The sequence below is a fragment of the Pinus tabuliformis genome, chromosome 4_1, assembly GCF_031772625.1.
Source record: "Pinus tabuliformis cultivar Carrire ecotype Pingquan chromosome 4_1, CPIR1, whole genome shotgun sequence".
NCBI lineage: Eukaryota > Viridiplantae > Streptophyta > Pinopsida > Pinales > Pinaceae > Pinus > Pinus tabuliformis.
The window spans coordinates 317,328,443-317,400,531 of record NC_142303.1 but is presented as its reverse complement, the minus strand read 5'-3'; the positions used below and the strand labels follow the sequence as shown (position 1 = coordinate 317,400,531).

At 35.6% G+C, this 72,089-nt stretch overlaps 2 protein-coding genes across 2 annotated transcripts; one reads left to right on the top strand and one right to left on the bottom strand.

Moving 5' to 3' along the window:
* Positions 1–27,228: 27,228 nt before the first annotated feature.
* Positions 27,229–28,062, bottom strand: LOC149175566 (berberine bridge enzyme-like B). Its single transcript, XM_089421170.1, has one exon. It carries the CDS (start codon positions 28,060–28,062, stop codon positions 27,283–27,285), a length of 780 nt encoding a protein of 259 aa, XP_089277296.1. The 3' UTR covers positions 27,229–27,282.
* Positions 28,063–54,876: 26,814 nt separating this feature from the next.
* Positions 54,877–55,728, top strand: LOC149175565 (bidirectional sugar transporter SWEET17-like). Its single transcript, XM_089422883.1, has 2 exons — positions 54,877–54,992; positions 55,089–55,728. Exons 1-2 carry the CDS (start codon positions 54,906–54,908, stop codon positions 55,209–55,211), a joined length of 210 nt encoding a protein of 69 aa, XP_089279009.1. The 5' UTR covers positions 54,877–54,905; the 3' UTR covers positions 55,212–55,728.
* Positions 55,729–72,089: the final 16,361 nt, after the last annotated feature.

The following is a 72,089-nucleotide window of genomic DNA, read 5'->3' as shown; positions in this document are numbered from 1 at the left end:
TCTAAGCTGGGATTTGGGGCTTTCTTCCAAGGCTTCATTTTCTTGGTAAATTTGCATTTTGGAAAATTCATCAATAACTTGCAGAAACCTATTTATTTCATCATCATCTTCAAACACTTTCCAATGGTGGAAATTATCAGGCAAGGATGGCCTATATTTCATTTGGACTTCATAAACTAGTCTGGGAGGCATGGGAGGGATAAACATGCTAGCAGACACATCAAGGGAATCAACAAGTTGATTTTTGGCTCTAGTGATATATGAAATACAGAATTTATCAAAAGAATCTTTGAGTCTCCATACCTCATCTCTATATGCTTTTAGCTTTGGGTGCTTTGCTTGAAATGTCCTGTTTACTTGCTGAATGATCAAATCAGCATCTCCAAACACCTTTATGTTCCTGATTCCTCTGTCTTTTGCTGCGTTAAGGCCTAATATCAGAGCCTCACAATCTGCTATATTGTTGGTGACTTGAAAAGCCAGCTTAAAAGACAGATGTGTGCTTTCTTGTTCTGGAGATACCAGCACTACCCCTGCTCCTGCAGTCTCCCTAGAACATGCTCCATCAAAGAACATCTCCCAAACTTGACTTCCTTGCTCTCCCTCGGCCTGATTTGTTGGTTTCTTGAGCTGCATTGAGGCCTTCCGGGATTCTTCTATTTGGAGGACAGATGCTCCAAAATCAGTGTCCACAGCATATATGGGATGATTAATAGGATTCTTCTCATCACTGATGATGTATGCCAACTGTGCTTCCCTGTACAATCTCCTACTTTCTCCCCCAAATACTGGGACAGTGGCATAAGATAGATCATTCTGTAATGTACCACCTAATCTCTTAATCCACCCTCTAGACAGTAGCATGCCAAACTTGGGAGGGACATCTGCTACCACAATATCCATCATCATACTTTTCATGGGCAACTGAGTTAGGGTAATGGCCAGGTCTTTAATCAACCCCTCCATTTCACCTTTCTTGAATCAAATGAGAATAAATCATGATATGGTATGGTGATGTCGAGGCCTAACTCTTCCATGATAGCTTTAGGCATCAAATTGTGGCTAGCCCCCATGTCTAGCAGGCAATTGTGGAGGATTTTGTCATGAATGGTCAAGGAGACATAAAATGATGGAGAATTATTATTAGCAGGTTCGATCATGGGGCTAAGCACAACTGCAAGCTTGTCATCTTGCAAATTGACAGAGACAGTGGAGGTTTGTGTGGTTTCCAACTCAAGAGCTTCAAGGATAGGCTTTCTAAACACTTCACTCTTTATCAATTCTACCATAGGCACTGATATTTTTAACTTCTAGACTTCTGACTCAAAGCTGAAAGAGGAAGGTAACTTGTCAAAACCTCTTACCTCTTGAACTGCTACTTTGAGGATGATTGGGTCAGCTGTTGGTCTTCTCTGTTTGATATTCTATGACTCTGTTTGGAAAGAAGCTCTTTGGGCAGGATTCTCCTTGACATTTTTTGCATTTGACCTCAAGTTATATCTCCGTTGCTCCTCAATTTGTAGAACAACTTCTCTTTCCCACCTTTGACTGTCATGTTCCTGTAGCAAAGATTCTTCGTATGCAGCTAATGTCAAAAAGGCAACAGTGCCTTTATCTTCCATACAATGAATCTCATCCTCATCTTCAATCTGCTCCTCCTCCATGACCATATTTTGAAAAGGAGCTTTAACTCTTTGATCCTCATTAGTTTCTTTACCCTTTTGAATGATTTGCATTTTCTCATTTGCTCTCTTGAATGGATTTGGGTTTCTTGGAGCAAATGTGTTTGGAAACCTGGCTTTCCCAGAGCTCTGTTCAAATTTTAGCTTGGATATCTCGGCAGCCAATGACTCTATCATTTTAGCCATCCTATCTAATTTAGGTTCTGAAGATGAAGCAGAGGAAGAAGAAGCCTCACCTCTCTGCCTCCTTCTATCAGCATGTGTTTTAAGCTTTTCTGCAGCCATAATATTTGATTCCACCTCCAGTGCTGCATCCTGCATATCAGCTAGAGTGGCACATCTTCTTTCTCTCAAAAGCAGGCAGAAATCAAAGTCAAAAGCATTGGCATAAGTGAGTTTGGCAGAGGTGGGAGTAGGCTTTACTTCAGCTGGTATCTTACTATACATGCGGTTAAATATTTTATTAAAATCAGGCAAAGACTCCCCTTTCTCCCTCTTCAGGTTACCAAACTCAGTATGGTAATAGAGTAGGTCTTTTCTATCTCCCCATTGTTTTAGGAATGCATCATCCAGTGCCTCAATGTCTATTATGGACCCATGGGGCAATTCTCGGAACCACTTTCTAGCCTCTCCATCAAGGCTCTGAACAAAAACTCTCATCCACACATCATCTTCACTGATATCTAAGTTATCAGCATAGCTGTAGAAAGATTCAAGGTGCTCTTTGTCTGTTACACCCTCTGTTCCAGTGAACTTAGGCATGTATTTCTGATATTCTCCTACAAGCATGGCATTCAAAGGAACCGACAAGACTAGGGGTCCATACCTAGCAACAATAATTCTTTCCATCTTTGTAGGTGCTTGCTGTCCTGCCATGACCGGGGTAGGTGGAAGGGCACTGGCAGATTGAGTAGTTTGAAGCAATGTAATGGATGACAGGGACAACAAAATGTTATGGATTGTATGGGAAGCTTTCTTTGGACTGAGATTCAAAGGGGAACTAAATTGACAAGGATCTTTATGAATCTCTGCAGGTATTTTTTCACTAGTAATACTAGGCTTTATATCTTCAAATTGTGTATTCTCAACTACAAACTCCTCATGCAAAGATAGATAAGATTTCTTGGGCTTACCTGATCCTGATGCTCCTTTCTGCGACATTTTCTTCGGTTTAACAATCTTCTCAGGGTCAGGCACTGGAAGAGCTGGTGATTGTTGAGGATTTCTTCGAGTGTGTCTCACAAACTGAGCCAAGACTATGACGTGGAGTCGCCAAAGGTGGTCTTCCTCCAGTGGAGTCACCAGATAGATGATTACAACCAGAAATGTGCCCAAACTTTGTCTATCATCAAAATTTGGAACTGTGTCATCTCCCAGGGAAGTTGAACTTCAATCTCCCATCCCCGGCAACGGCACCAATTAATGTTATCACCCCAAGAAACTCTCCTAGGTTGTATCTCAGAGATGCTCGGGAACATTACAAACTCAACACAATGTTGGAAATGGATGAATGGAAGGAATGATGCTTGTCCAAGCCAGATAACCACTTCTACTATGCTTAACTCTTGACATGGGTGAACACCCCCAGACTACAAGGCTTTAGACCACCAATTACTCACAATTTGAGGATTAGGTGAACATGGAGAATATTGACCACACCAGCAGATGCACAAGACCATGTGATGGCCGACTGCAATCAGTAAAGAGGTCTACAAATCTATTTCCTAATGCACAGACAGGATGACAGCTCTCTGGCATTAAGTAAACAGAAACCTGCATAACACATTCAATGATACATACTAGACTTCAACACTGAGGTGGGATGATAGCCCCTCTAATGCTAAATATCAAGAGCACATGAACAAATGCATAATAGGCATAGCCTAGAATAAAGTAGAAATGGACAATGAGCAATTAACAACAAAATAAGCTTGTATTAGCTGAAAATGAAGACGAGATACTGCAAGTATCAAAGTAGTTACAGTCTCCAGAAGTTGAACCTTACATCAAAACAACAACCATCAACCCTCATTATTTTTGTGTTCTGGGTATATATAGAGTTTGATTACAAAAATGCTCTACTATTTTATGTGTGGAGGGGTCATAATGGACCACCAACCACCTTAACTCTCTCAAAGAGTCTCTGCTACAATCTGTGTGTTTTAATGAACAAAATTGACCTTTTCTGTTGTTAGGCATTCCTTCTCTGAGTAGGTGGCATGTAATATGAATGAAACTCCATAATCATTGAATGCATTTGACTGCTCGAGGCTGGTCCTTTTCTTCTCGGCCACTATGTTCCTTGAATGCAATGGTTGAAAATGGAATGCTCCGGGTACTGGTAGGTGGTCGCCTTCATTCTTTGGGAGCACAGAACAATCAAAGGTGGCATACTGCATGGCAGATGGAAGATTTGGTCAGCAGGGCAGGATTTTTCGTTGGATCGCGCAGATCGATGGTGGAGAGTGTTTTGCAGGAGGAATCAGGCGGAAGCGGGAGCAGGCAGTCGTGAGCCATTGGATCTGAACAGGGTGGATCCGATGATCATCAAGCGGGAAAGATGCATGAGGGGTTAACGCGCAGGGAAGGCGGTTTCGGTGGTGGGTGGTATTCCCTGCACCGCTTTCAGAGGATGACGGTAATCATACACGGGCGTGCAATACCATTCAACGCGCGACACGTGGTGGATGGGACGGGACCAAAACCACTTTCCTCGCGAGCTAATGCGCGAACAACTTATGGGCATGGGAGGTGTGAATGTCATCTGATCGCAGCGGGGTAGATCGGACGGCACAGATGAAACAGGCAGGTTATTTGTAGCGGGGACAGTTGGATCGGGCGATGGATGATCGAACGGTGGGAACTTAATTGTACGACTTTTGACTGATGCGACGGAAAGGGCTTGTGAACAGCACATAATTATGCGATCGTGATCACATGACAGTTTAAACTCAGTGCCCGGGAGCTAAAGAAAAATGAGTTTATGCCGGGTTTTGGAAGAAAAAAGAGATGGCGAGGGGTTATGAAAGTATAAGGAGAATGAAAGAGTAGGAGAAGAATGACTAATGCGGGTCCCTTGTAAGCATAGCCAGCACTGCCAGACTTGTTTTTGATCCATCAAATGTTGAAGAATGTAGCAGAGCTAACAATTACATCTCTATTAATGACTATCTTCCGTGTAGTAGGATCCCACAACATGTATCCTTTAACTGCATAGTCATACCCAACAAAGACATAACATTTCGATTTGGATCTAATTTTGAACGTTGATTTTTAGGAATAATAGCATAGGCATGACAACCAAAAATCCTTAAATGTGAATAATCACAAGACTAACCTAACCAAACTTCTTCAAGAATTTTTTAACTAATTGCAACTAAAAGTGATGTGTTAACTAAATACCAAGAAGTGGATACTGCTTCTGCCCACAACTCCTTTTGTAGGTTATCATTTCTGATCATTTCCATAAGAGTCTGATTTATACGTTTAGTAATGCCATTTTTCTAAGGAGTATCAACTTTATTTTTATGTCTAACAATTCCTTCATCCTTACAGTATTGTTCAAATTCTAGAGAAGTAAATTCACCACCATTATCAGCTCTCAAACATTTAATTGATTTACCTGTTTTCTTTTCCACCATTTCTTTAAATTGTTTAAAAGCATTAAATACATCAACTTTTCTTTTCAACTTATAGAGCCAAACTTTTTGGGATAAATCATCAATAAATGTTAAGAAATATAAAGAACCTCCATAAGATACAATAGGAGATGGTCCCCACATATGATAATGAATATAGTCCAAAATTTCTTTACTATTATGATTTCTAGTTTTAAACCTCTGTTTACATTATTTTCCATACACACAATCTTTACAGAAATCCAAATTCAAGGATTTCAAATCATAAAGAAATTTTCGGTTCATCAGTACTTGAATATCTTTCTCGTTCATGTGACCCAATTGCTGATGTCGTAGGCTAGTACCTTATTCTTCTTTCTATGACACAATTGTTGCCTCTCTGACCTGAGTACTTCCTTTGAGTCTGTAAAGATTTCTGAACTTTCCCGCCTTCATAGCAACTAGGGTGCCTTTTGAGACTTTCAGCACTCCATTTTGTCCTTTAAACTTATAACCATCTAAGTCAAACACTCCCAAAGAAATCAAAATTTTCCTTAATTTAGGTACGTGTCTAATGTCAGATAATGTTCTAATTGTATTATCATACATTTTAATTTTGATATTTCCCATCCCAACAATCTGACAAGATACATTATTACCCATAAACACAGAACTACCATCTACAACTTCATATGAAGCAAACCAATTTATGTGCGAACTCATGTGATGAGAAGCACAAGAGTCTAACAACCAATTTTCAACATTTTGAGAGACATTACATACTGGTAAAGTTTCATCTACCATACGTAATTCTTCAGCAGATAAAATTTCATCAATCGTACCTGAATCAACTTTATTTGCTTCCTTCTTTGGGTTTTTAGACTCTTTCTGTTTCCAACAGTCTTTCTTGAGGTGTCCAATTTTATTGCAGTGCCATCATTTTTCCTTACACTTCTTTCCCTTTGATTTTGATATGGAAGAACCCCTTGCTTTATCCCCTCCTTCCTTTGATCGTCCTCTGGATATCATGGCTTCTGGTGTAGATGTTTCGATACTGGATTTCTTCCGCACTTCTTCAGATAACAGAGCTCCCACAACTGATTCAAATTTCAAAGAATCAACAGTGATCCAACTGATTTAAGTTACGAAGTGGTCCCATGACTCAGGAAGACAACACACCAAGGTTATAACTTTCTATTATTCCTGAATTTTAACTTTCATATCTGATAATTGGCAAATAAGTTTATTAAAAACATTTAAATGTTCTGCAACTTTTGTACGAATGGTACTGAGAGATAGGGTATCCAAGTCCTCTTAGTTTGAATCTGTCATGCTAATAGGTTTCTTATTCACCTCACCTAATTCTTTGTGCAACCCTTGTTTCAGAAGAAAATCCCTAAATTTTGAGTTTCCATAAAGAAAAGTTGTTCTTGCCGGTGAATTTATCCACCTCAAACTTTTCATTCTTCATTTTTGCCATTTTCTTCCTGTAGATGTTTTATTTTCAAATTGCTTCTATATTTTCCTCCTAGGGTTCTTCCAACTAGGGTTTCAGTTTTACTTCCAATTGCTGCTTCATAGTGATCAATTTCTATTACAAAACAAAACAAATTTTGACTTTTTTCCTACTTCTTGATTCAATTCTTAAAAAAACATTTCTAAAATTGCCCCAAAAATTTCCAGAAATTTTGTTATGAAACCAAAAAGATAGAATAGATAGATCAACACCTTAGAATTCAACCTCTTCAAGGGGGGAACCTCCTTTACATTACACAAATGAACAATTCTTGGATGATACAAATAACTAAACCTCCCTTTTATATATAGGAGTCTAAGGGGTCACAATATAATCAAGTTGACATAACAGTAATAACATAAGGGCACAACAATAACAATAGTGGGTTTCTATGGGGCACACTAATAACAATATGGGGACAACAGGGGCACAATAATAACAATAAGGGCTACATTGATAATAGTAATGGGGGAATCACTAGTATTATAGGGACCTAACATGCCCCTCTCCTTCCGAAAAACATTGTCCTAAACACTTGAGTAGTTCTGGATGCTTTTGTATAAAATTCTAATACTCCCATGTGGAATATTCAATGGATAAGTTCCTCCACTTGATGAGATACTACAAAATTGATCAATTTTGTAGCTGTCAAGTTCTTGTTTCTGTGACTACATCTGGTTCCAATATGATTTTTCCTTCCTCGTCAAGTTATGGAAATATTGTTTGAACTGGGAGCTTGTCACCTATAACCTTCTTTAAAGATGAAACGTGGAAAACTTGTTGCACTCGGGAAGCTACAGGAAGCTCCAATTTGTATGCCATATTACCAATCTTTTGCAACACCTTGTACGGACCATAATACTTTGGTGATAATTTATTATCCTTCTTTGCTTTCTTGAGGGACATTTGTTTATATGATTGTAGCCGTAGGAATAACCTATCACCTCCATCAAAACTTCTTTCGCTTCGATGTTGATCTACCTGTTGTTTCATTCTATTTTGTGCCAACATGAGGTTATCCTTTAAGAGTTGGAGAACTTATTGTTGATGCTCGATGTGATGTTCCACTGCTTGAACCTTACAATTTTCTCTTAAATATGATGTGATGGATGGTTAATGATATCCATAAAATGCCATAAATGGGGTCATTTTTGCTGCAATATGGAAGGAAGTGTTATACCACCATTCAGCCAGAGGAAACCATTTGACCCATTGTGTCTATTTATCAGATACAAAGCAATGAAGATATCCTTCCAAACATTTTTTTACTATCTCAGTTTGCCCATCAGATTGAGGATAATAAGATGAGATATAAGTTGACTGATTACCGAGAGAAGAAAATAATTATGTCCAAAAATTTCCAGTGAAAATGGGATCTCTGTCGCTTAAGATAATCTTTGGGTTTCCATGTAGCTTTTGAATTGTTTCCATAAATGCAATAGAAACTATACTGGCTTTAAATGGATGCGATAATGCACAAAAGTGTACATACTTGGTAAGTCTGTCAACTACCACCATAATGACACTCTTTCCTTTGGACTTGGTTAAACCTGTGATAAAATCCATTGAAACCTCCTCCCAACGTTGGCTTGGAATGGATAAAGGTTGTAATAGACCTGGGGTCTTAATTGTTTCAACTTCATTTTGTTGTCAAACCAAACATTCTGCTGCAAACTTTTGAATATCTGATTTAATGCCATCCCAAAAAAATTCCTTCTTAACCCTCTGGTAAGTTTCTAAAAATCCTAAGTGCCCTCCTAAGGGAGAAGTGTGCAATGCCATAAGAATATTTTGTTTGAGTTGGGAATTCTTACATAGGTATAACTGATCTTTGTACCATAACGAATCATTTTTCCAGCTAAATGTATCAGATGTACTGGGATATTGTTGTAACTTTTGAATGAGTGCCCACACTTCTTTGTCATCCTTCTATTCATCCCTTGCTTCATTTATCCAATCTGGTTGGATAATCAAAATGATGCACAACAATGCTTCCACATCCTCATCCTTTCTTGAGAGTGCATCTGCGACAACATTTTGCTTCCTTTTTTTGTACATGATTTCAAAGTCATAACCCACCATCTTTGTGACCCATTTTTGTTGCTCTTTAGAGGATAATCTTTTTTCTAAAAGTTATTTAAGACTGTCATGATCCGTTTTACCTTGAAGTGTCTTCCCATTAGGTAGGGTCACCATTTCATAAGTGCATATAGTATTTCCAACATTTTGTTCTCATAAATAGCTTTGTGTAAATAGTTTCCTTTGATTGGACAACTTTCGAAAGCAATGGGTCTTTCATATTGCATTAAAATGGCACCAATTCCATTTCTTGAAGCATTGGATTCCACAATAAAGGTTTTTGTGAAGTCTGGTGTAGCTAAGTCTGGTGAATTAAAATAATTCTGATCCTCTTCAATAAAATAATTCTATAAACCCTCTTCAATTAAAATAATTCTGATCCTCTTCAATAAAATAATTCTGATCTGCTTCAGTAGTGGATAAAGCAACAATGTTTTGTAGCTTTGACATCCAGCAAAGGCAGTGTAATATATTAACTTTTTTTTTTAAAGTTGGAATTGGAGATTCTTTGATTTTTTAAACGAGATGGCGAAAACTCAGAGTGCCCGATTTGAAATCGAGAAATTTAATGGAAAAAATAATTTCGAGATCTGGAAGGTAAAGATGCATGATCTGCTGGTACAACAAGGCGTGGCGAAGGCATTGTTGAGCAGAGCCAAATTGCCTTAGCCCGTGACAGATGATGAATGGAATGAATTGGATGGAAGAGCCTTGAGTGGTATTCGACTATGTTTGGCTAATGATGTTTTATTTAACATCGCGTTAGAGAAGACTGTTGCTGGTTTGTGGACGAAGTTGGAGAAGCTGTATATAACAAAATCCTTGACAAATCGGATTCTCCTGAAGCGGTAGCTATACAGTTTGCGAATGAAGGAAGGTACTTCCATTACTGATCATTTGAATGTTTTTAATACTCTAATGGTGCAATTAGAAAGCATAGAAGTAAAATTTGAATCCGAGGATAAAGCCATAACTTTATTGTGCTCGTTGCCTGAGTCGTGGGATCATTTTGTTACTTCTATAAGTCTTAGTTCATCCGAAACCATTGAATTTGATGATGTCGTCGGAGCTTTGTTGTCCGAGGAGACCAGGAAGCGGTCGAATGCTGACACCTCTACATCAGAGGCAATGATGGCGAGAGGTCGTTCTAGAGGAAGACGCTCTGGTAAGCGCAGCGATTCGCGTTTAAAGTCAAAAGGAAAGGAGTAAAGTAAAGTGCTGGTTCTGCGGCAAATCGGGGCACTTGAAGAAGGATTACTGGAAGCGACAACAAACTTCTAAAGAAGCTTCATCGACAGAAAAGAAGGAAGCGAACACGACTGATACAGGTTCGGCATCTGGTTCAGGTATGAGTGACGAAGTCTTATCAGTTAATTTGTCAAATCATGATCAACATTGGTTGTTAGATTCTGGTGCATCAAACCACATGTGTATTCATAGAGACTGGTTTAAGACATATAGATCAGTGAATGATGGAGTCTTGTACATGGGTAATGATGTCACATCTAATATTGTGGGAATAGGGAGTATACAGCTGCAAATGTTTGATGGGACAACAAAAATGTTAACTGATGTAAGACATGTACCAGATTTAAGGAAAAAATTAATTTCACTAGGGGCACTTGACACAAATGGATATAAAACTGTCATTCAAGGTGGAGTAATGAAAATTTACAAAGGTATTTTACTAGTAATGAAAGCTAAGAAAGTAGGAAATATGTTTCAGTTAGAAGGAAGAACAGGGTCAGTTCATGTGTCTACGGTGTCTGAACATGACAGTAGTTCCATTCGCCTATGGCATCAGAGGTTGGGCCATATGAGCGAAAGAGGGTTAAAGATTTTGGCTGATCGCAAGTTACTTCCTAATCTAAGGTCTGGAAAGTTAGATTTCTGTAAATATTGTCTGTTTGGAAAACAAAGTAAACAAAAGTTTAAAACAGGCAAACATACTAGTAAAGGAATACTTGATTATATCCATTCAGATGTTTGGGGTCCAGCACCTACAGCCTCGTATGGTGGTTCGTCATATTTTGTATCATTTATTGATGACTTTTCTAGGAAAGTGTGGGTCTACATGTTGAAAAGGAAGTCTGATGTGTTTACAGTTTTCAAGCAGTTTAGAGCATTGGTAGAAAACATCACTGGTAGAACTATAAAATGTTTAAGAACTGACAATGGTGGTGAGTTTAATTCCAAGGAGCTTGACAACTATTGCAAGGATGCAGGGATCGAGAGACATAAGACTATTGTTTATACTCCTCAACAAAATGGAGTTGTTGAACGCATGAACATGACTCTTTTGGAGAGAGCAAGGAGTATGTTAAGTAACGCTGGTTTGCAGAAGGAGTTGTGGATAGAAGCGGTGGCTACAGCTTGTTATGTGATAAATCGGTCACCATCGACAGCGATAGGTTGCAAGATTCCTCAAGAGGTATGGAAAGGACACCCTTGTGATTATTCTAAACTCAGAGTGTTTGGTTGTGATGCATATGCTCTAGTGCCTAAACATCAACGAACTAAATTAGATCCAGAATCAAAAAGGTATATCTTTGTTGGGTATGGTGATGGAACAAAGGGATTTAGATTGTGGGATCCTACTACCCGCAAAATCATAATCAACAGAGATGTAAAGTTTGATGAATCCTCTCTTGTATAGTTAGATGTAGATAATAAATTGAAACATGATGATGTATCTGATTTTCAGCACATTCAGTTTGACAACACTTCTAATGATAGTCATGATGACCATAGTTCAGATTCTAGTCATGAACAGGTTTCAGAATCAGATTATGAACAGGGTTCAGATGTAGGTCATGAACAGGTCTCAGATGGTGATCATGAAGAAGTTCCTATAGTTGGTAGTCAGCCAATTGTGGAAGCACCAGAAACATCCTTAAGGAGGTCTACAAGAATCAAATTCCCTCCGAGAAGGTATTATGATTATGTTACTTCAGTTTCTTTGACCGCTAACGATGATGAACCCTTGTGTTATCAGGAAGTTGTAGAAGGTTCAAAGAGTGATAAATGGAAAGCAGCCATGAAGGAAGAAATGATGGCCTTAGGTAAGAATGGCACATGGGACCTGGTTGAACTTCCCAAAGGCAGGAAAACTGTGGGATGTAAATGGGTTTTTAAGGTGAAATGGGGTGTGAATGATACAGAGGACAGATACAAAGCAAGGCTGGTTGCAAAAGGGTTTTCTTAGAAAGCAGGCATTGACTTTCATGAAATATTTTCACCAGTTGTTAAAATAGTTTCAATTCGAATTGTGTTAGCATTAGTCGCTTTTTTTGATTTAGAATTACAACAACTAGATGTTAAGACTGCGTTTTTACATGGAGATTTAGATGACGAAATTTATATGGAACAACCAGAAGGGTTTGTTTAGCATCGCAATAAGAAATTTGTCTGCAGGCTCAAGAATTCATTGTATGGTCTGAAGCAGTCACCTCGACAGTGGTACAAGAAATTTGATTCTTTCATGTTGAGTCAAAAATATATAAGAAGTGAATATGATCATTGTGTTTACTTTAAGCAGTTAAGTAATGGCATGTTCATTATCTTAGTGTTGTATGTTGACGATATGCTTTTAGCAAGCAAAAGCATTGAAGAAATCAATAGGTTGAAGACTCAGATGGCAAGGACGTTTGATATGAAAGATCTAGGAGCTGCAAGACAGACTTTGGGCATGGAGATTTTCAGAGACAGAAGCAATGGTAAGCTGTGGCTATCACAAAAGAAGTATATTGAGAAAATACTTTTGAGGTTTGGTATGAATAATGTGAAGCCTGTGTCAGTCCCTTTAGCTTCCCATTTTAAGCTTTCTTCCAGTTTATGTCCTAATACAGATGAAGAAAAGGATTATATGTCTCGAATTCCATATGCCAATGTAGTAGGATGTTTGATGTATGCGATGGTTTGTACGCGACCAGATATTTCACATGCAGTTGGGGTTGTCAGCAGGTATATGGCAAATCCGGGTAAAGAACACTGGTCAACAGTGAAATGGGTGCTTCGGTATTTGAGAGGCACAAGTAGTTATTGTATTAATTACAATAAGAGTAGTGAATCTGTTTGCGGTATGTTGATTCTGATTTTGCAGGTGATTTGGATAAGAGAAGATCAACTTCAGGGTATGTCTTTGCTCTTGCAGGTGGAGCTATTAGCTGGATGTCAAAGCTACAAAACATTGTTGCTTTATCCACTACTGAAGCAGAATACATTGCTGCTTCGCATGCTTGCAAAGAGGCGGTTTGGCTGAAAGGTTTGCTTGGTGAGTTTGGTAGGTTACAGGACAACATCAAGTTACTTTGTGATAGTCAAAGTGCAATACATTTGGCTAAGAATCCGGCCTATCATAGTAAATCAAAGCATATTCCAATAAAGTACCATTTTGTAAGACAGGTTATCACTGAAAGGGGAGTCTCTCTTGAAAAGGTGCATACAAAGAAAAACTGTGCAGACATGTTCACGAAACCAGTTTTGTTAGAGAAGCTGCGTTGGTGTTTGGCTTCTCTTGGCTTGCAGAAAAAAAAAAATAATAAAGAACAGGGCAATCAAGCTAATTGTTGTCAAGGTGGAGATTGTTGAGATTTTCAGTTTTATTAAAATAGGCAAAAATCTCAGTAGGTGACAACAATAAGATTGAGTTGCTATATTAGCTCTATTTTGTTGGGAGAGAGTTAATACACCCTATATCTGTTGTAAGAGGATTCATGAGGCAGTTAGATTCTCTTGGGTATAAAGCAAGTGTCCATACGGATTGGGATGTGACCGTGAGAGTTTGTGAGGAACTGGATTATCTTGTAATCTCTTGTTTGATAATAAAAATTTGCCAATGACTATGTTTGGTGGACGTAGCCCAGAATGGTTGGGTGAACCACGTAAAACTCTCCTGTGTCTCTTTTGTGATGTGTTTTATCTGTTGTTGCTTGTTTTTTAATTTAGCTGCGCACTGATTACTCCAACAATATACAGATCCCAAATGGAATCAGCTTTGGGATGGGAGCTTCTCAGCTGATTCTTTACATAATTTACAGAAAAGGAAAGCCTGAGGGAGAATTAAGTCAAAACCTGCTGCACATGGATGCGAATTCTTGATCAGAAGACTGGTTTCTCACAAAGTGGTCTCTCGGAAAGTCTTCATTAATTTATAAAATATTGGCTCTGTCGTAAAGTATTCATTTAGTAACAAACTTATTACAGTGTAATTTCAATTGGGTTATGATTTACAGTGTAAATTCAATTGGGTTATGCAAGCCAATTACATTCCCACCGCATTGTTCTGTAATACAGACTGACACAATCAAATTCTGAACATTCTGAACGCCCATGACTTCTGAAGGCTTGTAGCCGTGGTCTGGAAATGATCAGGTTGATTGTAATTATAAAGTCCAGTACGAAGTGACTACATTTTATTGAATCGATTCTGATCGAGTGAAAGCAGGAACGGATGCTCAGTGACCAAATTTGGTTCACAGTTGGAAGGAATATGCATCGATCTATACTTTTAGGTTAATAATTTTCTCTGTTTCTTCTGCAATTATTGTTTTTCTATTTGCTGTGACTGCAAAATAGATAAGTTATTTCTGTGGAGAGCTCTGCTGCCAATCCGTGTATTGTATCAGTTAAATGGAGAAGTTATTTATGTGTAGATCTCTGCTAAATTATCAACTGGTTGTAATTTAATTGTTAAATGTTTTTGTTTTTTTATAAATTATTTTGCCCCCAATGCTGTTGGGTAGTGCTGTTGGGTAGTGTATGTTTACTGCTAGATAATGTACTTGTTTAAGTGGATATATACAGTTCTATTGAATTAATGAGCCTATAAATTGGGAAATATGTATCATCAAATTAATTAAGGAGCCTATAAATTGAGAAATATGTATCACTAAATTATTCATTTGCAGATCTGTGGGCAGTGATCACTCGTTGTACTTTAATTGTTAAATGCTTATACTATTTTTCGAAATATCATTAAGTCAATTATATTTAAAATTGGTAGAGATTTTTCCGAAGTATTAAATTCTAGTAAAAATTATAAAATTTTAAGGATTTTTTTTCCTTTCAAAAAATAAGTTTTAATGATATAATTTAAATATGAAATTTAAAAAAAATATTTACCATTTAAAAAAATATTTTAAATAATTAAAATTAAAGGGTTTCTTTTTATCTAGTTCACACAAAGTATAATCTCGACACATGCTTATTGTTAAATAAATTTAGATAACATCACTTCAAACCTTCTTTTTATGTCCAATGTCTCATTGTTTTCATTGAATTTCAGATTTGACGTTTTGTTGTCTATGTTATTAGATTGTACTTAGCTATTTTCCCACTATGCAATTCTAATAAATTTGGTACATTTTATTCGTCATTATTTTTGAACCTTTATAAGAGAAAAATAAACGAGACTAAATTTTAGTTGAAATTTTAAATATAATGATCACTCAGTTCAATTTTTTGAAATTTAAAACAAATAAAAATAAACAATATCTTAATTATTTTAAGATATATACTTTGTAATCTTTTCAGTGTTGAATTTTATCTGGACAAATTATTTTCTCATTAAATGGAATTCAAATTTGATAACTATGCTTTATACATAGAAAGATTGTAAAAATGTCAATGGCATATCCAATATCCTTAAATGATTGTATCCCAATCCACTCTGAATTGTTCTCGGGGCGCTATTTTCCATATTTTTGTTTATCAGAACAATGAATTATTGTATCCCAATCCACTCTGAATTGTTCTCGGGGCACTATTTTCCATATTTTTGTTTATCAGAACAATGAATTAGATTCAATTTGATAAATGGAATGGTAATATAAGTGTTCATATTTCCGTATTTATTTTCCTTGGACGGTGAGGAAAGGACGCATAAATGGATGCTTATATGCAATTATTGTTTTAGTATTTCAGTATATCCGCTATATTTTTGTTATAGAATAAGTTGTGTTTTCGCTTTCAATCTTGCTTGCTCCGATGATTTTAAACTATGTTTTAAACTATTTGATTAAATGGTCATCTAATCAAAATGATAAAAATAAAATAAAATGGACTATCTTTCTTTATTTATTTATTGATATGTATGGCAAGTTTGTATAGGGATCTTTTTAAATATTTTTTTTATTTATCTTTTGCACACTATTTTTTCAAGATATAAGCAATTTTGAATTAAATGTTTTTAATTTAAATAAAATTATTGTTATTTATTCATATATGATATGCATACTGCAAATTCAATTTCATTTCCTTCATCATATTAATTTTTTTATTTTCTTTATTTGTGTGATGTTCTTATCATTTTTTTTATTAGCCCAAAGTTTTCCATGGCTTCTTTAACATTAAAATATTTGTCTTAAGATCTTTTAGGATTGAAATGAACCACCAAAATTTATTTTGGGGTGTGTCACCTCTCTATTCATTTATTGTTTAACATTAAAACTTTTCTCCTAAAAGATCTTTTAGGATTGAAATGAACCACCCAAATTTATTTTTGGATGTGACTATTCATTTATATTCACTCAAGTCAAAACTGTGAAAACTAACATTGTTTTAGATTTGTAATTAATTATTTATATAATTTCTAATAGTTAAAAAATGATTTATATTTAGACTATTTTTGTTTATATATATATATATATATATATATATACTTAAAAAATTATATTTTTAAATTAAATTAAACTAATATTGTCATATAGATTACCGGATATGATTTTGAGAATAATAACAAAAAAATAAATGGATTATGTTCATTATCCTTTTCATATGTATGACAAGTTTGTGTATGGATACTCTCAAATGTTTGCTTTTATTTATCTTTTTCACATTATTTCTTTAGATATAAGCATTTTTGAATTAAATATTTTTTATTTAAATAAAGTTATTCTTATTTATTTATATATGATATGATATGCATACTCCAAATCCAATATCTTTTTCTTTATCACTCAATTTTTTTTATTCAATTTATCTGTGTCATTCTTATCATTTCTTGATTAGGGCAAGGTTGTTGATGACTTATTTATCATTAAAGCATTTGTCTTGACACCTTTTCAAGATTGAAATGAACCGGCCAAATTTATTTTTCGGTTATTCTTCATTATTAATTTATTGTTTATTCACTGCAATGAAATCTATTTGTGAAAACTAACGTGGTTTTAGATTTGCAATTGTACGCTAGTTGTTAAAATGGGTTGAGATAGAACTTGCACTGCCACTAAGTTCTTACAAGGTCTGCTAAATGTTGATAACATTGATTACATACTCAAAATTCAAAATTTAATTATTTGTTTATGTAATTAAAATTTTTAATATAATATATATATATATATATATATATATATATATATATATATATATATATATATATATATATATATATATATATATATTATTTAGATTGTAAATAATGGTAGTTCTTTTATATATAGAGAGGGATAAAGAGATAGATAGAAGGAGAAGTGAGAGCAAAGTGAGAGAGGGACAAGTTGGGGGTAGGGAAAATAGAACACACATGAGATATGTGAAGTGATAGAGAGAGCACGGAGGGAGAGGGAAAGAAGAGTGAGAGCAAGAGAGGAAAAGGTAGAGAGAGAGAGAGAGATGGGAGGAGATTGAGAGAGCAAGGGATGAAACTGTGAGGGAGGTGGTGGTAGGAAGAAACTCCACTCTCCACTCCATCTTGGGGAAACTCTCAGTCGAGGTTCAAGTCATGAAAGTCATATTTTTCTCGCCACACGGATCACTGAATTTATGAACAAATTGCGATGGGAGGTTTTATTGGCCATTAAAGACAAGGCACTGGTGTCTTCGCTGATAGAAATGAGTGTTTTGAGAGAGGAGTTTCTCTTAAGGAGAGTTGAGGTGAATTCTAGTGGATCCTCAGTGGCAAGCACTTCCACCTCGATTACGTAGTTGTTTTGGTATACATAAGCGTATAAGAGATGTGTGAAGAGGTGTGTTGATGGAGGATGGAGGCGAGTAAGTGACTGTGAAGTATGGCCAATATGCGACTTTTATCCCACCATTATTTCTACCATTTTTTGGATAGGACAAGGAGGAATAGATGAGTGAAAATGTGATAAAGAGCAAAATGATCAGGTGATTCTTTTGGGATTGAGCCATGGTTTGTGAAAACCATTATGTGTGGTATTATGAATAGGTTGAAACTATCAAAAATATCACCAGATGTTCACCTCAAATTGGGCCACAAATTGTCACACAAAGAATGTATTATAAGTTTAGATCTGTACTAGATCTTCCACTTTCTCCCGTAAGAGCAAAGGTCTATCATGATCAACCCTAGAAAGAAAACCAAAGAGTAAGCCTTGTTGATTAAACATTGGCCAACTAACCTAATAATTGAGATAGGAAAATAATGTTGTGTTAAACTAATTTTGATTGTAGATTTACAAAATATTATAGAATTTGACAAATATGAATAAGGTTAAATAAATTATTATTTATTCAAGTCCCACTAGCACAACCAGTTGAGGATGTGATCCAAACTTAAATAAGAATGAATCAAATTACAGGTATAACCATAAATACATAGATGTAATGGAAATAACACTTCAATTCATCAATATCAAAGACTTAAATATCCTTACAAACAAAATGGAAATAAACTAGCTTGGGTGATGGTATCTTATCTCTTAGAAGAGATGTGGTAGCTACATGCCTATGAAATATGTTACAAAGAGGCTCAAGGGCCTATTTATTATTAAACAACAAGGAAAAACCTTAAAAAACTAAAACCTTAACCCCAGGATATGGAACGCCAAGAGTTTGTGGGTCTCGTTTGGGTTAGTTGGGCAACCAACTTCCCATGGTCGTAACCTAGTAATATTATCTTTGTTTGGCACGTATGATACCTTGTTGGAAATAACTATTTGAATATTAGAGGATTTCTGGCAGGCCCCCGCCAATAGCTATGGGCCTATTGCAGACCTAGAAAAACATGTCGTTTAGGGGGGCAAAACTGCTTCTGAAGTTCACAACACGAAAAACTCCTAAAAATGGTAAACAGTGTAATAAACAATGAAACAAATGAAATCAACCAGAGGTCTAGGTGGAATAGGCAAGTGGCCACCAATATCCTCTTGGATCAAGATGGGCCTTGTCAGCAAGGTGACCTAGGATCAAACCTCACAGGGGGTGGTTGTGCCCCGTGCTAGGGGAGGAGACACACTAAAAAATCTAGTTAGTTAAGGGCTAGTATGGCCCAGCCCAGGTGCAATCCCTGAGTGAATTTGATGGCTTAGATGCCCTTGTGTTGCGGCTCCTCAAGCCATAGATCAAGCTTGGAGGATCACATACAACTTGACAAAAAAAAATTATTATTCATATTATTTAAACAGTGGAAAAATATACCATAAATTAGAATAAATTTTATATAATATTTAATATGTTGGCAATGGTACAATGAGTGTTCCTTTAGAACTGGCTCTTGCATGAGATAAATTTGAAGGAATTTAGTCTTGTATATAAAAGAAATTTGGTTTCCTAGAAGCTCCCACATTAAAGAGAAATTGGGTGGAAGATTGTATAGCAGCAAGGGAAGATAATAAAGTGAATCAAACTCTTTTACCACATCACACAATTTTTTGTATCCCCTTTGTTTGTGTCAGTTTCTTTTAATTTCTTGGTTAGGGAAAGGTTTTCCATCACTTATTTAACATTAAAACATTTGCCTTGAGATATTTTTAGGATTGAAATGAACCACCCAAATTTATATTTGGGTTCCTTGTGTGTCACCTTGTCTGTCTCTATTTGTTTATTGTTTGTCCACTGCAGTCAAATTTGTTTGTGAAAACTAATGTTGTTTTAGATTTCCAATTGTATTATAGCTATTAAAATGGGTTGGGACAGAACTTGCAACATCACTAAGTTCTTACAAGGTCTGCTAAATACTAAAAACATTGAAGTTTGTATTGTATATCAAAGATGGTTTCTCAATATGCAATATTAGCATAAAGGATGTTTCTTTCTTGAGTTCATTTAATTTATTATTCTCTTCTATTCTACAATTGAGTTGCATTTTCCCATTGAATGACTAGCGTCCAATATTTATTGTTTTAGTTAATCTATTTTCTCTGCAAATCATTTTTTTTAAATGTTTCTGTACTTACGAAAATTTGGTTCCTTTGTTACAAGATGATTTAGTTCAGTGATAAAGATCATCATTCCTTGACTATTTCATCTACTTGCAGTTTTGGCAAGGTATTTTGAAAATAACAAAATGCTTACATATCCAAGAGAATTTTACTTAAGAAACCAATATAAAAACTAATTAGTACATAAAATAGCATTTGATATCATTTTCACAACCTAAATTCGAAGAAATTTTACATTACACAAAACCTTAATTGTTAACTTCAGAATGGACTGTTTGAATATACAATTTCATTTTGAAGCTTGGTATAATTTTGGCACATGATGGGAACATAGTGATGTACTCGATGTCCAATGCTCAACATATGTAGGTTGGTATGAATCAAAATTGGATATTACATAAAACACATAGATGTTTCTGTCAACCTAAATAAAGCATATGGAGACATTTCTATTTGGAAAGTCAGATTTAAGAAAGGGATTGAGAATACAAGCCTATTTTAGCACATTCTAATGATGGCCACATCAAAATTTTAGTCCAAATTGGATTCTCATTTACTCAATTCATCGACAATCTATTTGGAGAAATCTTGACAACTAATAAGAATAGAATATGAGGAGAACACTGTCATTTCCTCCACTAACTCCAAACCGAAGTGATAACCCATGATCTTCCTTAAGGTTTGGGAAGAGGTATAGAGTGAGAGGTATAGTTTGCTTCAAATGATAAAAATTATGTGTAGATAACACATACCTCATGGAGTTCCAAGTACCTTATGTTCATACAATGATTTAGTTATGTTCTTTTGTGCGTGGATAACATTGAAAGAGTGCAAATAATAAATAGAGGTTGTGCATATCACAGAGTGATGGATAGAGGATTGTTGATCCCACTTGTTTCCTTTACAGGGGCAGATCCAATGTATAGAGTCAGAGGTATGGTTTGCTTCAAATGATAAAAATTATGTGTAGATAGCACATAGCTCATGAAGTTCCAAGTACCTTATGTTAATACAATGATTTAGTTATGTTCTTTTGTGTGTGGAGAGCATTGAAAGAGTGGAGATAATAATCAGATGTTGCGCATATCACAAAGTAATGGATAGAGGATTGTTGAGCTCACTTGTTTTCTTTACAGGGGCAAATCCAATGTATGTATATATATATATATATATATATCTTATATTTTTTATAAAGTGTTTGTATGTATGTTGCCACGTAGTCAGTTAATTTAAGTGTTGATTCATCTGTTGTAGAATTCTATGATACTTATTTATGCATTTCATTTTCATTTGCTGAGGGAGAGAGGCTTTTACTGCTTATGTTTGGCATAACTGACTGATCCAGGATGGATCTTGATTGAGACTAGTCATGTTGGCTATGTAATGTTTGAGACCAAGATGGTCATAAATAGAAACAGTTGTCGACATGCTCATAATTGTACAGTCTCAAATTCTCATGAGATGAGCTCCAATTCGAAGAGCTCATCGTGTTGATTCTGGTGGTATGTTCGGTTTCGAAAATGGCCTCCATATGAGGGAGAAAATGCACTCTGAAGTTTTTCCCCAACAGGTAAAAAAGGGGCCACAACAGGGCAAGTGAGGAAGAAAATACACTCTAAAGTTTTTCCCAACAGGTAAAAAAATGGCCACAACAGGGCAAGTGGAAGTCTCTAAGCAAGACATGTGGCAGTGAAACACTAGGACGTGTGGCGATCATAATCAAATTCAACTCATCAGTAGGTCAAACTCCAAGATCGAGCTCGAACCCACGACCTCCATCATCGCATTACAAAATCTTACCATCATACTATGGCTTTTTTTTATTTACATTGGAGCACAAGTCTTATTTGAAGTTTTGTTCTATTGCTAATGGGGATAAGGGTTTGCAAAGCCCCGAAAACTTGAAAGCCCCACCAAACCCGCGGACAATGTTATCAACGCTCCAAACTCATGGATAGCAGAAACTCAACACACAATCGATATAGTGGAGTATGTCTAAAATTTGGTACGTCCATCCGTTCATTGTATTTGGCATTCCGGAGTTGGTTAGAAGCGCTCCAAATATCGCGGGAGTCTCCACCCAACTCGGCGCGGAGAAATATTATGACAACGCCATATTCCAAAGTCAAATCGTATATCATGAATATTCTGCAATGAGCTATGTCAAACTTCGGTTATATTTGATATATGCCATGGGTCGGAGTAATATTCCACTGTCAATGTTTTCCAACCCGTCAAGGGGAGTTACATAACTATCGGAGTTCATACGCTCATATTACAAGGTTACATTTACTAGCAATTGTCCCAAAAGGTACAAAGAGAGGCCGATAGGATTATCAAATTGGAATTGTTGAATTTTTCTAGAAGAGATGTTGGTTCAAGCCTAACGGATGAGCAATTTGAGCTGGCTAAGGGCTTTCTGAATGTTTTTTATTATGGTAAAATTATATTGACAATTCATTGGTTTTACTTTCAAAAGCTTGAAGGAATTTGAAGAGCAGGTATAGAATTGCTTTGTGGGATTTGATCCCAAAATCATTGATTTGTAAATACATACTCAATGAAATGTTAATTGGTTCAAACCTTGCACAAATGTTTGATATAAGAAAATAAGCTGAAAAAGTTGAAAGGCTTAATTGGTTTGTGGAAAACCTTGTTTTCTTGGACTGGATCATTGTGCAATTACTTTTCTTTAGATGTTTTGTTTATATCTATATTACAAGGAACACATTGAATGTCTTATTTCATTTTAGAGTAAGTTTATTACCCAAAATCAAGAAACCTCTATAGATGGCCAAGCATATACGAAGCTTGCTAGTGACCAAGGCAATAACCACCATGACTATCCCCTACCAATGTATTTCATTGAAAACCATAATTGTATATTGCATTTAGAAAGTCAAAACATAATATCAGAAAACATGTTGATATATTTCTATTAAAAAGTTAATTCCATTAGAAACCATGATATTATTATTATATTTTCTAAAGAATAATATACATATATAGAATGATACTACTTTGAAAACCATAATTGTATATTGCGATTAGAAAGTCAAAATATAATATTCAAAACCATGCTAAATATGACATTACAAACCTTAAATGTCAAAGGGAGAACTTAGAAGTTGGAAATTAAATGACCACAGCCATTCCAAAGACCATGTCTATAGAGACGTTAAAAAACCATGGTCAATGCCAAATTAGGAGGCCGGAAGGCAAAAACAAAAATAAGAAAATACCAAATCATTGCTAACATTACATGTAGCAAGAATAATAGAAGCACTTCTTCCCCATGGATGCCTTCCTGATTGTGATCTCACTCTCGCCTGAAGACGACCATCTAAACATGAACACGCACGCTCGCCTAAAGACAACCATGCCGAAAGACAACCATCTAAACATGAACACACACGCTTGAAAGGAGGAACAACACACTGGACACTATTCAGATCAGCTAATGAAGTGAAGCAGTGATATATTGGAAAGTCTCAAAGATGCCGACTTGAACAACGTTTCATGAAGGACAACATAAAATCGATATCGCAACTCATTCATTTCATTATCCCAACTGATTCATCTCATGATAAAATGAGAAAATCTGAACATCTTTTAACAAATATAACACCTCAATTGGAGGAGAAAGGAGCCGTTGGCATTGTCACTATATCCAGGAATACTGAAACCATGATCGAAGACACAAAAGAATGATCAAATAGAACACATGCCAACTTATAAGACAAAACACATCATAGACTCTCTAGCTCATGATGATGAAGGCAGATGGAAATCAGTGCAAAAGGCCACCCCAAATGGTCATGATCGAAGCCAAGAAGTAGAAAAACCCATTCATAGATACAACAATAACATGCACGCCAAGAGCTATGACAGTCCAATGATCTTACAGGTTTAAAGCATGGGAAAATCAACCCGCAGGAAGCCACAAGTAACTTCACAATAAAATATAAAATATAAAAGCCTGCATGCCGCCTTCTTCATTTAAGAGAAAGGGTGAGCAAGATATTCAGACATCTCTCTAAATCATAAAAGGCAACCCTTACAAAACCTGCATGCCACCTTAGTAGACATTCATGATATGTGTTGATTCATATACATTCATTATATGTCTTGACTCATAGAAGGCGACCCAGACGAGTTGGAGAGGATGAAATCACCTCTATAGTTACTGTAGTGCAATAAATGGCAAGGAAGACATTTAGACATATCCGCTGATTAGAAGCAGATATGCAATCAAGAAATGATTCACGCTCCCCTGGAAAAATGACGAAATGAAGAGCTCATCTTGCTCAGAAACCTATCTTGAAGATGCAAACATAGCATGGAGCCAATTGCCAATTTAGAGAATTGAAGACCATGTCCAAAGATCCATGTAGATATCTTCGAACACGCTCGCTTGAGAAGAACTCATCTTGCTCAGAAACCCATCTTGAAGATGCAAAAGAAAAAATGACATGCTTGAATTTACCACAATTCTTCACCTCCAACCGCATCAAAGCTTTCTGTAGATCTATTAACATGTCAGCCCACTACAACAATTACAACCGAAAATCATTCCATTCAAAGGAACACAGTGGTAACTATACCCTCTATCTTCTGAATACTGGAGTAGGCTTCATTAGAAATTAATATTTACCCAAAGATGTAGAAATCAATATTTCCCCCAAATATGTGAATTGTATGAATTCAAGGTTTCTACAACAAAACCAGAAATACTCCAAAAACAATACAGTTAGCCGTGTAGCCCAACTTTATCCATGGCCACAACAGATGGGTAAATGATTTATTTTGTAGAGCAAAGAAAACTCAGCGAGAATGGAGCAAACCCTACATCAACAATACAAGGCCGTACTAATCAGGTATCACTCCAGATAATAAGGTCGTTTGATTGGGAGATGATTGGTTTGTCACGTGTGCAGAATTGCGAGAGTGTCAACAACAATCTCTAGTACAAGATTTAACCCATGTAGCTAAAGAACCAATCAAGACCATAGAAGTGTTGCAATGCAGAACAAAACTCGGAGGTGAAAAGAAGGCAACTCAACTGATATTGGGAAAAGTAGTCAAAGTTCAATGCATGCTTGCCAGATGCGATGCGCGGCGAGGGACAATGAATCAGTAACATAAATAATATAGCCAGATGTCAAAAATATATATTTTACTGCCAGATGTCAAACAGAAAAGCATATAACAAATGTCAATCAAAGAATGAAAAAATTGATGACTATGTTCATTCATAGGAAGGCCTATCAGCCTAATTAAATTAAATAATTTGAAAATTAAAAATCAATTTTAATTTTCTTTTCCAATGATTTAATAACAAATTTTATAAAGTTTTAAATATAATCATCAGAGAAAAAAATATTTATAGACACTAAAATTAAAAATATATATATAATATCAACAAATATGTATACTATTAATTAATATTGCGAACAATCAATTAATACTTACAATCGTTTATTATAGATTTCAATACTTTCAATACTGTCAAGTATTCAAGTGACCAATGTAAAGAACGAAACAGACTGACTGGTTTATTTAATAGGTTAAAAAAAAATTAACCGTTTTCTTTTGGGGGCATAAAGGCACTTAAGCAGTCGTGACTCGTAAGCACAAGGTAACTTTCATAGAATTTATGCAATTTTCAACCATGGAAAAAAGTTCAGCATCAATCAATGTGTTTTTGATTGTGGATTCAAGTGACATGAATAAAGAACAAAAGCTAATATTTTATTTTAAATTTAAATCTATGTTTTAACTTTTAATAATTATTTGAAAGTATATTTTAATTATTTATTGGTTAATATAATTTTGGTTTTTATTTTTTTTCAAATGAATTTTAAATTTTTTTAAATTTATACTCAAAGATTTATATCAAAGAAGAATATTAATATTATTTTTAAATTTTATAAGGCAATTAAGCAACTTTTTAAAGGTTTGAAAGATCAGTGAAATTCATTCTACTATCAAGGCATTCACCAAATTCCCCGCTCTTATGGTAAATTTTACTTTGTCTAAACCAATCATTCTATCTAAACCCTTCTTAAAGAACACCCATCATAATCACCTCAACAATTATGTGATTATTAAATGCTCTAAGAACACTAAACATCATATTGTCTTGATTACACTAAAACCATGACATATGCTCCTCATTATTTGACTTATATTTTTAGAGAAACCTTATACATAGAAAAACATCCTAACAACTTTAATTGTGAATATATAAATTTAGTCAATCTCAGAAGTATATTATTCACTGTCTTCACCCTTAAATTAATAATTTATCAATTTATTATATTCTTTTATTTCGTCTTTAGGATTTTCTAATTCCATTAATTTCCATCTTATTCTTATGTATTTATATCATTATTTTCATATTTAATTATGTCTCTTTATTTTTCTTATTTCTATTATCAAGTCTTTTACCTAAATATTATTAATCATCTTTCATTTCATATATTACTTTTATCTATCTAACTATACTAACCAGCCACACTATATATTACACTTTTTATTAATAAAATCTTAATATCATCCTCTTTTGAATAAAATTTAGATTTCATATATTACTTTTATCTATCTAACTATACTAACCAGCCACACTGTATATTACACTTTTTATTAATAAAATCTTAATATCAACCTCTTTTGAATAAAATTTAGATGGTCCAAATCTAATCACATTTTGGAAAATATCTAAAAATTGTTCCACCTACCACACCGAAATCCATTCCGGCCACAAGATCATCAAACGCAACAAATTACTATCTTCCTCTTTTGAATAGGATTTACATGGTCCAAATCTAACTACATTTTGGGAAATATCTAAAGGTTGTCCTACCTACCACGCCGGAATCCATTCCGGCAACAACATCATCAAACCCAACAAATGGCCACAACACAATCAAAGCCAACAAATGAGAGCCAAACACTCTCTTGAAAAGAGCGGTAGTCAATATGATATATATTAATATATAATTATCCATTATGAAAGAGAGCAGTAGTCAATATGATATATATTAATATATAACTATCCATTACCTTTCATAAATATTTTATTAGAAGCCCATAAGCGTTTAGATTAGCACGGTCGATATTCAGACCCACTACGCGCCGAGTCGTCTTGGCTCTCACTTTTTGACAGGAATGCTCTGAGAATTTCTGGAAATAATGTTAGGATCAATGGTACTCTTTACCTTCACAAGTCTATCATAGTTATTCACGAAATATTTCTCACCCTATAACCTCCCTTCTTCAACGGTGGCCGTCCCATTGGGAGCTACACCCAAATCAAGATCCAGATAGTTCACATAAGCTGCTCTGGGAGAGTTGGAAACATAAGGAGCCATATACTGGTATAACCTTCGAATCCAAGCAATTGACTCTGCATCTTCGCTCGGATCATTCCACGTGATTTGATACTGTATCGAGTGCAAATTCCCTGCTCGATGAGGGAACGGTATCGCAGAGGGCGGTATTTGATCCATTATACCCCCAAGAGGATCGAGAAGAACATAAGAATTTCCAGGCAGCTCTTCCAGGAATTTCCATGCTCCATGCCATGCTGATGGCGGAATAGGGCTTTTGACGAAATCCAATTTCCCTTTGAAGTAACCTTTGTTGGAATTGTATCTGTTGCATAACTCGGCCCTGTTTGTGTATGCAGTGTAGGATATGGAGCCTATCCAGCTCGTCTCTTTACAGTCGCTGCTGACCATGCCCATTTCCGGAAAGCTCTTATTCACTATGTCGAGGAGTTCATGGAGGGGTCCCAGATACATTCCATTGAAGGTTAGCTGAACATCCGTCTGCCCCCCTTTTAATTGGGTACCCGATACAGATCCTCCTCCAATGCGGGCGTGATCAACTCCCATTGGTGTACCAGCTTCGTCACTGTGTCTCGCTCCGTCCTGTCCACGTTGAAGACCGTGACGACAGATGGACTCTGACAAGCTTGATTCTCCATGAAACTCTCTCAAACTCCAACTAAAATTAAGTATCCGCAGAACCGCCTTCATGAATATCCATGAATACACGACGAGTATGACCGCTCGCTTTCAGAACTCTGCGGTTATGCCCGCTCTATTCCCGACGACACGTGTAAGCCTGAGAAACAAAGGGACGATGAAAGTCCCTTTCAAAGGAAAGTCTATCGGCCTAATTATAATCGTCTTATCCAATCACGGATGGCAGACCGTCGGTCTTTGGTTATAACACATATACCATAGTTATCAAATATATGCCATGCAGAACCCAAACATATCATCTACTGGTTCAACTGAGCTTATGTTTATCCGATGGTTACAACTATATCATATCTGATTACACGAGATCTTGTCATCATCGGGTCTTTGTTATACAATTGGTGGTATATGGTTGCACTAGAGCAGAGTGCTAAGTGCAAACTTTGGTTTTATAACCGAAATATTCCATGGAGATTCGTATATTCGCCAAACTCATCGGCAACGGTTATATGCGATGACACAAGGTATGCAATATAAATTGCATTATGGTTTTGTGCCATGATATGTGGAGTCGTATTTATTAACGACGATTCAAAAGTTTCAACCATATTATATGGTATGTGTTGTTAGAACCATATTTTAATATGGTGCGGATTTGTTGTTATATCTTCTTGCAAACTTTGGAAATGCTCCAAATATCACATGACACGGATGCATTTCAACGATTACTATCTTTGCAATGTTGTTGCAATGAAATCTAAAGTTAGAGTTTCAAAACATTATAAATGTATTTCCAATGCATTAGAGCGAGGTAGAAGTGGATTGTGAGCTAGCTTTGGAGCAAACATTGAGATTGGCATTTTGAGGTCTTACGAAAGCAAAATTGAGAATTTTTAAAATCAAAATAGGGGTTTTGAGGTGCTCCGGACACACGGGAAGAATCAATTTATTATTTACAGCAGTTGACACTTGCAGAATAGTAGCCATTGATGCCTTACAACACATTCTAGAATGGCGAAGTTGATGTAAGAGATTTTTTGAAGCCAATATATTGCTTGCTAATATCAAGTTGAGTACGAGGACCGTTGCTTCTTAGTCCTCCTTATAAAGGCACAATCACCTCTTTGTAGAATTGAGTCAGTTCAGGGGTGAGAGTTCTTTGTAGGACGAAAATTCCTGGAGGGAAACATTGCCACTCCGGCATCAACTTGACTCAAAAGAGACAAAGATTAATGGTGTACTCACTTTCCATGCGAGATCAATAAAGCGGCCTCACCTTTGACCAAGGCCCGGAGACCTATCCCACAAGGGGTGAACTCCGTCATCAACTAGTTGTTTCTCTTGCTTTATTGACTTTTATATGCTTTGAATATTTTCCATCTTTAAGTTCATTAAAATTCGATTATTCGTATCTTGATAAATTATGAACTAAAGACATAATTCTAAAATATTTCAAAGTGTCAGAGGACGATCACACATTTTTAGATCATCCTTTTTAATTAGAGCACATGTTCTAACCAGATTGCAAGGATGAGTACACGCATGAAGAAAAGTTGGATGCAAGAATTGGAGGAATTCAATCAATAATATTGGCACGAGAATGTTGCATTATGGCGCACGGTGAAATAATTGTAAGAAGAAAAATAAAGACTGCAAGTGAGGATTGAAGTCATGTAGAGAAATAAATAGAGGGGAAGTCTCTCAGAACAAAGTCCATCCATAATTGGAGACAATGAAGCATATCCACTTCATCAGTCGGATGAAGAAAGCTCATATACATCTATGTCTCCAAAAGCATAGTCAGTGGAAGAAGCGATTGGTACCTTTTCCTCACCTTCTGATGAACTTCCTTATGTACTAGCATCTCAGGAAATTGCTTCAAGCACAGAGAAGGAAGAGGTTTCAAGCAAACTCGAGATTAGAGCTTTCAAAAACATACAAAAGGAATTGGTATGAATTTGATGAATAGAATGGGATATCAGTAAGGTAAAGGTCTCAGCAAGCATCGCTAAGGTAGGCTCCAGCCAATATCTATTCAGGAAAGACATCAATATGAAGGATTGGGATTTGACCAATCAACATGTGACTACTGTGGGAAGAAAAGTCACATAGAAAATCGGTGTTGGTCATTAAATCCTAAGTAAATGCCAAAAAAACTATAGGATGGTAAAGGTCAACAAACGGGTCATTCTAACAATGTTCCGAAGGTGAGCCTTTCAATCAAAATTTTGTTATTAAGTTTATTAAACAGATTTATCCATGTACTTTTTGTGGAAGTAACAACAATTGTGTAGCTAAATGTTATAAGCATAAGGTTTACAACAAGAAGGTGCATGCTACAAGCAGTATTTCCCGAAAGGATGATGTGACTCTACAGGTACAGAAAATTCTGGGAAATACTTTAGTAAAGTCAGGTAAGGACTCAACACCGTCAAAATAGAGCTTAGAGAAATTGAGCAAGAAGATGATCATTGCAAACCTAGGAGAGAGATTTTGTTCACAGTGTAAGCTGAAAGGACATTCAGATAACATATGTTCAATGCTACCACATGAATCGATAGTAGCCCAATTAGGCCAAGGGGAAGCAACGAGAACTAGCAAGGAAGAATGTAAGTCTCCAGAAAATTTGCTTACTTAGAATTGGGCAGATTCCATGCCTTACATGTAAATTATGTGTCTGTGATTTTTCATCACATCAGTAAGTCTAATTGAGTCTATAATAAGGTCTAGACAGTTTATGTACTGATGAATGCTGTAATAAATTTCTTATAGTAATAAAATTTTGGCGGACCAAAAGTCTTTTAGTTGGGAGGAATGATCCATGATGGATCTTGAGTGAGTCTAGTCATGTTGGCTATGTAATGTTTGAGACCAAGATGGTCATAAATAGCAACAGTTCCTGACATGCATAGAATTTTACAGTCTCAGATGCTCATGAGACCAACACCAAGTAAAACAGCTCATCGCGCTAATTTTGGGGGTATGTTCGATTTCGAAAATGGCCTCCATATGAGGGAGCAAATTCACTCTGAAGTTTTCCCCAACAGGTAAAAAAGGGGCCAGAGCAGGCCAAGTGGAAGTCTCTCAGCAAGACACGTGGCAGTCAAACAACATGACACGTATTGGTCATAGTCAAAGTAAGCTTAGCAGTAGGTCAACCTCCAATATTGGGCTTGAACCTATGACCTCCATCATCGAATTACAAAATTTTATCATCGGGCTATGGCTTTGTTATATTTCCAATGGCGCACAAGTTTTATTTAAAGTTTTGTTATAATGCTAATGGGGGTAAGGGTTGGTGGAGCCCCGCCAACTTAGAGGCCCTGCCAAACCCATGGACAATGTTATCAATGCTCCAAACTCATAGATAGTAGAAACTCATTACGCAGTCAATATGGCAGATTATGTCTAAAATTTGGTTTATATGTTTGTCGGTTCGTTGTGTTTGGCATTCTAGAGTTGGTTAGGAGTGCTACAAACATTGCGGGAATCTCCATCAAACCTCATGGGGGAGGTGTTTGTGTTCTTTGTTAGGGGAGAAGACATGTTAAAAAATCATGTTAGCTAAGGGCTGGTGTGGCCGAGGTCGGGTGCAATCCTTGAGTAATTTTGACGGCTTAGATGTGTTGAGAATTCAATAAGGCGGTAAGTATGTTAATTCTCTTAACTTAATAAGTGTTTGTGATACCTTTTTGTTTATTATCTTTTTTCCTTATTATTATAGTGTGAGATACATCAAAAAACTACTAAAAAAATAAGAACAATGACACAGTATATAGGTTGCAAGCCAGGGAAAAAACCCCTCCTCTTGAGGGGAAAACCCTTAAATATCTTCTCTTCTTATAGATTCTTCAATTGATGAATATCAGGACCTAGTGAATCAGACAAATACCCTCCAAGATCAAGATAAATTTGGCCTCCTGTTGAAATGACTTCAACCTCCCATTGTATATCCGAAATTTTATCTCCCGACAACTCCTCCAACAGCTACTTTTCCTCTTAGAGACTTCGATCTCCCTTGAATAACCTTCTCTTCGCTTCGCTTGCCTTTCCTTGTGACTTAGGGCTAATGAGATGCAATAAGTGACCTTTGCTTTCCTTCCCTTCTCTCTTCCCTTCAATATCGAACTAGAGATAATCGTAGTGTAGAAACGCTAACTTCAACTTTTAGAAGAGAGAGAGAACTAGCCCAAGCACATTGACTTGTTCGACTTCCTCTTCCTACCCTTCTTCTTCAACCATTATTCTTCCTCATCTTCGCATAGAATGAGTTGAGTGAGTGCGTGTAATGGAGGATGAGTTCCTCTCTCTATATAGACTCTTCCAAGGGTGGACGTTGTTCTTCATGTAGGCCGACTTGACAACTCCTTAGGCCGACTCGATCTTGGAGGTATTTCGACACTTTAAAGACAAAATACATTTTTATTTACATGATATAATATGCCCATAGTGTATTCAACATATGAAAATGACTCTTTATCCTAGGAAATACCTTAGAAGCATGAAACCCATTCTCCAATTATAATTTCTTTTCATTTTATTATTTACAAGAATACATTTCATACTTATTAAGGCCGAACCTAGTTACACATTCTTCAACAAGATGCCCCTAGGTTGTGGCTCCTCAAGCCACAGATCAAGGTTGGAGGATCAGAAACAAGTTGACAAAAATAAAAATAAAAAAATTATTCTTCATATTTTTTAAACATTGGAAAAATCTATCATAACTTAGAATAAATTTTATATAATCTTTAATCTTTTGGCAATGGTACAATGAGTGCTCCTTTAGAACTAGCGCTTGCATGAGCTAAATTTGAAGGAATTTAGGCTTGTATTTAAAAGAAATTTGATTTCCCAAAAACTAACACATTAAAGAACAATTTGGTGGAAGACTGTATGGCTGCAAGAGAAGATAGTAAAGCGAATCAATCTATTTTTGCTCATCACACAAATTTTTGTATTCCCTTTGTTTGTGTTAGTTTCTTATCATTTCTTGATTAGGGAAAGGTTGTCCATCACTTCTTTAACATTAAAACATTTGTCCTAAGATATTTTTAGGATTGAAATGAACCACCCAAATTTATATTTGGGTTCCTTTTGTGTCACCTTGTCTATCTCTATTCGTTTATTGTTTATCCACTCTAGTCAAATTTGTTTGTGAAACTAATGTTGTTTTAGATTTTCAATTTTATATTAAAATGGGCTAGAATAGAACTTGCACTGTCACTAAGTTCTTACAAGGTATGCTAAATGTTAATAACATTGAAGTTTGTAATGTATACCAGAGATGGTTTTTCAATATGCAATATTGACATAAAGGATGTTTCTTGCATGAGTTAATTTAATTTATTAGTCTCTTCTATTCCACAATTGAGCTTCATTTTCCCATTGAACGACTAGCATCCAAAATTTGTTGTTTTAGTTAATCTCATCTCTGCAAATCGTTTTTTTTAAATGTAGCTGTACTTACAAAAATTTGGTGCCTCTTATACAAGTTGATTTAGTTAAGTGATAAAGATCGACGTTCCTTGACTATTTCATCTACTTGTAGTTATGGAAATATCTTTTGGAAACAACACAATGCTGACAGATCCAAGAGAATTTTACTTAAGAAATCAATATAAAAACTAATTAGTATAGAAAATAACATTTGATATCATCTTCAAAGCCAAAATTCGAAGACATTTTACATTACACAAAATCTTAATTGTCAACTTGAGAATGGATTGTTTGAATATACAATTGCATTTTGAAGCTGGGTATAATTTTGGCACATGAGGGGAATATAGTGATGCAATTGATTTCTAATGCTCAACATATGTAGGTTGGTATGAATCAAAATTTAATAGTACATAAAACACACATATGTTTCTGCCAGCCTCAACAAAGCATATGGAGACATTTCTATTTGAAAAGTCAGAGTTAAGAAAGGTATTAAGAATAGAAGCTTATTTTAGAATCTAATGTTGGCCACATCAAATTTTTAGTCCAATTTGGATTCTCATTTACTCAATTCATAGACAATCTATTTGGAGAAATCTTGACAGCTAATAAGAACATAATATGAGGAGAACATTGTCATTTCCTCCACTAATTTCAAACTGAAATGATAACGCATGATCTTTATTAGGGTTTGGGTTGAGATATAGAGCCAGAAGTATAGTTTTCTTCAAATGATAAAAATTAAGTGTAGAGAGTGTAGAGCTCTTGGAGTTCCAAGTACCTCATGTTCATACAATGATTTAGTTATGTTCTGCTGTGTGTGGAGAGCATTGAAAGAGTGCAGATAATAGTCAGAGGTTGTGCATATGACAAAGTGATGGATAGAGGATTGTTGAGCTCACTTGTTTTCTTTACAGGGGGAAATTGTGTGTGTGTGCGTGTGTATATATATATATATATATATGACAAAGCAATGGATAGAGGATTATATATATATGACCGATATTGTTTATACATTGTTTGTATGTATGTTGCCAACATTGTGAGTTAATTTATGCATTGATTCATTTGTTGTAGAATTCTATGATGCTTCTTTATGCAATTAAATTTCATTTGCTAAGGGAGAGAGGCTTTTACTACTTATGGTTGGAATAACCAACTTACCCAAATCTCAAAATATGATGCAAGTCCATCTCTCTAGAAAATAACAAGTGCTTCAAAGCCTTAACCTCCACTATGAAGACACTCAGAAGGTTGCAAATAACTACTTGAAGCAAGGCATAACACATTATATTGTGTTAATGGACAAAGAGTGTTGCTTCTTAAGGCTCACTGCATTTCATGGTGCCTTGGTTAGCTTGCTACATGACTGTGGGGGCTTCTCATCATGGTGAAGAAAAGGTAATTTCCAGGCAAAGGGTTGTTTCCTTTAACTATTAAGATGATCAACATCTATATCAATCTATATACAAGGTATTTTATATAATTAAAAAAGGTGATTTGTAATGAAAACCCCTACAAGTTGAGTATCTTGTAGTCTAAAAATCAGAATTGTTATAGATTAGTACAGAATTTCTATCATCGGTTAAACATTGGCGGTCTAGTTGGCCCATGCACTCAGAATAGTTCAAAAAGAAACAAACATATTTTTTGCTATCAATATAATCTCGGCCAATGGGGTTGGGGAAATAGAACAATTATCATTATCATGAAAACTACACTTTATACAATTAAGCATTCATATGCATAGAATTTCATGTGTTTTGTTTTGAATGGATTTTCTCAAGTGACATTATGGGTTCCTTAAAAATACAAAGAACAATTCAAACTGAAGATGAAAAGGATTTTCATCACTAACATACTGGCAGTTGCTATTAAAAATCCTCCAGAGTACATATCATTCGATATCATCATCATAGCCAAAAAATGAAGACATCTTACATTACGCAAAACCTTAACTATCAACTTAAGAATGAATTGTTTGAATATACAATTTCATTTTGAAGTCAGGTATTATTTTGGCACTTGATGGCAACAGAGTGATGCAGTCGATGTCCAATGCTCAACCTATTTAGGTTGTTATGAATCAAAATTGAATAGTACATAATACACATAGATGTTTCTATCGACCTCAAAAAATCTTATGGAGACATTTGTATTTGCAAAGCTAGAGTTAAGAAAGGGATTAAGTATACAAGCTTATTTTAGTGCATTACAATGTTGGCCACATCAACATTTTAGTCCAAATTGATTCTCATGTACTCAATTCATCAACAATATGTTTGGAGAAATCTTGACAGTTAAGAAGAACAAAATATGAGGACAACACTGTCATTTCCTCAACCTGTTTCAAAACAAATTAATAACCCATGATCCTCATTAGGGTTTGGGCAGAGATATAGAGACAAAGGTATAATTTTATTCAAATGACAGAACTTATGTGTAAAGAGCAAAAAGCTCATGATTTCCATGTACCGTACATTCATAAAATGATTAATTTTTGTTCTGCTATGTGTGGAGAGCATTGAAATAGTGAAGATAGCAACCAGAGGTTCTGCATATGATAGAGCGATGGATAGAGGATTATTAAGATCACTTGTTTCCTTTATAGAGGTAGATCTAATATATATATATATATATAGATAGATAGATAGATATATATTGTTTATACAATGTTTGTATATATGTTTCCATGCAGTGAGTTAATTTAGGTGTTGATTCATTTGTTTCAAAAGTCTATGATACTTCTATATGCATTTAAATTTCATTTGGTGAGTGAGAGTTGCTTTATATGCTTATATTTGGCATAATCGACTTACCAAAATATCGACATTTGATGCACGACCATCTCTATAGAAAATAACAAGTGATTCAAAGGCATAACCTTTACTGTGAAGACATTAAGAAGGTTGCAGTTGACTACTTCAAGTGAGGAAAAACATATGATCTTGTGTTAATGGACAAAGAGTGTTTCTTCTCAAGTCTCACTGCATTGCATGGTGCCTAGCCTAACTTGCTACAGGATTTTGGGGGCTTCTTAGAATGGTGAAGAAAAGGCTAATTTTGAAGCAAAAGTTTACTTCCTTTAACTATTAAGATGATCAACATGTATATTAGTGTATATACAGGGTATTTTATATAATTAAAAAAGGTGAGTTGCAATGACAACCCCTATAAGTTGAGTATCTTGGAGTCTAAAAATAAAAATTGTTCTAGATCTTGGTACCTAGTCAAGAGTAGCTGTTGGTCTTTTTAGACGTTGGAGGCTCTGCTCTATCTATTTAACTTGCTAAGCTGGATCTGTTTCTTCAACTTGTCCTGACGATGAACCACGCTGGTTGGTTCGAAACGCGTCGACAAATGGTTTCTCATGTGATTTTCGCCGAAAAATCTCTCTCAAACTTGTTCTAGATCTATATAAATTTTCCATCACCAGTTTAACACTAATGGTCTAAAAAAATGTGTGCGACCAACTAGCCCATGCACTCACAATAGTTCAAAAGGGAACTAACATAAGTTTTTTTGGCGAGAGGATCCAGCCCAATGTAGGCGGTGGGGAAATAGAATAATTATCATTATCATGAAAAACGAAACTGTATACAGTTAAGAATTCAAACGCGTAGAATTTGTTGTGTTGTTTTTTGAATGTATTTTCTCTAGTGACATCATCGGTGTGTTGAAAATATAAAGAAACATTAAAAATAAAGATGAAAAGGATTATCATCACAAACAGACTGGTGATTGTTATTAAAAATCCATCGAGATTCATATTTGACATAAATTCAATTCCCTGGTGATATGGTAGCCATTATGCATGATAAGCTACAATGACAAACCCTACAAGTTTTAGAAGGATGCATGCAGTAACTATTACCCAATGTTATGTTTTCTCCCTAGATGAGAAGTAATTGTGGCCGAAGACGCAATAGTGGAGAGGGCCCCATCCATCTCTGTGAGCTAGAGGGCTCCATATTGGCTGGGAAATCCATATATTAGCTTGATAAGAGGACTCGTTTCATATTGCATACCTACTTCATCACTTTTTTTTTGGTCTTTGCCTCATTTGTGCGTTGACAAGAATCCTAAGAAGAATTTGTGCAGTTGGTGTTCTAAGATCATTGTATGATATAGTTTTATGAGCATCAAGGATATTTTTTATGATATAATTTTATGAGAAACAAAGTGTATTTTTTATGTGGCATTTCTTGAAGCTCAAAGGATTCTGAGAGTTGTATTGCCCATTTTACATACCCAATAGAACAAGAGAATTAACTTCTAGAGTTGATACAAATCCTTGTGTCTAAAAATGGTTTCAAAACATAGTTGGTTACAATGATGAAGGTTTATTAGGTTGATTAGCCATATCATGAGCTTTATCAACTTCTTTCTAGCAAAGAAACTCAGGTAAAAGTTGATAATCATGTGTGTAATTTCTATGGACACCACAAATAGAGAAGTATGATTTGTGCCTAATTTCCATGGATACCACAAATGGAGCAAGGTTGATTTGTGCAAAGTTGTTCTTTCCCTGTTTTGGTTGGAGATTATTACCTTAACCCCAATTTGTAGTTTTTTAGTTGTCCCTAATTTTATTGTTAGGTTGTTGCTTTTAGTTCTCTCCAGTCCTTTGGATTTGATTTACTCATTTATTTTCCATTCCCTTACTCTTCTGTTTATTATTAATATTCTAATTGGTGGGGTTGGGTACATTCTATTGAGCATACACCAATTCTTGAACATGAGGTTTTAGATATACATTCCTTTAGACTTACTAACTATAATTCCCAATACGTCTATGATGAACATATAAGGATTTAGGACCATCTCCTCCTCTTCAAATTTAGTATGCAAAAGTGAATTTGAATTTTGGGATTTGTCTTTTTAAAGAAAGCTTCTATTTTGTTTTTCTTTGTACATACTCATACAAACTATAATTGATAAGTTGCCTATGTCATTGTGCATTACCTTCATATCTCCCGGGAATATAACATATGAAACAAAATTGCATAAAAAAATTACTTATTTAACTATAATTGATAAGCTGTCTATGTCATTGTGCATTACCTTCATATCTCTGGGGAATATAACATATGAAACAAAATTGCATAAAAAAAATTACTTATTTTTTCTATGTTATTTTTTCTATGTCATTGTTTCCTATGCTACTGCCTTATGGTGTTCCCTTTGCAACATGTGGTAAAATTTCTAGTTATTTAAATTTGTGAATTGTTATGAATTTTAAGGTGATTTAATGAAACAAAAATCATTAAGAAAAAAAAAGATAGTTAAAAAGTTAATTTTTAAAAATAAAATTAAAAATAAAGACAATTATCATGTAAAAATAATTTGAAATATAATAACAAATTATTGTTTAAAAAACATTAATGAGTGAAATTAAAGTTGACTGAAACTATCACAATCATATAAATTAAATGGTTGATGAATTCCAATAGATATTAAAACAATTATTTCATTATACTTTCACATTACCGAAATTAGATTATAATTTTATTTTAAATTTTATTATTACTAATTAAAAAATTTTAATATATGACTTAAATATGTATACATCTAAAAAACAATTTAACAAAATTATTAACCATGTAGATTTAGTAGTTTAACTAATAGATGAAATAACACTTTTGTAATCATTTTTCTCACCAATTTTGTTCAAATTTTTAAAATCGTAAGTTTAAGTTATTTAATCTACAAAGACTGACTGCCTTAAGGGTTTTCCAGGGCACTAATCACATTTATTCATTTAAAAGTGTATTTAAAATAACAAGGAATCACAATCTTATCACATGTCTAGCCTCATGTTTTTAATTAATCAATTTGGCTAAAAGAGTAGAAATGAAATAACTACTTTTGAGATAAATATCAACCTTTGATATGTGACTACTATTAAGAATATTCTAAAATATTTTGTAGAAGTTAACTCTACCATCCACTTAATAATTATTGATAATTATTGTGAGAGGCATATTCTACAACTAAATAGGAGATGTGTAATTGCATAATAAAACATTGTGATTCTCACTCTTACTATGCTTAGTTTGTAACATCCCTAGACTATGTAAATACTTTACCTTTCTACTTTTGTTTTGTAATTCAATTAAAAATTGTTAAGTAACGTTGTGAGATTTGAGAGAGTTAAGTAAAGAAAGATGTGTTTTGTAAATTGAATAAAAATAAAAAAATATTTTGTAAAAATAATTAAAAATATAATAACAAATTATTGTGTAAAAATAACTAATGAGCGAAATTAAAGTTGATTGAACCTATCACAATTATATTAATTAAATGGTTGATAAATTCCAATATATATTAAAACACTTATTTCATTATACTTTCACATTTCCGAAATTAAAATTATAAAAATTAATTAGATAATAATTTTATTTTAAATTTTAATAGTATTAATTAAAAAATTTAATATATGACTTAAATATATATACATTTAAAAAAAATTAACAAAATTCTTAAAAATAGAGATTTAGTAGTTTAAATAATAGACGAAATAACACTTTTCTAATCATTTTTCTCGCCAATTTGGTTCAAATTTTTAAAATCATAAGTTTAAGTTATTTAATCTACAAACACTAAGTGCCTTAAGGGTTTTTTAGGGCACTAAATCCATTTATTCATTTAAAAGTGTATTTAAAATAACAAGGAATCACAATCTTATCACATCTCTAGACTCATATTTTTAATTAATCAATTTAACTATAGGAGTAGAAATACACTTATGCTCATAAAACTATATCATACAATGATCTTTTACTATGTAAATATTTTACCTTCAAACTTTTACAGCACTAAGTTGAGTAATTTATTTATCAATCGATATATTATTTTTAAATTGGTAAGATTTTATAAATTTTAAAAAATTAAATAAATTAAATAATATTTATTTATTTATTTATTATTTAATTTTAAGATTATGGTCGAATTAGGTATCCAAAGAAGGGTGCCTAGGAGTGGGCATTCTACCCCTTGTGATCCCAAGGAGGGTGTCTAGGAGTGGTCATTCTGCAAGTTGTGTTGATATGATGCCACTAAATGGAGCAACTCTCATTATTAAGCCAAGAGGCTCATTCTACATCCCAGTATGATGTGTAACCGTGTTCGTCCATCATCAAAGTTGAAATTTTTCTCATGTCGGCCAAAATAAAAATTTTAAAAATATATATATAAATTAAAATTAAATAACTATAAAAAACATTTAAATAATGTCGCATAAATTTGCATCTCTCTTGGTTCATGTTAGATCATTGCATGTGCTCCAGTGACTTCATCAATCATGGCAGGAAGTAGGCAGAAGGTTAAACGTCATTTGAATATTTCAGGCAAAGGAGGACTCAACACGAGAATTCCATCAGATTCGAAGAGTTGGAGGAAAAAATTAACAGTATAGACCACAAGTTGTTCATTTTAGCCAAGAGATCAATTGAGACAAGGGTAGTGACCAACCACTCAAATATTTAGAGATTTTATCCAATAGTTGTTATGACTCAGTGATTGTGATTGTGTGCTTGCAACACTGGTAGTCTCTTTTTTTTTTCCTCATGTTGATGTATGTCAAGGTATTGCTAGCTTGCCATGATGTTATTATTATTAAAAAAGCTTTTTAAAAATATTGAAAAATGATTTTTCATGAATTTAAAAAGTATCGTATTATTTGACAATAATTATATTGTAAATTTTACAATTCTTTTAATTTCTTTTATTATAAAATTAATCATTATTTTTCATTTAATTAAAATATATAAAGACAAATATATATATATTTTTAAAATAAAATTGAAACGTCTTAATTTTTTTTGTATATCAATACATAATGAGTTGGCACTTGTATCATATAAATAAATGTTTGATAAGCTAAGCGAGATAGCCATCAAAACGCTCATTTTCTATAGTTTATCAAATTTAATTTTTATAAAGTTAAGATTTTTTTAATGTGGTGACGAAAAAAGTCACAAATGAATTGGATAAGCTTTAAAGTTGAAAAATCTATTTGAAAATCCTTAATTTCATCCATCAAATTATACATATAACAAAAAATATTTTCATATTATTAAATCTAAATTATTTAGACTCTTTAAAAGTAAAAATTCTGAAAACCTTTTCCAAGATAAACCACTTTTCAAAACAATATTTAATAATAAACTAGCAAATAATGGAAAAAAAATATTGTTAAAAAGATATTTTATATGAAAAAAAGTACACATTTTATTGTAGGGACAGAAATTACCAACTTTGTTTTAAATAATAATCTTTAGTGTACATACATAAATTACCAACTTATTTAAAATATCGTCAGTCTTCACCTATCAACGTCAAACGATCAACCAAAAATAGCATAGGATATTTATTCAGAATAAATTGTTAAGAGATTGTAGGTGGTGTGGTCAGGAGAGGTAGTACGTAGATATTATTTTTAGATAGCTAGATGTAGATACAGTAAATTATTTTTAATGCATATGCTAAATCTTTTCAGGTGTAAACTTTTCCTCAAGTTAACTCTAAAAAGAAGGTTTGCATCTCGAGGGATTTAATCCCTCTGGGCGCATGATATCTCTGGTGTTACATAGATCTAATCCCTCCAAGTGCAAACCTACACTCCAAAAATAAGTTCTGCACTGTTATCCCTCCTCCAGATCTCCAAGGCTGAGGAAGAGTCCAACTGAGGTAATCACATACCAACCTTTTGACTTAGTAGCTAGCCAGAGAGGGCTCTCTCCACAAAATCACAGCCAAGAGGGCTTGATTAATTAGGGTTTTAGGCTAGGTATAAACTGTAGAGGGTTTTTTTTGTTTGAAGTGATTGGGTTTTTCTAAATGAGGATATTAGGTCAAAAAACTAGGTTAGGGAAAATAAGATATGATAGCAGACATTCAAAGGGGAAAAGTACGTAGGTAGGCTAGCACATTAGAGTTTCTTGGGATGAGATGGTTTAGACAGGTGAGGAGCTAGGAAGAGCATGAAACATGTATTCTTCCTAAAGTGAAGAAAAATGAACAAACTATGAAAACATCCCCAAAACAGATCATGTGAGATTATTTTTGTTTATCAACTTGAAAGAGATCATAAAATAGACATGAAATGGAATATATGGACCAAAAATATATTCATACAAGTGAAACTAAAGAAAAACAATGCTAGACAACCATACCACAGGTATCCCAAAGAAATAGCTACAACTCATTCATTAAACTTTTGCCAAATATTGATTACACAAGTGTCTCTGATCAATACAACAACATCCAACTAAGTCCAACCTTTGAAAAGACTGAAAAATACAAGATATAGGCCTGAAAACAAACTTCCCCCAGCCTCAGGGGTCGGATCCATGAGCTAAGGAGTTGTTCCACCAAAATCTGAACTGATGGCTAGAGTGTAGGGTGGTCAAAGTGACTCATCCCTAATTATAATGAAACTGATTCATTACACCTCATAGAGTCTATTTACCCAATGTATTTACCCTAGGTAATATTAAAAAGACCATAATTACATTTACAACATCAATTACATCAGTAAAAATTCATAAAATTCCTTGAGTAACTGAGAAAGTGTGAAAAAGTAGAAAAATATCAGTTTCTAGTCCTATGCGCAATGCCATCTTCCAGCTAAGTTTTGAAGGGGTTCCCGTGTTCAAATTCAGCTCATGGTAGCTCATTGGAAACCCTGTCCTGTCTAGTTTCCAGAAATGTACTTGGTTCCAAAAAATGATAAAATTCAACCTTCCAAAAAGTAAATCTCCAAATACTTCTCCTGTGTGTAGCGCCTAGCTAAAAAAGATGGCATAAATGTGATTTTTGAGGTGTTTTTTTGCCATTTCTCCTTGTCAGATTGCCCAATTTTGGTGTGCCAATAGTCGAAATTGCATGTTTACTGCCTTCTAAATCCAATGGTGGTCTCGGTTTTTCATTTTGATTCTTCTATAAGGTTCACAACGCCTAGGGTGTTGCGCATAGGAGAGTCCAACTGTGCAAAAATTGTCAAAGTTTTCACAAAAACCCAAAATTTTCAAAAATGTCAAGAAAATTGTCAAAATTGATACATGAACTGCTTATGGAGTATTTAAATCATGGAAAGAGGCCTTAACAAGGATATCAAGTTTTCTCTTCTCCTCTTGCATATTTGGGGTTTCAGGCTTTGACTTCATGTTCTTGAGTTTTGACCTTGCTATTTGGTTTCTTCGGCAATAATACTTTGCCATCCTCCTCTATATGTCATTTTATTTCTTTTATTTCTTCAAGAGATTCTTAGGATGGTTCTTAAATCTCTCAAACCAATGATCCCTTTTTACATTGATCATTATGGCAAATTGCTCATTTAAAGTAAGCTCCTTGGCTAGTTCAGCTTCTTTCTGTTTCTCTAGTTCTAATGCTCTCTTTAGGCCTTTGGTTCTTGGCCTTTTTCTTGAAACTTGTTCTTCTAGCTCATCAGGATCACCATATTTATCATATGCTTCATCAAGTAAGGCCTTAGCCTTGGTCTCTTCTCTTTTCACTTTGAGAAGGTCCACCTCCATGATCAGTTGTTTTGTTTTCAATTGTTGGTTTTCCTACTCAAGAAATGAAATGAAAAATTTAGCTCTATCCAATTGATTTTGAAATTGTTTGATTTGGGCCTCTTTCTCTTTGATCATCAAGTTTGTGTTTTCATGATCATCTTGATGATCCAAGTCGACAAGGTCAAATTCTGTTTTTGTCTCATGGAAGTCTTCATCCTCTTACCTGATTTCCTCATGAACAATTGTCTCTTCAATCTTTTGCTTGCCCTTATGTACCTACTTTGTTGATGAAGAAGGCAGGGCCCCTCCCACAATATGTGGGGAAAACACCTCCCTATGCCCTTTCTGATATGTTCTAGTAAATATGCCTATTTCAACCCCTTTAGGCCTGTTGATCTTAGCTCTGTTAGGTGACCCTGTATGACCATGCAATGGTGATTATCGTGGTGAAATAGGCTGAAATGATGGAGGGATAGGTGTAGTGGGCTGAGATGGAGGGAGTATGCCTTCAGCATGATGATCAGTGGGATGAGATGAAGAAGGCATATCTTTATCATGTGAAGCTTATGGACCAGTGAAAATATCATGGGAAATGAAAGTGTCCCATGAGATGTTCAGCTAATTAAGGTGATGGAGGACAATGATCTTGATCAGAGAGTGATGAAAGAGGTTGTTCATTTGCAGATCATACTTTTCCCTGAACTGTGTATGCCATTTTTTCAATGCTCCTTATCAAATAATAAGGAATATTGAGCATTTTGACTTTTGTAAAGTGCATGAGCAATCTGATATGGTATGAGTAGAGTCTAGAAAATCTACCTTCACAAGTGAAGTACTTCATGATGATTTTCATGATGGGAGCATACTTATCAAGAAGGGGACTGAAAGGGAATAATTTCTTCCTCTCATTTCTGTATCGAGGCTTCAAGTATGGCTGATAATATTGATCATCTAGGTTTTGAGCTTTAAACCACTTCTCACCCACATTAGGTATTCCAGTAGTAGCGGTAATGATGGTTGAAGATATGGTGAAGGTTACACCAGCAAGGGTCACTTGATTGTCCTCAAGATTTGAAATGAAAACTCTAGTCAAAACAAGGTGGCTTTGAACTCTTTGTATCATTTCAAAAAAATCAAAGCATCCCATATGCTTGAAACAAGTGACTGTCATGGGTGAGGCCATTAGTTCTCTAGTGTTGGTAGGCTCAAACCTCAATATTCTTCCTCCTTTGTGTGGCCTTCTTTCTTCTGTTTCTTCCTCCTCTGTAAAATCTCTATCTTCCTCCTCGATGATGTGTTTCTATTCTTTTTGTCTTGAAACGCTAGGGATTAGGAAATGGGAGTGGGAATGGGGTAAGAAAAATTTAGGGAGTGGGGGAAGGGATTAGGGAACTTAGGGAGGTGATAGGGGATCGAAATATTTAAAGGATTTGGGAATTGGTATTTTGTTACAAGTATGGCAGTATGGCTTCCTAGGAATTCTCCTCGTAGGACTTAGGGTTTAAGGGAGAATAAATTTGGGATAGGGATTTAGCAAGACAGGGGAAGGGTTAGAGTTTACTGTGATGTGGGAAGGATAGTAGGGTCTTAGGAATAGATTTGGAGGTGTGGAAATGAAACTAGGGTTTGCAAGTTTTGAGAACTCCAAATTTCACACAAGAAACTTAATAGCATGAATTGATGACTTGTGAAATGTAAGGAGGGTATAGACAAGGCCTTACTTGCTAGGAGGTTAAGAAACCCTGTGCTGAAGGTTTGGAGCACTTGGATGATATTTGAGGGCTTACAGATGAAGTTTGACAGGTGCGTAGCACCTTTGATGCATGTGCAATGCCTTTGATGCATGCACAACGCCTTTAATACATGTGCATCGCCTTTGATGTGTGCACAATGGCTGATTGCCCTATGCACAGCGAAAACTCTATTTTGCTAATTGCGCCTGTCAAACTTGAAAATTTCTCTTTTGTTGAGGTTCCTCGACCATGACAAGAGCAAATGAGGTGTAAATGGATGTCTTGAGGGTTTTAAATACTTGGTGGAATTTGATTTTGTAGATTTAAAACTCATTTGCTAATGTTTGAAATTGCTTTTGAAACATTGCACTGATACTCTTTTACCTTGTGCTTTTGCTTTGTAGATTGATCAATTTTTGGAGTAGACACTTTTTGATTTGACATTTATTATCCATTTGGCTTGTGGAACTAAGTTGGCAGCTTTTAGAAAAGTTACTTATTACATATAATGACATAAAATTACATAAATATAAAAAATAGAATTACATCTCTGTTTTTGGAATAAAATTACAATCTGGAATGAAACTCATACTTGAAATCAAAATAACAACTTTGGCAATAATTTTTACGTGTTTGCAAATCCTCTTTAAATGAAAAAGGGATATTATTTTATTCACTCTCATACTTTTGCTGACCTTATGCAATGAAATGGTGTTTTATTGGACCTTGGAAAAATGAAACCTAGAGACCTAATGAAAACCTTGAGTGAGCAGACTTCCTGGTGACTTGACTGACATAAAAAAAATGATGAAATGAGCTTCTGATTGATGTATGTTCAGTAAGACATGAGGGTGGGCCAGCAAGTATTGATTTTGAGGGAGAGTGAGGTTCTTGACTAGGGCTACCATTAGTGAGTAAATTTTTGAATGAGGACTTAGGTGGAATGACAAAAAATTCTGATTGAGATCCTAATATGAATATGAAAAGAGGAGTTTTGATCACTGATGGAAGTATGCAAATACTAACACTAACATGCACCTCGAGGAATTTAATCACTCCAAAAAGAAGGTTTGCACCTCGTGGAATTTAATCCCTCTCGGCACATGATAGAAGCTCCCATAAATCCGATGTTAAATAGATCTAAGTTGGTTTATCTAAAGCTAAAATTTTGTAATACCCTCAAAAAAAAATCACAAACACATTGCATAAATTTTGAAGTGGAAAAATCTATTTAAAATTCTTTAATTTCATTCACTAAATTATATATATAACAAAAAATATTTTCATATCATTAAATCTAAATTTTTTAAAAATAAAAATTCTAAAACCATATTCCAAAATAATTCACCAAAACTCTATTTAATAAAAAAATAATTCACTTCTCAAAATTCTATTTAATAAAAAAAAAAATACTATTAAAAAAGATATTTTATAATTAAAAAAAATTACATATTTTATTGTAGGGACAAAAATCACCAACTTTCTTATTATTGTACATAAATAAATTACCAACTTATTTAAAATATCGTAGTCTTTCACCCATCAACGTCAAACGATCAATATTGTTAAGAGATTGTAGGTGGTGTGGTCGGGAGAGGTAGTACCTAGAGGAGTAGTTTACTGAGGTGGAGGAATGGGACGACTAAAAGTGGTTGATTTTCAAAAAAAATTGTAGGTCAGTGTTTGAATCATGTTTTTAATGGTAGAAATGGATTTAGCACCATCAAAAATGTCTAGGACACATAAAATTTTGAAGTTTAACAACTATAACTTGGATTTACAAAAATCCTTAACAGATTTTCTCTAAATATAATCAGAATTTACATAACTTTCCGGGCAATTCCTCCACCTAGTTAGACTACGCGGTACGGGGTACGTAGATATTGTTCCCAGAGATAGCTAACACCAAATTGGTATAGTATACCACCTTAAAATATATATATATATATATATATATATATATATATATATATATATATATATATATATATATATATATAGATATATATATATTTTAATCTCCACCATGGAAAAATCTAATGGGGAATTGGAAAGGTTGTTGGCGCAAAGGAATAACACGAGTGGGATTGCCCAGATTGAATTGGGCCACATCTGTCATGTCAGGCTGAAATTCATGCCCTGGACTCTCCGCGATTCCAGTGTTTCTGTGGTTCTCAGTGTATTGCTACAATTGTATTAACTGTTAGCATGCACATCTTCACATCCTTCACTCTGCCCTCTGCCCAACCTTTGGTCCTTCCTGTATTTCAAACCATAAGAACACAGTCCCCTACCAATTATCTTATCAGTGCAAACCTGTAATGGAGATGGCGGATGTGAGCTTCATTCTCAGCGTTATAGGTGAGGCTACATACATCTGTAAATTCCATGGGATCTAAGTCACATGTGATTTGAATCCCTTCCCATTTGATTTTGCTAAAGATTTAATGACTGTTAATATTAGTTTCAGAAGCTCTCTGCTGTGGCCTTTCTGATTTAATTGGAAATTTGGAAAAATGTTGCAGAATATGTGATATCGCTCCTGTTGGAGCAGTCAGTGCAGCTAAACAAAATATAAGCAACAGCAGAACACAAACATCACAAAAAAGAGACACAGGGTTTAACGTGGTTCACCCAACCATTTTGGGCTACGTCCACCAAACATAGGCATCGGCAATCTTATTATCAAAATAGGAGATTACAAGAGAATTAATTTCCTCTCAAACGCTCACACCCCCAACCCAATCCGTCTGGACACCTGTTTTATAGCTAGGAGGATCTAACTGCCTCATAAATCCTCCTACAGAAAATATAGGATGCATTAACTCACTCCCAACAACCTGGAGCTAATCTAGCAACAAATTCCTATTGTTGTCACACATTAGAGATTTTTGCCTACTTTGTGAAACAGAAAAAAAATCTCAACAATCTCCACCTTGACAATAATTAGCCTGACACCCTGTTTGTTTATTATTTTTATCTTTTCTGCAAGCCAAGAGAAGCCAAACACCAACGCAGCTTCTCCAACAAAACTGATTTCGTGAACATGTCTGCACAATTTTCCTTTGTATGCACTTTTTCAAGAGAGACTCCCCTTTCAGTGATAACCTATCTTACAAAATGGTACTTAATTGGAATATGCTTTGATTTACTATGATAGGCCGGATTCTTAGCCAAATGTATTGCACTTTGACTATCACAAAGTAACCTGATGTTGTCCTATAACCTACCAAACTCACCAAGCAAACCTTTCAACCAAACCCCCTCTTTGCAAGCATGCGAAGCAGCAATGTATTCTGCTTCAGTAGTGGATAAAGCAACAATGTTTTGTAGCTTTGACATCCAGCTAATAGCTCCACCTGCAAGAGTAAAGACATACCCTGAAGTTGACCTTCTCTTATCCAAATCACCTGCAAAATCAGAATCAACATACCCGCAAACAGATTCACTACTCTTATTGTAAGTAAAACAATAACTACTTGTGCCTCTCAAATACCGAAGCACCCATTTCACTGCTGAACAGTGTTCTTTACCCGGATTTGCCATATACCTGCTGACAACCCCAACTGCATGTGAAATATCTGGTCGCGTACACACCATCGCATACATCAAACATCCTACTACATTGGAATATGGAATTCGAGACATATAATCATTTTCTTCATCTGTATTAGGACATAAACTAGAAGAAAGCTTAAAATGGGAAGCTAAAGGGACTGACACAGGCTTCACATTGTTCATACCAAACCTCAAAAGTATTTTCTCAACATACTTCTGTTGTGATAGCCACAGCTTACCATTGCCCCCGTCTCTGAAAATCTCCATGCCCAAAATCTGTCTTGCTGCTCCTAGATCTTTCATATCAAACGTCCTTGCCATCTGAGTCTTCAACCTGTTGATTTCTTCAATGCTTTTGCTTGCTAAAAGCATATCGTCAACATACAACACTAAGATAATGAACATGCCATTACTTAACTGCTTAAAGTAAACACAATGATCATATTCACTTCTTATATATTTTTGACTCAACATGAAAGAATCAAATTTCTTGTACCACTGTTGAGGCGACTGCTTCAGACCATACAATGACGTCTTGAGCCTGCAGACAAATTTCTTATTGCGATGCTGAACAAACCCTTCTGGTTGTTCCATATAAATTTCCTCATCTAAATCACCATGTAAAAACGCAGTCTTAACATCTAGTTGTTGTAATTCTAAATCAAGCAAAGCAACTAACGCTAACACAATTCTAATTGAAACAATTTTAACAACTGGTGAAAAAATCTCATGAAAGTCTATGCCAGCTTTCTGAGAAAATCCTTTTGCAACCAGCCTTGCTTTGTATCTGTCCTCTGAGTCATTCACACCCCGTTTCAATTTGAAAACCCATTTACATCCCACAGTTTTCCTGCCTTTGGGAAGTTCAACCAGATCCCATGTGCCATTCTTACCTAAGGCCATCATTTCTTCCTTCATGGCTGCTTTCCATTTGTCACTTTTTGAACCTTCTACAGCTTCCTGATAACACAAAGGTTCATCATCGTTAGTGGTCAAAGCAACTGAAGTAACATAATCATCATACCTTCTCGGAGGACGTTTGATCCTTGTAGACCTCCTTAAGGATGTTTCTGGTGCTTCCACAATTGGTTGTCTACCATCTGTAGGAACTTCTTCATGATCGCCATCTGAGACCTGTTCATGACCTCCATCTGAACCCTGTTCATAATTTGACTCTGAAACCTGTTCATGACTAGAATCTGAACTATGGTCATCATGACTATCATCAGAAGTGTTGTCAAACTGAATGTGCTGAAAATTAGATACATCATCCTGTTTCAATTCATTATCTACATCTAACTGTACAAGAGAGGATTCATCAAACTTTACATCTCTGTTGATGATGATTTTTCGGGTAGTAGGATCCCACAATCTAAATCCCTTTGTTCCATCACCATACCCAAAAAAGACATACCTTTTCGATTTCGGATCTAATTTAGTTCACTGATGTTTAGGCACTAGAGCATATGCATCACAACCAAACACTCTGAGTTTAGAATAATCACAAGGGTGACCTTTCCATATCTCTTGAGGAATCTTGCAACCTATCGCTGTCGATGGCGACCGATTTATCACATAACAAGTTGTAGCCACTGCTTCTATCCACAACTCCTTCTACAAACCAACGTTACTCAGCATACTCCTTGCTCTCTCTAAAAGAGTCCTGTTCATGCGTTCAGCAACTCCATTTTGCTGAGGAGTATACACAGTAGTCTTATGTCTCTCGATCCCTGCATCCTTGCAATAGTTGTCAAACTCCTTGGAAGTAAACTCACCACCATTGTCAGTTCTTAAACATTTTATAGTTCTACCAGTGCTGTTTTCTACCAATGCTCTAAACTGCTTGAAAACTGTAAAAACATCAGACTTCCTCTTCAACATGTAGACCCATACTTTCCTAGAAAAGTCATCAATAAACGACACAAAATACGACGAGCCACCATACGAGGTTGTAGGTGCTGGACCCCAAACATCTGAATGGATATAATCAAGTATTCCTTTACTAGTATGTTTGCCTGTTTTAAACTTTTTTTTACTTTGTTTGCCAAACAGACAATGTTTACAGAAATCTAACTTTCTAGATCTTAGATTAGGAAGTAACTTGCGATCAGCCAAAATCTTTAACCCTCTTTCGCTCATATGGCCCAACCTCTGATGCCATAGGCGAATGGAACTACTGTCATGTTCAGACACGGTAGACACATGAACTGACCCTGTTCTTCCTTCTAACTAAAACAGATTTCCTACTTTCTTAGCTTTCATTACTAGTAAAATACCTTTGTAAATTTTCATTACTCCACCTTGAATGACAGTTTTATATCCATTTGTATCAAGTGCCCCCAGTGAAATTAGATTTTTTCTTAAATCTGGTACATGTCTTACATCAGTTAACATTTTGGTTGTCCCATCAAACATTTGCAGTTGTATACTCCCTATTCCCACAATATTAGATGTGACATCATTACCCATGTACACGACTCCGTCATTCACTGATCTATATGTCTTAAACCAGTCTCTATGAATACACATGTGGTTTGATGCACCGGAATCTAACAACCAATGTTGATCATGATTTGATAAATTAACTGATAAGACTTCATCGCTCTACATGAACCAGATGCTGAACCTGTATCAGTCGTGTTTGCTTTCTTCTTTTATGTCGATGAAGCTTCTTTAGAAGTTTGTTGTCGCTTCCAGCAATCCTTCTTCAAATGCCCTGATTTGCCGCAGAACCAACACTTTACTTTACTCTTCTTCCCCTTGGACTTTGAACGCGAATCGTTGCGCTTATCAGAGCGCCTTTCTCTAGAACGACCTCTAGCCATCATTGCCTCTGATGTAGAGGTGTCAGCATTCGACCGCTTCCTGGTCTCCTCGGACAACAAAGCTCCGACGACATCATCAAATTCAATGGTTTCGGATGAACTAAGACTTATAGACGTCACAAAATGATCCCACGACTCAGGAAATGAGCACAATAAAGTTATGGCTTTATCCTCGGCTTCAATTTTTACTTCTATGCTTTCTAATTGCACCATTAAAGTATTAAAAACATTCAAATGATCATTAATGGAAGTACCTTCCTTCATTCGCAAACTGTATAGCTGTCGCTTCAGGAGAATCCGATTTGTCAAAGATTTTGTCATATACAGCTTCTCCAACTTCGTCCACAAACCAGCCACAGTCTTCTCTGACACGATGTTAAATAAAACATCATCAGCCAAACACAATCGAATTCCACTCAAGGCTCTTCCATCCAATTCATTCCACTCATCATCTGTCACGGGGTAAGGCAGTTTGGATCTGCCCAACAACGCCTTTGCCACGCCCTGCTGTACCAGCAGATCATGCATCTTTACCTTCCAGATCTCGAAATTATTTTTGCCATTAAATTTCTCGATTTCAAATCAGGCACTCTGAGTTTTCCCCATCTCGTCTAAAACAAAGAATCTCCAATTTCAAAGAAGTTAATAAATAACACACCGCCTATGCCTTATTGTACAATGCCTCTACTTTATATTAAAAGCCCCTTTGTTGTTTGTATTTCAAATTACAATTGACAAACAGTGTAACCTTCGGATCCGCGCTAATGAGGAAATGGGCGCATTGGCGCACTTAATAAAATAAAATCCGCGCCATTCTGTTGGTTGCCGCTACTGTTATGGAATAATCTGCGCCAATCCCAAAACAAAATTCAAAACAGAAAATACGCTGCTCATTAATTCATATGCATGTTAATCAAAAGATAGCATAGTTTCATGGAGAAATACCCTTTCGGTTTTCAGCGCACAGTGTTCAACACCGCACCACGAAAAAACATACACATAAAACAAATATACTACCGCCATTCAACGCATCAGCAAAAAACTGCACGCAGGTTTGAAATTTCACTAATTTGTTTCACTAAGTGTTGTAATCCAAAAGCTTCTCAATGAGATCAATATGAGCCATGAGCATACGCCTATGGTAATATCTCCCCCCATGCATCAAGAGCATCCCCTTCAATTTAATCTGCCTAAGATATGTATTCCATTTATTCCTAATCACCTTTACGCAGGTAAAACTTCGAACAAACAATCATTTTCAAGTCCTCTGTTTGATGCGCCAAATACATTGACCCGTCAAAGCTTGCTGACGTGGCATTTTTCAATTCTACTTCCACGCAAATTTAACATACATCTACGCTGGAGTACGCACCAGGTATATATATCACATACGCACCAGCAGCAGTGGACATAAGCAGTCAAAATCTACGCTCCACGCAGCTTCTTCAAACCTCCACGCAGTGCACCATACGCACCACCAGCACGCAAAACTCAGCACCCTCACGCATTAACACGCAGGTACACAGGCAGGTTTGAAATACCTCCATGCAGATTTGAAATACCTCCACGCAGGTTCAGACGTTGTGTCAACGCCTCCAACATGCTCTGATACCAATTGTTGGAGCAGTCAGTGCAGCTAAACAAAATATAAGCAACAGCAGATCACAAAAAAGAGACACAGGGTTTAACGTGGTTCACCCAACCATTCTGGGCTACGTCCACCAAACATAGGCATGGGCAATCTTATTATCAAAATAGGAGATTACAAGAGAATTAATTTCCTCTCAAACGCTCACACCCCCAACCCAATCCGTCTGGACACCTGTTTTATAGCTAGGAGGATCTAACTGCCTCATAAATCCTCCTACAACAAATATAGGATGCATTAACTCACTCCCAACAACCTGGAGCTAATCTAGCAACAAATTCCTATTGTTGTCACACATTAGAGATTTTTGCCTACTTTGTGAAACAGAAAAAAATCTCAATAGCTCCTCGTTTTCCTGTCGCCAGTGTAAGCTCTCAAATGTTTGAAATCTGTAATCAATACACAGAGTATCTAAGGGAGCTTTGTCAATTTGGATTGTTGATTATATTTTGATAGACAGGAAGACGTTCTGGCTCATAGTGAGGAATGAATCCACAAAGGATTTCAATTATCTTCCTTATATCTGCACCTTGTTCAGCACTTCGCTCTGGACATATTATGGATTGATCAAGACTGGAGGACTGCTGATCTCCACAGTTAATGGGGCAGGCGCTGTATTGGAATCAGTTTATGTGCTTCTGTTCTTAATCTATTGTCCTAAGGAATTCAAGGTAAGTTGGGTATTGTCCCAGCAGGTTATTGTATTCATTTTCCATTGAAAATATTATCTTAAAAAGTTGTAATTAGTTGTATTTTAAGGTTGATTTCATCATAATTATTTGATTCAAATTCTAACTATCATAGGGACTAATTTGATGCTGCCACTATAATTATTAGACACATTATACTTATCCTTAATGTAGACACGGATTTCTGAATGGAGATCAAACCAAACACCAACTAAATAATTAATCAAAAACATAGTTTATATAATGTATGGAATGTCCGATTGTTATTGCTATGCAGATGAAGACTATTGTGCTGGTGTTGCTTGTGGATATAGTCTTGTTCACTGCTGTGAAAATTTATGATTCCAACCAATTCCAAACAAATTGCGAAAAATCACAAAAGCTTCAAACATATGTGTCATTTTTATTAGTGCAGGTTTGAATTTTTATCTGTATGTGGTTGGTTACAGAGAAGCGTCATAGTAACAAAGAGCGTGGAATTCATGCCATTTTTCCTATCATTCTTTCTGTTCCTCAACGGAGGAATCTGGGCAGCCTGGGCAGTGCTTACTCAAGACGTGTTTGCTGGGGTGAAGTTTTCATAGAAAACCTAATGTCGTCATTATTAGGTAGTTCGGGTTCCACTGATGGTAAACCAAATAACGTCGGACTGATGCAATATGCAGATCCCAAATGGAATCGGCTTTGGCCTGGGAGCTTCTCAGCTGATTCTGTACATGATTTACAGAAAGGGAAAGCCTGAGGGAGAAGTAACTCAAAATCTGCTTCACATGGATGCAAATTGTTGATCAGGAGGCTGGTTTCTCACAAAGTGGTCTGTCGGAAAGTCTTCATTAATTTATAAAATATTGGCTCTGTCGCAAAGTATTCATTTAGTAACAAACTTGTTGTGGTTTAATGACCAATTACATTCCCACCCCACCGTTCTGTAATACAGACTGAAACAATCATATTCACAAGGCCGTTGAAAGTACTGAACGCCCATGAGTTCTGAAGGCTTGTAGCTGTGGTCTGGAAATGATCAGGTCGATTGTAATTATAAAGTCCCGTACGAAGTGACTGTACATTTTATTGAATCGAGTCTGATCGAGCAAAAGCGGGCACGGATTCTCAGTCACCAAATTTGGTTCACAGTTGGAAGGAATATTCATCGATCTGTACTTTTAGGATGAGAATGTTCTCTGTTTCTTTTGCAATTATTGTTTTACTATTTGCTGTGACTGCAAAATGTAACCTCGAGGGGCGTTGTTTATTTATATGGAGATCCGTACTGCCAATCCATGTATTGTATCAGTTTAATGGATAAGTTATTTATGTGCAGATCTGTGCTAAATTATCCACTGCTTGTATTTTAATTGTTAAATGTTTTTGTTTTTGATAAATTATTTTGTCACTAATGTTGTTGTTGGGCTCTATAGCGAAATATGTATCACCAAATATTTCCCACCAAATTATTTATTTGGTTGTATGTGTTTATTCCTAGATAATGTATTTGTTTAAGTGGGTATATATTGAATTAATGAGCTTATAAGCTGGGAAATATGTATCACCAAATTATTCATTTGCAAATCTGTGGGCAGTGATCAATGGTTGTACTTTAATTGTTAAATGATTAAGTCAATTATATTTAAAATTGGTAGAGATTTTTCTGAAGTATTAAATTCTACTAAAAATTATAAAAAAATTTAAAAATAAAAAATAAAAAATCTTTTAAAAAATAAATTTTAATAATATAATTCAAATATAAGATTAAAAAATTATTTACCATTTAAAAAAATATTTTAAATAATTGAAATTTATCATTTTATTAAAAAAATAACATATTAAAAACAAGTCTCAAACCTATAATAATTAAAATTTATAATTTTACTTAAAAATTAAATCACCACAATAAAAAAATAAAAAAAATAATCCCAAACTTATAATAACTAAACTGCTTCTTATCCACTCTTGTGTGAGATTCACGTGGCGTACAATCATTGGCCGTACTCTTTCCACGATGTCAATTCAGGGAATGAAATACCATTTAATGAGACATGGCCAATTTTGTTGGCTGATTGTCTGTATATTTATAGTTAGCTATTGCAATTGATAGGAAAAGGTGATGTGGAAAAGTTTATTGTGTGTGAAAGAATGTGACCCCGTATAATTGTTTGAGGAATCGATATGAAAAGATAAGATAACGGTGTGTCAATTCAGACATGTGATATTTATCATGTTAGAGATTTAGACATCTATAGATAAAAACATTTTGGTTAAATGTTTTGAAACCACCAAAATGATTTTACATTTCATATAGGCTATTTTGGTTTTTTTCCTTAAAAATGATATATATATATATATATATATATATATATATATATATATATATATATATATATATATAACATTAACCTATTTTTAAATTATAAGTAATAAATATTTTTTATATTATTTTAAATTAGTAATTTTTAATAATGTTATTAATTTAGTTAAATTTATAATTATTAATTTAATTATTAGTATCATTAAATTTAGATTTCTTTGAATTAGAAGTTACAAATCATTATATTTACAAGTTACAAATGAGGGGATTTATTTTGTAAAAGTAGATCACCAGTATGTTAATTATTTACAAGTACATGCACACACACAAGCATCTCACTTGTTAAGATTCAAACTTTGATAGGAATTATAACTAGTATTTGCACCAGATGTTGCAAAGGAACACTATAAGGCATAAATTGACGAACAATTGTGACATGTAAATCGTCATTGAGAATAAGAATTAATAAAGAAGATTGTCTGCAAAAGTGGAAGATAAATCTAAGATGTTGCAAAGGAACGTTGTAAGGCATAAATTGACGAACAATTGTGACATGTAAATCGTCATTGAGAACAAGAATTAATAAAGAAGATTGTCTGCAAAAGCGGAAGATAAATCTAAATGATTTACATTATCTGAATTTTATAGATAGTATAATGTTTGTAACAAATATTGGCTCTTGATCTTCTAAGATGTTTTTTTAAGTTTCAATAAAAAAATACTAGTAGATTATAATAGATGACACTTTCAATTCGCCACATAGTATCTCTCCCAAAAAACATCCTTACAAAAAGGATGTTGTACAATACCTCTTATCCATCTTTGTTAGGTCATTGCGTTCATGCAGTGACATAGAGCATATAGCAATTACGCTTTTACAAAGTTCACTTTAGGGTTAAAGGCCTTCGTACCAATTTTTTTGCTGATGTATGGCCACCGCCAACAGTAGCACTAGGACTAGGGATACAAAGCCTGAGGCCATACATTAGTCATCTTGTTATGTCCCCTTTAGTCATCCTGTTATGTCCCCTTCGCCGACTCTAGATGTAGATTTTGACTTAATGAAGATGAAAAACTTTGATATCTTCAATCGACATAAAACATAGAACTTGCAATAAAAGTTTTGTAGAATTTTTCCATATGCAATTTTTAAAAAATATAGAGAATTTGTGTGGGGCTATTAAGAAAGACTTGAACTTCAAGCATTTGCCACTATTTCTATATTTCTGACTTATATTGAGATAATGTACAATGCAATGTTATGTTATATTATTTTGATTTAAAATTGATAATTAAAATAGTAATTATAGTTATTAATTAAAAAGTTATTAAATATTACTTTAAAATTATTAGTTAATTTTTTTAAAACAAAAATAAAGTGGTGCAATATCCAAAAAATTATATTTGTCAACTTAGAAGAAATAATGTGGAGAAGGGTCATTTCTTCAAATGACAAATTGATCATTGCGATTGCAAGGAAAGAACTACAACTTTATTGTTTCAAAAAGAACTCACGATGCTTAATTTGAACATGCAGGTTGTTGAGACTCCAAACCATGTGTCCTAAACATTTTGTGAATATCATTTATGGCTTCAAATGAGAGTTTTATATCCCTTGGGGCTTCAAATTAGATCTTTAGTCATTCTTTTGATTGGATTTATACATTTTACATAGATTTGATGGAATCTTTATCTTTTAAATGTTTGGGTATTTTAAAAATACAAACCATGTGTCCTAAACATTTTTTGAATATCATTTGTGGCTTCAAATGAGAGTTTGATATCCTTGTGGCTTCAAATTAGATCTTTAGTCATTCTTTTGTTTGGGTTTATACATTTTATATAATTGTGATGGAATCTTTATCTTTTAAATGTTTGGCTAATTTAAAAATACATTTACAATCCAACCTGCACCACATATTACAATTTTAGTTATTATCAAACATGCTAATTAGTATCCCATATATTTTAAGCAAGGAATGCTATTTTGGGTCTAATTAATCCTGGAGTAGAATTTTTATCTTTTAAATGTTTAGCTATTTTAAACCTACACCACGTATTACAGTTTTAGTTATTATCAAACATGTTAATTAGTATCCCATACGGAATGCTAACTTAATCCTGGAATAGAATTTTTATCTTTTAAATGTTTAACTATTTTAAAAATACATTTACAATCCAACCTGCACCACATATTACAGTTTTAGAAACAACCTATTGGAAAATTCGATAACGAAGATGATGGTTAAACAAATATTTTCTCTGATATTCACCTGAGCTCTAAGTTGTGCTTCTGTCGACATTTCAGATTTCCACTAGAGAAATCCCAGAAGAAGGGAGACTTCAATGTTATGTAGAAGCCTCAGTTTACTAAAATAATTGGTTTGGCGTTGTTTGAACGTCCATACTAAGAGTGTCGAGAATTGTTCGATCCAAGATGTAGACCATTCCTTTTTCATATTTTCTTGCAGCTTGCTTTCAATTTTCAGCTCTTCCATCATAATTCTTTCTTTAGGCTCCAAATCAATTTTGTATTTATCTTGTATACACTGAAGTCTATGAAATGGAGTTAATTTACTAAAGCAACAATAAAGAAAAAGATAAACCAATTTTTAGAAGAGATTAACAACATTTCTCGAGTCATTTTTCCCATTTGATCTCTTTATTGGTTCACTCCAAACTTGCCTAACATATGAATGGTGCACAAATAAATGATCCACAATAGTATGCAATTAACTGATCCACATTTTTCCTTGTTTTTGCCAATTATGCATATTCCAGGTCCATACCAAATTTCTCATCAATCTAGAGATTTAGAATGTTTAACAAGTCAACAATTTTCTTACAATTGGACTCTAGCAGAAAATACTGTAACACTCAAATGGAAATTTAGTACCTACTTTCTAGTATATACTTTGTTGCTTGGAATGTTTTGCAAAAAGCTTCTGATGAAAAGCAAGCTGAGAAAGAAATCGGAACATAGACAAACTGTGAAGTGATAAACTTTTAGAAACAACTAATAGTAGAAGTAAATGCGTATATTAACGACCTTCAATCATACTTGGATTGCGATGAGATGTATTAATATAAAAACTAATAGAAAACATAAAACATTATTTAAAAAGTATGAAAGTAAGTTGATCATCATACTTGGATTGCGCTGAGATGTATTAATATAAAAACTAATAAAAAGCATAAAACATTATTTAAAAAGTATGAAACTAAGTTGATCATGTGTAACCCATAAAGTCAACTTACTTATATGACATATAAATTTCTCCCCTTCATACTACGCGGAGATGGAGAACGAATATACTCTGTGTTTTATCCTGCGCGGAGACATAATGCCTATCGAAGACTCGCGAATAAGGTGGGAACCGCCAATCTTACAACAAAAAGACGTGACAAAAATACGTGAATCAATTAATTAAAAACAATACATTATTCAGAAACATGAAATTTTGTACTCTGTAACCCATAAAAATAATAAATTATGTTAAACCATGCAACAAGGTCATGAATGTGATTCCTTCTGTAGGGTTGTAAAAAGAAAAACCTTTGATGTTAAGGAAAAGTAGCCATGCCAAAACCACTACGAGCGATGTCTAATGTGCACAAATGTGTATGTGGATTGAGATAAATCTCCCTACAATCCAGGGACAGTAGAGAAAAGTATCGAGACTATTTCTGCCGGATATATAGTATATTAAAAATGATGAATGATGTCAAAAATATCTATGAAAAGGTTCTATGACACGAAAGGCTATGTGAATTGGTAGTATATTTCTAAGCCAAAAAAATCCTTCAAAAGTAATGATAATTGCAAAGTAATGTTATAAATACCAATGTATCTATGAGATAATTGAAATAGGTTGAGAGATACCTCATATGATTTCGAATCTCAAGAGTTTATTGTTCTCTAGCATTACCTGTGGAAGTTTCTCCTTCCTTTAGCTGGCATCTTGACAGACACCATTCAGGAGAGAAAAGTAGCTTGTGGAACACCGAAGTGTGGTTTGTGCATATCAAGGCAATGCTAGAGACATGCATTATGGAGATCATCTAAATTGTCAGGTTAAGGATGTTGAACCAATCATGGGTCGATAATTCAGTGGCTAAGGAATCGATGTCACCCACATGAGGAGGAATAATTAATCACTTATCTGATAAATTGGTAATGAAGAATTTATACAACCGTTCGCAATCTAATAGGATAAAAAACTTAATACCATATTCAATCAGATTAATAAAGATTCAGGGTAAAATAATACTAGGAGCAAAGGTAAGAACTTAATACCAGGTCCAATAAGCTCGAGTATGTCGCAGTCTTCCAACCATGAAGTGAATCTTGGAGGAAGCTCGACAGAACCTCATTCTAAAAATGACTTAACTCGTGGGAAAAGCTTTACATATCATGATTCTGGAAATGACACTGAGTCACGGAGGCAGCTCAACAGAACTTGATATATAACTAACTATAGACATATTCAATGTAAATTAATCTTTATTCTTAATATATAATAAACATGAAAAAAAATCTAAACTTAAATATAATTACTTTACTTTCCAATATAAAATTTCATCTTTATAATACTAGGCTATTATAATAGTAATACTAGCATAATTTTATTCACTGTAATGACAAAATAATTCATGGAAAATAACTCACCACAGGAATAAGATGATACAGGTGCAAAGTATCTGTCAAAGCAGCATGAAGATAGTGCATCTTGTCCAGCACTATGTGTGTCAGGCTTTCAGCGAAAATAGATATAGATTCTCCAGGGATGCACATTCATTCTCTTTGACCACATCGTTGATTTTTTGGAGAAGCCTTTCTTCGACGTCTGGATTATGGCAAAGCAAATGAAAAAACCAAGAAAGAGTAATCGCACTGGTGTCCCGCCGGGCTATTATAAAATTCATAACAATGTCTAGGAGATATTTGTCAGAGTATTTCTCTGGATGACAGTAGATCGAGCTTTCTCTGTATATACTTTTCACAGACATGGTTATTTCAGACAGAAATTTCGTGCCTCCTGCTCTGAATGACGTTGTAGACAAAATCATCCACAGTTTTAATGCTTTCCTTGATGGTGACCTCGGATCCAATATTGAAGTGTCTTTTTATCTTCATATTTGACAAGTTGTTCACCTTTATTCCAAACCCCAATTTGCATATTTCATGCATTGTTGATCGTATAAACAAACCCTGCAATTGGAGAAAATAGAAAAATTTCTCTTTCTTGTCAAGCGAAGCAGAATAATTGGTCTTCGTCAAAAGTAAGTCGGAAGGAAGCAGTAAAGATCGAAGCAGGAGATGCTTCTTGGTTTGCCGTAAACAAATGCTGATAGACGGTGTCGTTATTATCTGTAACTTAATACTGGCCCGAAAATATCGAAGCAGAAGATGCTTCTTGGTTTGCCGTAAATAAATGGTGATAGAAAATGTCGTCGTTAATTGTAATTGTAACTTACCTAATACCGGCCAGATTACCACTCTTTAAACGGATGGTCAATGTTATTTTGATCGTCTAACATGAAAATCACAGGCAAAAGTCTGTACACGTGTCATGAGAGGAGATTTGTTTTCAGAGAGAATGCCTTACAGCTAAATAATTACCAATATAACAAAATATTAATAATATTTTAAATATTTATTTTTTTAACATTTACAGTATATTACTGTATTAGATTTTAATATATTATTGTTATCTTTATGCCATTATATGGATATATAGCAAGTTATTTAAAATGAAAAGAAAAATTAATACACATAAAACTAATAAAAGTGTTAGAATAAAAAAAATTAAAGAAAATGCTAAAATAATGAAGTTAGAGAAAGTATACTCCATTAAAATAAATTATTACTAGTAGTGAAAATAGTATACATTTAAAAATATTTGAATTTATGATAGGACACAGAGAGCTGATGGAGCGCGCTCGTGAAGTCCTTGGCTAACCCTAGGGTTTTTTCCTGAGCTCTGCAGAATTTCGTCACGATTTCGGTAAGGCGCACTGTACACCCTACAACGTTGCAATCTACACCCGTCGCTTTCGGAAAACGACCTGTGGTAGGATATGGACGATAATATGGAGACGGAAGCGGTTGACTATTCTGAGGAGCCTTACCCGGACAGAGTCATCTTTGATAACCCTAGTTTCACTCCTGCCCCTCCGATTGATTCGACTTCGCCGTTGGCTGGCCCGGAACCGTCTCATCGCCCTCCTGTTGTTTCCTTACCGCGGCACAGCTTTGTCCCTCCCCTCATCGGGTCTCACCCTATCGAATCTCCAAATTTTGAAGTCCCTCCACTCTCTCCGGGCACCCTTCACATTCTATCCTCACACCCCTCCCTCGCCCTCATTTGACCCACTTTCCTCATATTTTTTTACTGCTCCTTCTGTCAATCCTCTGGGCACTGCAGCGGTGCATACCTCTTGCATGGGAGCCCGACCATCTGGGTGTTTCGAGACCCCTGCTATCAAGGTTAAACCAGCTAAACATTTCCCCCGGGAAGGCGTACCAAACCCCCTGGTGGACCACCCGTTTGCTCCCCATACCAGAAAAAGGAAGTTGAAGTGCATCAAGGCTACCTAAAAGGATATCACCATCTGGTTTGGTGAGACCTCGGCTTTAGGCGATTTTGCAATCATGGCAGGCACTGTGTTGGTGGGGCATGTCCGGGGTCGGGCATATTCGGCCAATAGGCTGACACAATGGGTGAAGGAGATTTGGGGAGGTTTGCTTATTGATCTGCCAGAAGTCCATGTCCTGCCAAGAGGTTGGTTCTCACTACATTTCTCAAAGGAAAGTTACACGGACCTGGTACTGGCCAGGTACTGGCACATTGAAATGGCCCCGGTCCTCCTCAAGAGGTGGAGTCCTTTATTTGATCTAGAACGTGAACAAATTGGAGCTGGACCGATTTGGGTGCGCTTGCCGGGTCTACCATTGCAGTTCTGGGGCGAAGAAGTTTTCATCAGGATTGGTAATGCACTGGGTACATATCTAGATCATGATCGCACATTTGTGGAATCAAGAAGCAGGACCCTCGCGCGTATATTGGTTCACTTGGATACCCGTGAAGGGCTGGAGGAAAAGATAACTCTACAGTGGGGGAGATACATCAGAGTCCAGATACTGGACTATGAGGGGGTCCCATTCCGTTGCAGGCGATGTCACAAGGTCGGGCATCTCTTCAAAGACTGCTCTCTCAACCGCAAAGCTGAAGACTCCCCGAAGATCACTCCTGCACCTTCCAAGGCTGCTTCACCGGTCTCCTCGCGCCCCATACCTACTGGTCCGTCTCTGGTGGCAACCTTTCCAGCGGTTGACACTGGACTTAGGCACTCCTCACCGCCGATGACCAGGTCTCGCTCTGCAGCTGAAGTAGTTTCAGCCTCGGGTACTCCTCTGAACCCTCCACTCTCTTTTATTGATCATATTATTAATGATACAGGTGCCTCTACCCAGACAACTCTGGCTCATTGTACTATGTCATCCCCTCCTCTCATTGCCTCCACCGGCTCCTCATTTCTCTCTCCCTCCTCATCTTCTACCCCCCGGCCATCCTCCGAGGTCTCTCCTCCACATCCATACTTCCTTTGGTCCAGATCCCATTCCAAATATTTGCCAGCCCACTAGTCTGGTCTCGGTATCACTTTACCCGGAGCCATCCCCCTGCCTTCCAGAGGCAGGAAGTTTGATCTCTCAAAGGCTATTAAGAAAGAAGGGGCGGAGGTTGTCTCTGGTCATCAATCCACCATTGACGGGGTCCTTAGAGCAGGATATACCCCGCGCAGTGTTCCCCCATGAAGTGTTTATCTTATAATTGCAGGGGGCTGGCTAGTGCCTCCAAGAAACTAGCCATGAAGCGCCTCATCGAGATTGAAACTATTGATATCATCCTGCTACAAGAAACTCTTTGCTCGGCCGATAAAATCTCACAAACCTTTCAATCCTTGACCCCGAGTTAGTCCTTTGTAGCCCTCGATGCTGCTGGTCGATCCGGAGGACTGGCCATTGGATTTAAGCCACGCTCCATTAGGGTTGAAGCAACTTGGGGGGGGTCGGGATTTTTGGGACTAGACATCTTTTCAACAGATCTGGGCATGAATCTCAGGATTGTGAATGTATATGCCCCCTGTATTCAAAGAGAACAATTTTGGCAGCAACTTTTACATCTCTCCCTCATGGATTCGGAGATGACAATAATCGGAGGAGACCTCAATTTTTCATTGGGATACAGGGAATCATGGGGATCGGCGGCACAAATCGACTCTATCACAGATTATATGACTAATCTGTTAGAGCAGACAAACTTTGTGGATATCCCCATGCATAAACTCCTTCCTACCTGGAGGAACAGGAGGGTGGGCGATGCAGCATTGGCCCGTAGACTTGACAGATTCATCATGAAAGATTCGCTCCTTCAACAGTTGCATCATTATAAGCAATGGGTGGGCACGGGAGGCATTTCGGATCACTCGCCTATATATCTGGAAATTCAGGGGCCTTTTAAGAAACCAAAAGCCCCTTACAAATTCAATCACACCTGGCTGAGAGACCCGTCATACATTAAGATGGTCTCTGATTATTGGACTGCTCATCCCATTAATGGAGCAGAATCCCTTGCAAAAGGGTTCTGCAAAAACCTCTCTGAGATCAAGCACCTCTCCATTAATTGGGCCAAGGAAAAGCATGCTCGGGAAACTTCACAACTCACCCATATTGAATCAGAGTTGAGCTCATTACTCGATGATCGGGGCCTGGGATTCATCTCAGCAGAGGACAAGGGCTGACTGATAGAATTGGAAAACCAGAAGGCTATTATTCTAAAGGAGCGCGAAGAATCCCAGAGATTGAGGAGTAGAGCTATTTGGTTAAAAGCAGGGGACGATAACTCGAAGTTTTTTCACAGCTATGCCAAAGGCCGAAAGGTGTCCAATACCATTTGGAAACTCCCCACTCCTGAGGGAGACTCGGCTGACACTTTTAATAAGCTTGCCCACCTTGGCATCACACATTTCAGAGATCTCTATAAATGTCCCCGTGAAGCAAATCTTCCTGATATCATCAATGTAGCGAGACATTTTCCGAGATTTGTTGATGAGGATGATGCAGAAGAGCTAAATGCTCCGGTTACTTCTGGGGAGCTAGAAGGTACTTTAAAATGGTTCAAAAAAGATAAGAGTCCAGGCCCGGATGGATGGACCATAGAATTCTATCTGGCATTTTATGAAATCCTGGGGCAGGATCTTCTGAATGTCGTGGAGGAGAGCAGAACATCGGGGTCTATTTACCACGCCATCAACTCGACCTTCATCGCCCTCATTCCAAAATCTGACTCCCCATATTCTAAATTTGATGATTATAGGCCTATCTCCTTGTGCAACTGCCTTTATAAGATCATTTCCAAGATCATTGCCAACCGCCTCAGACCGATCCTCTCCAGACATATTGCCCCCCAACAATTTGCATTCCTCGAATCCAGACAGATTCATGAAGCCATAGGTTCGGCTCAAGAAGCCATCCATTCTATCTGGTCCAAGCATCTCAAAAGCATCATTCTCAAAATTGACTTGTCCAAAGCTTTCGACCGTGTCAGTTGGCTCTATATCAAGATGCTTCTTATCCATCTGGGATTCCCCCACATTTACATCACTTGGATTATGGCCTGTATTACATCTCCTTCCTTCAGTGTTCTCATCAATGGCTCGGCCTCACACTTTTTCCACTCTGAAAGGGGGCTGAGACAAGGCTGCCCACTATCTCCTCTACTCTTCCTGATTGTCATGGAAGGTCTCAGTCGGCTCATTGCCTCTGCAAAAAGGAATGGCGATATCTGTGGTCTCCGGATCTCGGATGATTGCTCTCTCACTCATCTACTATTTGTGGACGATGTACTCATTCTGTTGGATGGCAGCATACGGGATTCCAGAACTTTTTCCAAGATTCTTCTTCTCTTCTCCTCCGCTACAGGTATGCTCGCAAATCATTCCAAATCCACTATCACTTTCACCCGCACATCGGTTCATGAATCTCAATTTGCACAGCAGGCTTTTCCCTACAGCATTCACCCCTTGGATAGGGGCCTCAAATATCTGGGTTACTGGCTAAAACCTACTTGTCAAAGAATTGCTGATTGGGTTTGGCTGGTTACAAAGCTGGAGAAGAGACTCTCAGTATGGAGCTTTAGATACTTATCAAGGGCAGGCAGACTGGTGCTTATCAAATCAATCTTGGAGGCCACTCCGGTCTTTTGGATGGCACTTGCATGGATCCCGTAGAATATTCTTGCGCGTATTAAACAACTCTGTAACAGATATCTCTGGAACGGAAATCAGGACAAAAGATTATTTGCCTGGATAAGCTGGCAAAAGATAGCCCTACCTAAGAAATGGGGCGGATGGGGGCTCAAGGACCTTCCCCTCTTTGCTCAAGCTCTTGCTGCAAAAATGGGCTGGTCACTGGTGACAAGCCAGAATCTTTGGGCACATATATCATACCATAAATACATTTGGCCTCAGAGCTTATTGGACTGGATCAGACTTCCAACGTGGCAGACGACGGGATGCTCATCGGTATGGAAGGCACTGCTCCATTCCCTTCCCCTCATTCGAGACAATTTGGTTTGGAGAATCAATGATGGCTCGCTGGGTAGGATTGGACAAGATCCGTGGATAGGTAGTGGGGGAAGACACATACTAAATAGAGAACTCATCCGGCACCTACACGCACGAGAGATCAGGGTATTCGCACACATCGCTGATCAACAGAACACAGACATTTTCTCACAGGCATGGAAGTCAGCTCTACAACTCGACCTCCCTCCACAATGGCATCAGGAATGGCATGAATATACCTCAGCATTATCAGAATTGCACATTCGAATCAAACGGGGGCCTAATGAATTAGTTTGGTGTTTGGCAGAAAATGGAATATACACACCAAAGCCAGGCTATTGTTCCCTCATTCAGCATAAAAAACCTGAACTGTCTTTGCATTGGTGGCGAGACATTTGGAAGCTTACCGCACCTCCGCACACCAGACTTTTCTTCTGGTGTGTTCTTAAGGATATAGTTCCCACGGGAGAGCATGATCCAGGTGGATATTGGTGGCCACCCGCTAATTCCACTTGGATCCCCTCTAGTGCTTCTTACAGTTTTTTTCAGTTTCCTTAATTATAGCACAGTTTACTATTTTTAGCGATTTTTCGGGTCCTAAAATTCTGGAGCCGTTTTGAGGCCCTAAACGACGTTTTTTGGGAAATCTACCGCGCGATTTTTCTGATAAAAATCGTCTTTTCCATCGTAGTCCTCAGAGAGATCTTTCCAACGGGCTATCATGCACGTTAAACGGAGATAGTACGACCAATTCGCAACCCCGGGAAGTTGATGTACCAACTTACCCAAAAACGGGGCCCACAATTTGGCGTTTAATCTTCTAGGGTTAGGTTTTGGAATGTGAAGGGTTTTCCATTGTTTCTCAACAATAAATAGGCCTCTGAGCCTCATTGTAAGACAGTTCAGAGGCATGTAGCCACCACATCTCTTCTCAGAGATAAGATACCATCGCCCTAGCTGGTTTATTTCCATTTCTGTTTGTAAGCATATTTTAGTATTTTACAGTAATGAATTGAGGTATTATTTCCACTGCATATCTGTCTTTATGGTTATCTCTGTATTTTATTGCATTCCTGTTTAAATCCGGATTAGAGCACCTAACCCATAGAGCGATTTATGGGCCATCTTGGTGTATATTGTGTAAAGAGGCATCGGAATCAACTGTACACCTCTTCCTACACTGCACAGCAACCCGCTCTCTTTGGCAAAGAATTTCCACATCTATAGGCTTTGCTGGGATATGGACTGGACACGATATACAAAGTGCTTGGGAAGATTGGTTTCGCAGTCATACGGGATCAAAGCTACAGAACCTTCCCTTAGTGGTTAATTGGCATATATGGAAGGCCCGAAATAGGTACATCTTTGAAAACATGGTTGTGTGTTGGCCGCGCATAGAAGCTGGCATTATCTCCTCATACTTTGAACTGCCTGACCCTACTCCCCCTAGGGAGAGACGCATACAACCACCCCCCATCATTGACAAATCTGTCCCATGGGCCTTCTTCGATGGGGCCGCGAATCAAAATGGCTGTGGGGGTGGTTTCATACTCAACATCAATGAACACCACAGATACAAAGTAAAGTTGGGGCTCGGTGCTGGCTCTAACAATTTTGCGGAACTCATTACCCTCCGCCACTTATTACATTTCTCTCTGGGACATCAGTGTTACAATCTTAACATTTTTGGGGATTCAAAGATTGTTGTAAATTGGTTCAATCATTCTACAATATGTCACATTCACACACTCAACAACATATTGCATGAAGCACATACTTTCAAGGCAGCATTTAACTATATCTCTTGTACCCACATATACAGGGAATATAACTGCAGCACTGATCAATTATCCAAGGAGGCCGCGCTACTTCCCAGAGGAGAATGGATAATACTGGAGCAGCGAGGGACTGAGGAATACCGCTATTACCATAGGCCATATATAGACCAGCTATATCAGAGGGACAATAGTCCCTGATCTAGGAAATGATTTAATGTCAACATCTGAAGTATAAAATTTTGTAAATCTTTTTGATATATATAGGACACACTGATAATGGACCCTGTGTGGTCATGTACAGGCATTTAAACAGACTAATAGACTGATTATATAAATATCACTTTTGTATTATCAGTCAGATCACCCTGCGTGGTGTATCTGCATGGATGGCATTGTTTACAGCATATGCTACTGCATTTACAATATGAAATTTTCTCTATATTAATGAAAATTACGGATTTTTCCAGTGGAAAAAAAAAAGTATACATTTGATCATATAAAAGACAAAATGCAAGTTGAAAATAAAAACAATGATAAGATGTAAGTTTTAGAGAAGATTCTTCGGCGAAAATCACATGGAAACTCTTTTGTCGACGCGTTTTGAACCAACTAGTGTGGTTCATCGTCAGGACAAGAAAAGAAAAACAATAACAATAACAAGATGGAAGTTGGGAAAAAAACAATGAGACTCTATATAGAAGTTCTTATAACATGTGAAATTGCATGGAGCACATATTGCCAAATTTAAATTTACGACATAAATATATTTTATTAAAACTAAGCATTTAAAATAATGTGTGATTAATGATAATGTGTGATTAATGAGTTGATAGAGTTTTAAATGTGTAAGTTTGTGTTTTTGAATTATTAATTAGTATTTTTACAATTGGAAAAAAAACATGTAGAAAAAATTTAGCCATTTCTTATTATGGAGTAGATGATTGTTACTCTATGACACATGATTCAATTCAATAAAGATATTGAATGAGACTTTCAACATAAATGATAAATATGAAAGTTATAAAATTTGAAATATTTAACCATTACAAACTAATTTATTTTATATATATATATATCTATATCTATATATATATATATATATATATATATATATATATATATATATATATATATATATATATTACAAAAATTAAATAGCTAATAAAAAAATAAAAATAAAAAGCTACCACAATTTCATATAATTCTTTTTCAAAATTCATTTTTCACTACATTATTAATGAAAATCTATCATAAGAAATATAAATATTGAGAATAAGCTTACTAAGGCTAGCTTAACTGATGATTTTCGTGTTATGAAGTAGTATGTAAACCATAAGATTTAAAGTTCAAATCCCTTGTGGATGAAGCCAACAATATATATATATATATATATATATATATAGAGAGAGAGAGAGAGAGAGAGAGAGAGAGAGAGAGAGAGAGAGAGATGTGTGTAAAATTTAGTGATCAATGGGGTGAACACAAGGGAGATGTGAAGACTTGTGCATACCACTTGTCCATCTCTCTTATTGAAAACAACCTAACCTCATCATGATATGTAGAGAAAGCTCTAGCATGAGACACAACCGAGCAAGGCAATGATAGATTATGCACATAAACCCAAATCTATTATTTGTTGCCTAGACCCAAGGGCTCTTGGAATTTCCTTAAAGAATTGGATTTCCTAAGTACAAATGGTCTTGTAGCTATAAATAAAAATTAGCTTCGATGAATTATGAAAGCTTGTGGTTGTGGTCTGCAATGGATTGTAATTATAAAATCCAATATGAAGTGATTGTACATTTCATTGCATCGAGTCTAATGGGGTGAAAGAATGCACAAATTCTCAGTGACCAAATTTGGTTCACAGTTGGAAGGAATTATCTAGATCTGTACCTTTTAGGATAAGAATTATCTCTGTTTCTCTTGCAATTACTTATTTATTATTTGTTGTGACTATAAAATGTAGCTTCCCGGTGTTTATTTATGTGGAGAATTGTACTTCCAATCCTTTTAGAGGACGAATTTAATGGATAAATATTCAGGTACAAATCTTGCTAAGTTATCCATTGGTTGTATTTTAATTGTTAAATGCTTCTATTCTTTTTGGAAATAGCTTTAGGTTGATTATATATAAAATTTGGAATGCATTTTTCAGAAGTATTAAGTTTCACATATATAATTTGTAGAACAAAATTTCAGAGATTTCTTCCCAAAGATTTTGAAGATATCATTTGCAGAAGAAAAATAAAACACCTCAGATATTATTTTCCTATTACGTGGATTCTCAATAACTGGAACCTTTATAATTTCAATGGAAAATTTCATTGTCGACATCAAAAAGATTTGACATCCTCGATTACTCTATTGCATTATAGTATGGTTTATTTTGTATATTCAGAGTCTACTCACGAATGCTACCAGAAATCTTGAGATAACATTTTTTTAATGAAATCTTGTATGGATTTGAATCCTATGAGAATAGGCAAGAGTATTTATCGACCATGATTTTTCTAAGCATTTCCCTCAACTTGTATATTATATCTAATGTTTTGTTGTTGAATAATTGGAATATAAACATTCAACAAGATTTTTGAGTCTCAAGTGTGCGTTCCATGTATATTATTGATTTTAAATCTGGGTTGAGTTCTTGCTTCTATGGCTTTGTTGGTTGTTGTTTTTAATTGTGATTTTTTTTTTAAAATATGGACTCAAATTTTACTATGTCTGATTATGTCCAATTTTGTTAATATATACAAAATGGATTCAGATTTTACTATTCCTTGTTAAAGCTATTTTATGCGTAATGTTTTAATGGTTGTGCAAAGATGGACTCCTTGTATAAATTGTAGCATCACCTTTACTTGTTCTTAATTTAATTATTACAACATCATTGTGTAGCATTTACTCCCAAGTGTAAATAGTTGAGTCTCTTTGTTAACATGATTATAAAT

What these genes read in the sequence shown, in the direction of transcription:
- LOC149175565 (XM_089422883.1), top strand. Translation starts at nt 54,906, where the DNA reads ATGCCATTTTTCCTATCATTCTTTCTGTTCCTCAACGGAGGAATCTGG. An exon ending in CTCAAGACGTGTTTGCTGGG is followed by an intron (nt 54,993 to 55,088) that starts GTGAAGTTTTCA and finishes TGCAATATGCAG; the next exon opens with ATCCCAAATGGAATCGGCTT.
- LOC149175566 (XM_089421170.1), bottom strand. Translation starts at nt 28,062, where the DNA reads ATGAAGGCGGTTCTGCGGATACTTAATTTTAGTTGGAGTTTGAGAGAG.